The 64,779-nt window shown below is 40.5% G+C and overlaps 1 protein-coding gene across 2 annotated transcripts; it reads right to left on the reverse strand.

Annotated features, from left to right (window-relative positions):
* Positions 1–258: 258 nt before the first annotated feature.
* Positions 259–36,000, reverse strand: cpeb4b (cytoplasmic polyadenylation element binding protein 4b). Of its 2 annotated transcripts, XM_069146060.1 has the most exons (11): positions 35,396–36,000; positions 33,176–34,416; positions 21,464–21,554; positions 16,473–16,523; positions 12,626–12,649; positions 11,089–11,259; positions 10,759–10,848; positions 10,241–10,359; positions 9,973–10,087; positions 8,132–8,313; positions 259–5,123 (listed from the first exon to the last, which is right to left on the reverse strand). In XM_069146060.1, the coding sequence occupies exons 2-11, from the start codon at positions 34,367–34,369 to the stop codon at positions 4,896–4,898; spliced, it is 2,265 nt and encodes a 754-aa protein (XP_069002161.1). In that variant the 5' UTR covers positions 34,370–34,416; positions 35,396–36,000; the 3' UTR covers positions 259–4,895. The 2 variants fall into 2 exon arrangements, with proteins under 2 accessions (XP_069002161.1, XP_069002162.1); XM_069146061.1 differs by lacking the exon at positions 12,626–12,649.
* Positions 36,001–64,779: the final 28,779 nt, after the last annotated feature.

Consider the following 64,779-nt stretch of genomic DNA (forward strand, 5'->3'; position numbering starts at 1 on the left):
TTTTCTGCGTTTTCTCACGATTGAACTTTACTACCATCTACTGGATGTTAAGATGTACTGTGCTCAGTTGGCCAATCTCACAATGAAAAATAATTCCTCCAAAATTTAAGGGGTTCTTTTTTGGCCAACGCTACAACCTTCCACCAAGTTTCATGAAAATCGGTTCCGTAGTTTTTCCGTAATCATGCTGAAAAACAAACAAACTTCACCAGTAACAAAACCTCCTCGGCGGAAGTAATAAGCACACTGAACACATACTTTCATCACAGTTAAGATTTATTTCATTCAACATTTCACATTACAAATATTTAAAAATTATGCATACTGTTATAAATAGTTGGCTGCAAACAATTAAATAACATTAGATTTTTCTTTTTCGTTTCACTAGCACTTCTACAGACCAACTCCTAGAAATATGGACATATCCGTATTACATAACTTAATTAGAAAGGAAAATACAAAAATAGGAACTTATAAAGTGAAATGACAATAAAAATTAAGGTGATATCTTAAGTAAAAAATGCTATTAATAAATACAACAACCTTCCCATACACAGTTAAAAACTATTGAAATCTTGCCATTAAGTAACATCATTAACAGACAAATATTTAAATATTTATTTTCCTTCAGAAAATGTGAACCATATATTGTGGAGCACAATATAGCAATTAGTAAAAACTAGACACTTTAACATATTAAAAGCTTCACCTCAAAAATATAACAAAAATCTGATCAAAATTATAAAAATCAATTATACATTCCAATTAAAAATATACCAATAAACAGCTAAATACATTGTTGACCTAATAATTACAATGCAATCAATCACAGTAGCTTAAAATAAACAAAATAAGCAAATGAGCACAAAACCTTTAATGTTTTAAAAATAACTTCAATTATTTATATTAGTACAAATAGGTTGATTTCTTTTCTTTTTTACAAACACCAGCATGAAAAGGATTACAATAACAGTAGAAAATGACTGTGAAAAACATATTAACATCTTCTTTAATTAAATGTCTGCAATTAAAAATGGCATTAAAGAATTACATTGCAAAGAGTCTTTATCTGGAAAAAGGTTCAAAAGAAGTATTGCACATAACAACTTGAAGTTAACTTGCAACATTTACCACATTCAAGTCTTTAAGCTCCCCTTCCTCCAGATAGGTCTATATAAGATCACCTCGACAGACAGCGGGGATGAGTTCTCAAGTCTTTTAAACAGTGTTCTATAAGGATGCTCAAAGTCCTGCACTGCCAAATCAGTTTAGTTTATTTTTATCTCTCTGTCATGTGCATCCTGCAGAGGTCTGCGAATGGGGGAAGCAAGGAGATCAACACGTGGGGAAGGTGGCGGGGAAGGGGGAGGGGGAGGAGGGGAGTGAGAGTAGGTTTGGGGTGTCCTTAACAACTTAATAGTTGAGAAACATTTGGTGCACACCACAACAATTAATTTTAATAGCTAATTCATGTACTTGTCATTTTCTCTTCTTTTTTTTTTTTTTTCGTCATGCATGCTAAGGATTACAATAGGTGCTAGTTGGCAAGTTCAAGAATATATATATATATACTTTTTTTTCAAATATTAAAATATCTAAACACCAAACATCCATTCTTGTGATACGAGATTCAGCGTTAAGCGTGAACCAAATTTTGCATTCTCCTTATAATAAGTTATACTCCATCTATGGAGAGGAAACCAAGACAGAAGTTACCATTTCCAACTAGTATAGCCATGTTTAGAGACATTAACATCAATTTCAAATTACAACTTTTTTTTTTTTCTCGCCATGCTGTTATTGACCAGATTGACTGGAAACATTGAGTGTACGAAAAGCTAAGACCAAGAGAGCGATACACTTTGGTCTCTCCTCTGCAGATCTGAAGTCGCATCAACACAAATGCGCACTTAGTTGTAAAGATTCCTCAGCACTGAAATGTATAAAAAGCATAATTGAAAATAATATATATTGAAATCACCCAACTTTTTTTTTCTTAAAATGAACATTTCCATATATGCAGATCTCTCAGTAACAAAAGTACAAAAGCTACCTTTCACAATGTGAAAAATTGAGGTATTGCAAAAAGGAGTTTCCCCATTTGTGAAAAATGTGCCTAAAATGACTGTTGGAAAAAGAAAAAATATTTAGAAAAGTAGTGCATAATAAATGTTTATATGTGCATGACAAAATAATTTAGCTAGAAAACACTGTACCAAAAATCAGCAGGCCATGTATAAAATAATCTTCTTTTTTTTTTTCATCTCATTTAACAGCAAATTCTTCACAAAGTGTTTTAACTTCTAAAATGCTCACCCGCCACACCCACAAAACTAATGTCCAGGGTGCAAAACTGGTGCAACGACACCACGCCGATATGAGGATTTTCACTAGTGTGTGTAATCAAGTTTCTGTACTTACTCCCTGACATTTAAATGCTCGGCTAGTAGGTTACCACTGAGTGACTGAAAATGTCAAACAAATGTGAGGATTAGTTATACTTTCGCTGTGGGGACGTGCACTTCCTGTTAATTTTCCCAAAACACGCAGACCTATTGGAGATAAAAAATAACTAGAGCCAAACAACTCGCACCTCCATTTTGAGCTATGGAGAGTGTGAGGCCTTTTGTGTGTGTGTGTGTGTGTGTGTGTGTGTGTGTGTGTGTGTGTGTGTGTGTGTGTGTGTGTGTGTGTGTGTGTGTGTCTGTAAGCCCTGTTGTGTTTCCACTGGTGTTCTAATGGTTTTGACTGCTCTGTCATAGATATATATTTAGCATGTATATATATATGTAACATACATACTGTATAGATCATGTTCAAGGCCAATCTTTGGTTTGCTGGAGTCCAGCAGGGCTCGACAGTTAAGCGAAACTGGGTCGAAGTGACAATTTTAAGAAAATATATATGAAAACGAAATGAGAAAAGGAAACAAAACAAAAAAAAACAAAAAAAATCTCGACAAGAAATGAGCTACAGTATGACCCACTACTGCACAGCCATCTTTGGTTCCCAAAAGCCGCTGGCTACAACCGGCTGGACCTGCGATCTCGTTACCGAGAGCAAACTGCATGTGGGTCACGAGTGTGTAGTAGTAGAGCACACTGCAGAGACTATCTTCATTTATGCTTCAAAAACACTGGATGCTGAGTTGGATTAGATTGGCGGGAGTAAAGGATAGAGGGTTCGCTGAAAGGGCAGATCCCTCCGTGACTCAAAACGTGTGCTGACGATTCGGAAAGCAGGTAAAACTTTTTAATTGCTTCTTTCGTTAAATGTAGCTGACTCGCGGATGCAAAGTAGAACTTTTTCATTAAAGACTTGGGAGAATTGCACAAATGCATTTTCAAAACAAAAACAAAAACAAAAACAAAACAAACAAAAAAAAAACCCTAACAAAGACAGGCATTTCCTGTTTGGTGGTAGCCCCGTTTAAAAACTGCATTTAAAGACGACCCCTTGACTGGCCTTCTCTCGAGGAGTTACTTTAACCTCAGTCCTGAAAGATCCGGATCCGAGCCGCCGCTGTGCGCGGACGCAAGACGGCGGGTTTTGATCCGCAGACGAGGCCCTACCCTCTGTTCGCTGCTGTCTTAACAGCAGAGGCCGCAGGCAGACGTGAGGAGAGGGGGTGTGTGGGGGGGGGGGGGGGGGGGGGGGGCTGGATTTATCTCTTTTTACCGGTAAGCCTGTCTCTCCTTTAGCCTCCCTGTGCCATACATTCCCATAATACGCTGTATACTGTACGACGCTTTGCTCTGTCCCTACCACAACCCTGGGTTTGATTACAAAAATAAGGAGGTGATGAAGCAAGTGAGTACAAAACTGTGCCAGTCACATCACTCTCTGCCTGTTGCATCACTTCCCTCTGATTATAGTTCTAAGGAAAGGAGAACACCAGCGAGCGACAAGGTTTTCTTTCTTTCTTGCTTTTTTTTTTTTCTTTTCTTTTTTTTTTTTTTTTTTTTTTTACTGTATTCGGCACATTAGCAGCTGAGTTTGAGGTATTAGTTTTTGCATGTCAAAATGGAGATCGAAACCCAAATCTGTGTTGCTAAAATTTCGTTGTGATTTTCAAGTAACATCAAAATATTTGTGTGGTCTTGGAAATCATAAAAAGAGAGGTTGAAACATTTTGATCTGGGAGGGAAAAGAATCCATTCGTTCTGCAGCGGGCCCCTCTCTGTTCTTCAAAGTTAATTAAGATTCAGCTTTGGTTAACTACTAAGGGTCTCATATACTGTATCTTCACTCTTTAAAACCAGAAATAAGTGCACTCTTCTTTAGCAACACCTTTTTAATTCACATTTGCTCTGGAGCCTCGTCTCAATAAGCAAACTTAATTCCACCTCTCAGAAAAAAAAAAAAAAAAAAAAAAAGAGCCAAAGATATTCTGTTTCAGCAGCGTTTACGCTGGAGACTCGGTACAAAACAAAAAAGTAAAAGCTCTGCTACAAAAGAAGTCCGTTGAATGTAAAAAGAACAGTATTTGTTTTGGGGCCTCTTGTTTTAAATTTAAAATCAAAAACACTGTTTAGAAAAAAAAAAAACATGCCAATTGAATAGCAGAGTACCATATCAAAACCTTCCTATATATGTTTATTTAGAACTAATAAAACTATTTTTTTTTAAAAAATCAAAAGCATAAATAAAATTATGTCGCACATCTGTTTTCCTTCCTGGACATATTTGGATATGACTCCAGTTTTTCTTTTCTATCTTCAAAATATTAATATATATATAAACTTAAAAAAAAAGAAAGAAAAAAAAATGTTTGGTGAAATTAGAGCAAAAAGGAACCAGCAACAGAAAAGTGCATTTATTTGTACAATGATTTGCGACTCCTGCACTACCTGCCCTCCTGCTCCTCTGTTGCCTCTCCCTCTCTTGTCGCGCGCTCAGTTCCAGCGGAAGGAGATGTGACGAGGTCGGTCGCCTCCCTCCTTCACCAGGGGTTTGTGAAACTCCCGTCCCGCGCGCGAGTGGATGGCCGCCCAGCAGTACTCGCAGTAGTACTGCAGGCAGGTGACGTTGGCGCAGAAGAACGGCGCGAACTTCCCGCCGCAGCGAGTTCCCTGGCACTCGTCGCACAGCTGGTCATCCAGCACGTATGGCTTCACTTCCACCTGCAAACAAAGGCGGAAATGATTAGTGGGTTGTTTTTTTTTGTTGTTGTTTTTGCAACATACACTTGATGTTTCTTTATACTCCGGTTCCTTCATCATTCCAAACGGCTGCCCGGGAGGGTGGGAAATGTATCTGAAAGCTTGTGATTTGCTTGGAAACGTAGCGACGATAGTCTCTGTCGGTGGACTACGACAGCTACTGGTATTATTCTTCAGAGCAAACACTCGTTTGTTCATTCATTGTTTTTTTTTTGGCAGCACAGTTGGCAATAAGCAGTAATTGCAGCAGTGCTTCACTTCCCGGAGAGACAAAACGGTTAGTTTCTTCTTCTTCTTCTTCTTCTCCTCAGTGTTTCGCTTCACATCAAGTCGCAACCTGCCATGATATAACCCACTGGTTTGCCATTTCGAAGCCTCTCGTCTGGTATTTTAGCCATCGTCGTTTGTCATTGTTGTTTTTGTGTTTCATATCGGACGAGCTGATCAGGAGTGAATTTAGCTAAAGGCTTAAAAAAAAAAAAAAAAAAAAAAAAAAAAAAATTAAAAAAGTGACTTTTTGAATGGAAATCTATGGAGCAAGAGGTTTCTTTGGAGCTAGCCCCTTGCGGACATCAGTGGTAGTACACTTTAAGACACTTAGAAAAGTGGTGCATAATAAATGTTTATATGTGCATGACACAATAATTTAGCTAGAAAACACAGCAGGCCATGTATAAAATAATCTTTTTTTTTTTTTCCATCTCATTTAACAGCAAATTCTTCACAAAGTGTTTTAACTTCTAAAATGCTCACCCGCCACGCCCACAAAACGAAAGTCCGGGGTGCAAAACTGGTGCAACGACACCACGCCGATATGAGGATTTTCACTAGTGTGTGTAATCAAGTTTCTGTACTTACAGAAGACCCAAAAATGAAGTCCATGTTTTTACAGTCTATTTTTCAAACGCAAGCGCGAGCTGGGTGAACTCGTGCGCCTCTGGCGAGCTTTCCCGGGAATGTCACCACCGTCACCCAGCTTGTTGAGTTTGTAATACTGCGAACGCGAGCTTGTTGATAAGTGGGGCCACAGGCTTAATAATCATTGTATCAGTGTATTGTTCATTCAGTGCATTTACATTTAGTGATATCCTCTCTATGTCCTAGTTTTTGTTGTCAATGACAAAGTCTGCCATTCCCTCACGGAAGTATGTCCGTAGTGCAGGTCACTGTTCTTGTTTGTAATTTCATCTAATTGATAAGAGCCTCACTGTTTACAGTTTCCTTTCCTGCTGCTGTATCAGAGCTATATAAAGATATAAATATATAAAGATGTCACAGCAAAAGCAACGTGTTTGTCACAGACTTCAGTCCTTTCTGAATTATTTTTTTGATAGGGGATTTGATCAGTTTTAATTACTGCATGGAGTTATAAAACAGGAAATATTGAACTACATTTTCTGTTTTGACAAGTAATCACAGGTGTCACCAAATCAACCAGGAATTAAAACATCAACAGTTCAATTCCTTTGAGGTCCTCAAAGGCTTTTAGTGTCCAATAGGTAAAAAAAAAATAGTTACCATACATCTGAATGGCTTTTTAAGGTTGTTGAAGGGTCAAATAAGACGACTCGCTTCCACGATAGTTGCCCAAATGCTGAAATTTGTGGCTTTTCAACCAAAATGTATTTCTAAACCCCTTTTCCTTCCTTTTTTTTTCACTGCTCAGTGATGATCGATTGCACGATTAGAAGGTAAATGTCACTTTAAGGCACTCCTTCTACAAAATTTGAACACCAATTATGCAAATCTGAACGCTATATAGTGTTCATTCAGTACTTTATATCATAACGTTACCTACTAACACTACATATTTCTGCTGGGTTTCTGCTCAAGTTATCGTCACTCAGTTATTGTGCAAATGTGAATAGCATTTGTGTCATTTCCAGGCCATTGAAACAGCCCTGTAGATATTACTGTAATTCTTTGACTGCTGACAGCAGTGGGTAGGTCAGCGATAGCCTTAGCTCATGAGTATACACGTACCTTATCACACAACTGTGCACCGTATCTGTGAGGCTCAGAAGTCGCAGAGACCATAGCCTTTTTCACAGAAGAAATTGTTTTCATGTCAGAGTAGGAAAAGACGAGGTGTGACTAACAAATTTATTGATGGTTTAACTCCATTTAGTTGCTTCAGTTTAAATGTCCTGGTATTGCACATTCTGGCTCACTGCAACAGCAAAATGGAAAAAAAAAAAAAAAATCCTTGTGAGTTTTGCACCTGTACTTTTCCTACTATAACAAGTCAAAAGGTCTCCTGTTGTAGCTGACTTCCAAACAGCCGATAGAGTTATAAAGTGGGAAGGAGGCATTTCAGGCACCTTTTGTTCTAGAAGTAAAAATCCCATCCATTGTTCCCAAAATGTAATGCGACTCGAAGGTGGAGCACTTCTACAGTTTGGATCAGCATAAAACTCTCCCGGCTCAGTCGTTAGCATTTAAAATGGCTGGTTCTTTGATTAAAAACTTCTAAGGTACGGGCATGAGTAGATAACATTTTTTGGGCGAGAAGTTACCTACAGAGAAATATCCAATCACTGAGTTTAAAATTCTGTCAGTACTATTTTTAATATCCGTACTCTGTCTGTTGTAGTTATTTTACTTTTACATTTAACGCTGTAAAAAAGCACGTACGGCCATTCAACCTACCCTGTGTAAATGTATGTCAGGTGAAATAAATAAGAGATGTTACATTTTCAGCCCAGTGTTCATCTTGGACTACATCACAAATACTTCTCTGTTCTCTCTCTTTAGTAGAGGAACACATTTTGTGCTGTATTTTTTTCACTCCAACAATTTTTTTTTTTTTTTTAAACCTATCTCTTTGCACAACTCAAAAAAATGGGGCAAATGCAAGTTTGAGAGAAATAGAACAGGAAGTAAGGTGGGGGGGGGCAGATAAATGAAGAAAGAAGGGGGCCGAAGGGGAGAGACAGAGAAACACTGAGCTCCCTTTTCTCTCCACTCACCCGTTTATCGATTTCTCCATGCTGCAGCTGTACAAAGCGAGCACTGATAGCAGCAATGTAGCTCTGCTGATTAGAGAAGGCGACCCTCCCTGCTCCCTTGGGGTACTTCAGCTCAGGGTCTGTGTCGATGCCAGCGTAGCAAACTCCTCCGTAGAGGCGGTCCATGATCATGGCCAGCTCCACTGCAGGAAGGGAGGGGGGGGGGGGGCAGTGGATGACGCATAGAATTAGCTCAACAAAACATTCACAAAAACAAGTTTGACGCATCGAAGAAGCATAGACTTAAGAACCCTGTAGCCTCTGAACACAAACACACCGCACATCAGGTTGATATGGGCTGTTTGGTCTGAGAGTTTAAACCATCAACATTAAAGTTTGATGGGCCAAATATGAGAGTAGAGCCCTGTGGACAGCTGCAACAAATCCCAACAAGTTTATTTACAGTCCTTGACTGTTTTACTCAACAAATGTTAACAAATAATGATAATTAGGGTGAGATAAATCTGCAAAATTACAATTAGAGCTTTACTTATTAAAAAGTTGAATAGCAGTTTTTACTGTGACCCAATTTATTGCAGAGGATCATAAAATATTTAATGTGCTGCAGGGCGTTATGACCTTGGTCATTTCTAGAGTAACAGCACGGAGGTTTAAAACAAGGCTACCAGTGGTGCCGACAACATGTGCTCATCGCAAAAAAAAAAAAAAAAAAAATAGAAAAAGGAATTTAATATTCTACACAGCACAGTGTGCCACAGAGAGCACTTCCTGATATCACCAGTGTAGGTCAGTGCCTCTTTAGTTCTATCCTCTGGCAAGTCTAGGGCTTCTCTTGACTTCAATACCGGTTTCATGAATCATCCCAATTTAATGAAATCCATTTTAACAAAAAGAAAATTATATTACAGGTTGGAGAACAAATCTAATAAGATTTACTCCTGCATAAATGTATCAAAAGTTATTCATTTTTAAAATGAAAACATTTCAGTGTAGATGTAGCCTCGGTATTTGGTACTGCATGACAGGGCATTTTTCAATACTCTGTAGTATCGAAGCAGTTCGGTCCGTGCTATAAATTAATCCAAGTTTGTTATCCAGCCTTAAGGAAGTCTAATTTTAGAATGAATACAAGCTGATCATATTGCAGTGTCTTAGGGAAAGGAGCATTCTCATTCTGTAATCTCAAATATTAGTAAGAAATTGAGTACGAGAAGAAAAAGATGGCTAATTATTGTCCTTTATTTGGATTTTTATATAAACATATGCAAAATGATATATCAAAAAAATTAAGATATGCATTTAAAAGGCAATTGAACATAAGGAACGGACTAAAATCACTGCTTTATAGCAGTTTACATTTTTAAAACAGATTTTTTTTTTTTTTTTATAAAACATCAAGTTGTAATGATAAAGTAGACAAGTCTTTAAATATGGATGTTATTGCAAAGAAGCTACAAATCCTAAAATGCGGATGCTCCAAACACGTCTTCAACCTGACACGAACTTTGACCACCAAAATCTAATCAGTTCATCGCCAAGTTCATTGTCCAAATTTAATGCCAAATTTGAAGAATTTTCTTCAATGCGTTCCTCAGATATTGCGTTAATGAGAATAAACATAATACCTCCGGACACAGCTGTCCTTGGGGACCAAAACATTTTTTTGTAGGCCTTTGATAAATGACTGAAAATATGGGAAAGCCGCAATAACAAACACTTGAGATTCAACCTACATTAAACTTCAAATGTAAGTGTTTTCATTAAAAACACCCGTGATCTTAATTCACCGGGTGAAAAAAAAAAAAGAAGCCTAAAAAGACAAACAGAAAAGTGAGGCTTACCTGCGCGGAGCGGACGAGGAACTCCTCCCACAAAGATGGTTTTCCTCGGGTCAAGAGGCTGAGATCCGTCCATCACAAAATCGCTGTCGTTCAGGTTCCACGGGCGGATCTGGACCTGTCACACACAAAGCCCACAGGTTTCAGCTCGAGAAATAAATTCCACACGAGCTGCTAAAGTCAAGTAAAAGTCATAGCCACCGGGTTTCACTGAGTTCAATGGTAATAGCTAGAGGTTTCAGCGAATGGGTGCGTGTGCGTTCCCACTGACCGGCTTGTCTTTGATGGTGGGGCTGGACACGCAGAGGTACAGCTTGCCGTCCTCCTCGATGCAGGCATCGATCAAAGCCTGCACTGAGCTCTCATCCTGGAACAGCAGGAAAGCGTAGCCTACACGAAATACAGCGGGGTTATTCAAGCTGCCGGGGCCACACGAAGTAGTGACACAGAATCGTGTTGGAATTTATTGTGCTGATTACTGTGACTGTATGTCTGATCACAACACAGCAGGAAGACATGAGCTTTTACAAACAGACCAGACACGGTTAACAACTGCTTCGGATCTTAGCCTGAAGACAAAACCAGATTGCACAGATGCATGCAAATTGATAGTGGTAGACGGATACAAGGCTAACGCACACTGTCGTCCCCAAGAACAATAAAATCAGTTACCACATTTTTTTGGGGGGGATAAATGATCGAGATCATCCTTTTACACTAAAGTACTGTTTAGCATTTCATAGAAAATTGAGCACAGTGTGAACAAGCTGTGATGGGAAATTAGGATACCTTTGGGGGGGAAATAGGATTTGCTCTCAGCTTTGTGAGGCCAATCCACAAACAGGTGTCCAAAACGCCGGAAACTGGCTGTTATCTCATCTGAAATTAAGAAAACAGAATGTTGTCTCATTGGCAGTCTGCAGGGTTCTAAAAAGACAAGACTGATCAATATTTACAGCACGAGTCTTTCCTCAGAAAGTATACTTAAGTGTACAGTAACATTGCCTCGTGTGTTTCAGGTGTCATTTTCTTAAAGTGTACCTAAAAGGTAATTATAGAAAAGAACAAAGAAATAAGCCCGGGCATGAAGTCTTTGTGATCTAAATGTAACTGCTGTACCTTCGTCTATATCGGGGGGAAGTCCTCCAACAAAGACCTTGCGTGAGTAGCGTTCGACACGCTCTCCGTTCTGGTGTGGAAAGCAGTGTGGAGAACCCAGGCCCGCAAGACCCTGATCGCCACGCTCGTCGTCAGGGAAACCATCCTCCATCGGGAAGAGAGAGGAGTGCCCTGAAGGTGAAGAAGAGGGGAGGAGAGCAGAATATATTTATTTCCTGAGGAGAGAACAAGGTGTAAAGATAAGTAATGGCACAGTAATGACACTAGTTAGGGTAACTGTACATTAGCGCTTTTATTTCATAAGGCTTCATTCAATTTTTACTGCGCTGCAAGTCGTCTACTTGGTACATGGTGAAAAAGGAAGAAGCAGTTTTTTGTTTTTTGTTTTTTTTTCTCAAGCTAACACCATTTACAGCATCACTAGGGATGCGTGAGGAGTGCATTAAAACATATTTTTATATCCTTGAGCACTCTGCGGCTTTCATACCCCGTGGGGGGGTATGAAATGTTTAACGACGGCAAATGTGTTCAATATTAAATGTGTAGAAAGAAAAGGAAAAAAAACATAAGTAGAGGTGAATGGTAGCACACAAAAAACAGAGGTTAGCAGTGGCCCATCTTAGAGTAAAAATCCTCATAAAAGTCATGTTGCATGGAGATATTGCAGGTTGAAAGGCACATATAGTCATATCCAAAGGAATTGGACGTAACAAAACGTAATGTACAGAATGTCATGTTACGTGTTATTTTGACAATATTTATTCTTATGAACCACAAATGGGCAGCAACAGTCTATAGAGCATTGAACACGCATGCAGGTTATCACGAAAAACACAGTAGTCCTCTCGGTGAACAAGTCTAACTAGTGGTGTGCGTGTGTGCGTGTGTGTGTGTGTTAGTGTGTTAGAGGTTAAGCTCTCCCTGTTCTATTCCTGCTCCCATACAACCTGCCCTGAGCTGCTTTATAAAGATTTATGCAAGGAGTTAGCCTTAACTTAATGTGTGTGTGTGTGTGTGTGTGTGTGTGTGTGTGTGCGTGCGTGCGTGCGTGCGTGCATGTCATGGCCATGTGCCTGCATCTGTCGCAGTGTCTGTAAATCACACGCAACACTTTGTGTGTGTGTGTGTGTGTGTCACTGCCTCATTGCATTTTAGCCACAGTCATTGTGGCACTCATTTGCATTGTCGGCTAAGGAGGGATAATCTTGCAATATGTATGTGAAAGTGTGAAAAAGCAAGCAGAGTGAAGCGTAATGAGAGAAAAAAAAAAAAAAAACTTGAGGATGAAAGATGCACAAGATCACTTTGCAAGCTTATAACAAGGCTCGACACTTAAGACAGTCATGCAGACAAACATGTCACTTCACCGTACGCATACACAAAGCAGTCATTCAAAACTCATATGCAACCAGCAGCCCATAACCAATAAAATCATAACCACACGGCTCACTGTGCCAAAATCACTCAAAACATCGAGACCTATGCAACGGACAATATTCTGAAAATGTAACATAATATATTCATGACAGTATTTTACCTCGTCTCCTGCTATAATTCCTGGCTGCATGTGGAATAAGGACAAATCAAAGAGGAGGATGTTTATAAAAGTTGCATAATACACTGCAGCAACAGAAGTGCCAGGTGGTTCATGACAATGGAGGGATGTTCCATTGTCAGTCTTTGATTTTGTTAATCAGTCAGGAATCATAATCAGCTTGCGGTATTGACAGCATACTTATTTCTGAACGCTAGAATGTAGTTAAGAGTATGAATTGATTTTTTTTTTTTTTAAAGGGGAAATCTGTATTTTGAAAGGGATTTGCATTTTTAATATCACTTGTGCATCACTGCAGATGTCTGGCATGTTTCAGAGTGGACACTTGTTACCTCTCTACTCGTACAGCACTTTCAAAATAAAGTCGCAAAGTGCTTCATTGTCAAAAGAGCTAAAAGAGACGATCCGAAGACACAAAGAAGACAAAGGTCATCTCGGTTAAACAGTGTAACTTAAAATGAAATAATTCCTGTGGCACTAAAAAAAAAGTAATGTAATTATTAATATTAAACGGGGCGACTGAAAGACAACATGAATCAAACTATAAAGGAGTGTTATACTACATGTATGTTTGAAGGAGAGAACTATAAAACTTGTGCTTTTACTTGACCAACCCGAGTTCCCCAAGCAGACCATTCTCAACCCTGGAAACATTGACAGAAAACCTGAACCTATAAAATAAGCAACACTGAAAAAGCTTCATACATGTCAATCCAAATGAAGGCTTTGGTAGAATAAATGTACTGAATTTGAGAGCCCTGTCAGATACAATAAAGTGAGGCATGTGCAGATAGTTAGGTATCATTCAAAAATGTTAGTTGTTAGTTGTCCTTAGTTGTTGTACAATACTTTTTTTTGATACCAATTTTATAAAAAAAATAATTTTAAGAAAAGGGAAATGACACCTCATATGCAAGTTACCGCTGGACCGCACACTTTACCGATGTTGCTTTAATGCCTCAAATGTAAAGAGTAGACACCAGCTAGCCCGGCTTCTTACAGAGAAGCCAGCAGCTGCAGCATGCGCCACTCATGCAGGTGTGTGGACAAAAATTGGTTTGAAAAGAGTGAAATAAGGAGTTCTAATGTAAGATTTACTCGTACCGAGTGGTATTATCTACATTGGTTGGCTGTCCGAGTAGTATTAAATATGATAAACCCTGTATTGGCCCACTAATGCTGATTTATTTATATATTTACTTTGGTGTTAACATGGCAGAAGTTATGCATTGTAAAACGTAAACCTGTTAGTGTGGATGTTTGGATATACAAAATGTTGTACCAATTGACAAGGCATTTTTCCAGTGTATAATACAGAAGCAATTCAGCCGGGAGCCCTAAAAGCATTGAGGTTTGGTACCGAGCCCTTTGCATAGAAACATGCTCCAAGACAAGGACAGCAACTTTGTTTGAATTCGATTGCCAGATATGATTAGACACTCAACACTGGCTTAACAGCTGGGCAACTTATTCGGTTCACTCAGCGTGACTGAAAAGTACTGAAATAATGCATAAGCTTTCGTAATCATGCAAACAGTGGAGGGAGACGTCCTGCCTTCTAATTATGACCCAGAATAATGCAGAGGGAAAGGCGAATAACGGGAAGAAAGGATCCAAAGGCAAAAAAATTTAAGACACACCACACGTAACCAGGGAAAATTAATCTCAATACTTCCTTAAAAAGGCATCAAATGCGTCATTAAGGTCAAGCAGCTCTCGCCTGACAACAGTGGATGCAGGACAGTCTCACGAATAAAAATCAGAATAAAATGTATTTAATATGTCACTATAATCCAAATGTTCCTCAGGGCAGTGGTTTTGTAAGAGCGTGACGCTGATACCCGTGTAGAGTGTGGTGAACCATGGGGTGGGAAATAATGTTTCTTTGCAGGGAGCTGAAGAGAGAGAATTAAAATGTGGACACTGGGGAGATTTAAGCATCTAAAACTGTAAGCACATTGAGAGGATGAAGAAGTAGCCAGAGCACATAAGCAATAATCTTCGCCTCCCTCAGTGGACTGTCCAGCCCAGATGGACATTAACTCTGGGGGAAGGTCAAAGAGAGCTGGAAACTGAGAGAGAGAGAGAGAGAGAGAGAGAGAGAGAGAGAGAGAGAGAGAGAGAGAGAGGTGCAGGAAAGCAGATTGAAAGAGAGCACACAGTGCTATAAAAAGATGTGTGTGAGAGAGAGAAATAGATTGAAGGAGATGAAGAAAAGAGCTGATAAAAAGCTGTGTGGGGGTGAGAGCAAATGAGAGTGAGTGAGCGAGAGAGATCAAGAGAATGAGGAATGCAATCTGTGTATGCTTATGAAGAGAGAGAGGGAGGGCTGGTGTGTAACCTCTATCCTCTGCCTATCCACTGGCACCATCTGTCTCAGGGCTTGATGACAGCTCCTGACCATGTGATCACACCATGTGACCCGGCAACCTTTTGGAAAAAAAAAAAACTAGCTGGCCTCTCAGGTTTTACACCCTGGCCCTGGACCAGTAGGCAAAAGCTATGACACCGCAATTACACAATGACGAAGGAAATGGCCTGTGTGCAAGGGCAAGGCAGAGGTAGCTGAATATTAAACTGCTGTTGTTGCACCCTTCAGCATATCAAGGGGAATTGCCAAGTTTTTTTTTTTTTTTTTTTTTTTTTTTTAAAATCAACCAGGGAGATAAAACTTATGGCTTTTCTATTTGTGGTGCAACAGTACAAGGTAACACTATTTTCAAAAAATCAGAATGAGAAATTAAATGTTCTTTATACCTTAATAGTTTTCAGAAAACATGCATTCAGGAAGGTATTTAAAAGAAAAAACAAATTTAAAAAAAAAAGGACAAAATAGCCTCAAAATCAAAAACCTTGAAATGAAAGGCTCAAGGCACCCAGTGGTCTAAGACACACACCACATATCAACAATCGTCGCCTAGATATTTTTGACTGCTTTACAATTGTTTCTATAGAGGCATTTATTGTAAATATGAAACCATTTTATCAAACCAAAGGCCATTTTTCGGTCTCATTCTATCCCCCATCTACTTTTTACCCGGCATCATAAGCCACTTCTTCCTCTCTCGCTTTACACGCATCCTCTTTCATTCATCTATTAGTTTAAGGCACAAAAAGCCATCAGGAACAGTCAAAATGAAACCCCATAGAGGTTGCAAAATTAGGTGAAAGGTCACAACCGAAAATGCTTGTTAGTTAGAACTGCTTTGAAGCGGGAAAGTGTGGAAATGGCAATTTTATTTTTTTTATGTTGGCATTCACAAAGCGAAGGAGGAAAAACGGAGAGAAACACAACTTTGGAGCTTGGATTCCATCCCAGGCAGGTCAAAGGGAACAAGAGGCTCGAGACGCAAACACTCAGGGTTCACCGTCCAACTATATCCACCTGCCACACTCTGTGTCACCTACATAGAGATTTAACTGAGCTTTGAGTTAAAAAAAAAAAAAAAAAAAATAGTCTGTAAAATTGGGTGACTCAATAATAGAAAACAGACATGATTCTCATGAAGGACTGAGTTCTTAGTGCAGGAACTAGAAATGATCCCGTTTGTTTTTTGTTTTTTTTATTTAACCTGCAAGGTGAGTGCATATGTTCAGATTATAGCGTGATTTTAAATGACAAAAGCGATATCTTCTTACAACGATATTAAGACAGCTTGACATTTGATCAAATGATGTTTTAAAAGGACATCTCTTCAATTTAAAACTAATTCATCAAAATAGTTATCTTTTAATTCTGCACACAAATCTTTGTGCTGATTTCAATCCCTGGTTTGTAACGTTACAAATAAGACCTTCGAGTGTGCTGTGCGTCGGTTACTATACGTACCATTGAGGGGAAGAGGGTTGTCCGCTCCGGGGTGGGGGAACCCCAGACGACCTACAAAGGGAGACACAGAACAGAAGTATGTATTATATTCGAAGTTCTGACGTTACTCCTATGGCATCGGCCAATGTTTTGTGCCGATTTGTTATTCCAAACAGAACCCTTCTTTTAGTAAGAATAATGACTATGCCAATACACTGGGTGTTACAATTCTGATGGTTGTTGTAATGCCTCCAGAAATGAATGGCTTTATTATAAAATGGCAGCCACATTAGACAAACAATAGGAAGCACAATAGCACTACAACTACTATCAATTATCAATTCCTGATTTGGCGGAAGGCTCTGACACTCTTGATTATAGAAACATATGCAAAGACTGGCTGGCTGTTGGGCTCTTTTAAAACTCTTCTGCAAACAATGTGGGGACGAAATGAAAGGTTGGTGTTGCTGTGTTAGAGTTCATTGAAAAGGGTTTATACCGAATAGGCTTTGGCTGCGAGAGCTGTGAGCACAGGGAGTGTTGCGACGACTTCAATCTCATTAGAAAACTACATTTGTGGGACACCAACCATTTCTCTAACTCTCATCAACCTCCATTTCCCTATCTGAACCTCGTTCTTTCTCTGAGCCTCATATCATACATTTTACATTGAGCCATTTGCCAGGGCCATCTTGCTCTCTCACACACACACACACACACACACACACACACACACACACACACACACACACACACACACACACACACACACACACACACACACACACAAATACATGTTGTGATGCCAAACAAGCTTCAAAGTTATGCAAGACCCGCTTGCTGCAGAGGGATAATGAGATGAAAGGGCTCAAATAGTACAACCATTGTTGTATGGGTATGGACCGCCCTGTGATTGGTGCATTCCGATGCCTGGGTCACATGGAAATCTGCAGGCCCCTCCCCCATACCTCGCCTATTGAGCCCCACAGAACAGAGAAAACAGAAACCAGGACGGACCACCCGTGGCTCCAAGAGATACTATGCTATTATATTATACAATATTAAAGAGATTTTCATACATTTAGGGCCTATTCATCACAATCAAAAAATAAGGTCAGTGAAACGTTCAACTTAATCAAAATCCAATCAGGGGTGCCAGACAAAACCAGATTATACAGACGAGCTCAGATCCTCTGGACTATAACTGCAGAATTCACAGATTTATCTCCCTCTGTAATTTAGCTCGGGATACAGTGTGTGCTGATAGTTGCACCACCCAAAATCAAAGTCCATCTGAAAACAACATGTCATTAAATTGTAAAAGCCTATAATGGTCTCTGAGGAGCAAGCGCAGGCTTATGAGTCCACCACATCCCTGTGTGTCTGCAGCGTTGTGTGTGCCCCCTCTGTGAACCTTATTTGCATGCTGCTGGCTGCTCACACATACAGTACAGTGACAGCTAATGCACATGCATGCAAAAGCACACACAACGCAACGCAACGCAACACAACACAACACAACACAACACAACACAACACAGTGCTGTGTGTGTGTGTGTGTGTGTGTGTGTGTGTGTGTGTGTGTGTGTGTGTGTGTGTGTGTGACTGAACACAGAGATCCTTTCTGTCAGTCAGGACAATGCTGGAAGCGATTCAAAGCCACTTCTACTGTAGACATTTTGTCTCGCCTGTTCCCTTTGCTTCATTGCTCTCACTTTGTTCAATATGTTGAGCTGGAATGAGAAATCGGTGCTCTGCTTATGTGCATGTAAATGTGCTTGTGTATGGATGCTGTCTGTGTTTATTATATTTGTGCGTGAAGGTTCTTGTGTGTGTGTGTGTGTGTGTGTGTGTGTGTGACAGAGAGCGGTGGAGAACGAGAGTTGGCCTGGAGAGGAGACAGCGCTCAAAGAAAATGTGCTGTAATTATGTTTTTCTTTTTACGTTGCCGTCAGGGAAGAGGGAAGAAGTCACTGCTACACTTGGCTCAGCACTGCACAAGCCTGAACTATAATTATGACAACGAGGAATAAATAGTATGAGATTCTATCGCAGGCCAAGGGATACAAGACAAAAAAAAAAAAAAAGATAAGGAACATTGGATGGGTTGTGTTGTGGTGCATCAAGTGAAAGCAGTAAAGAATCTGAAAAGGCAGAAGAAGAACAGGTTGATTGAGAGGAAAGATAGATTCGTTGTGATGCAATATAGTGGATCGAACGCGGTTGTATTGTAAAGCATAACAGCTGCATCACAGATAAACCCTACCACACGAGTCAGAAAAGATAAGTGTTGAAGTGCAAGTGGACGGAGCATTCACACAGGAAGTTGGGGTCAGAATAACTTATAAGTAATTTCATCATATTTTCAAACCCTGCGTGGTTTGAGTCCTAATGAAGCAAAAGCTTCGGCTTTTTAAATTTCGAAGAAGATTTGCTTTGTGTTGTGGTGCCGAGTTCTTGGAGCCAACAGTCGTAGAAAGAGTCTGTGCCAGCATGGCTGGAGCTAAGATACCAGAACGTGGCTAATGAGGTAGCCTTCCTGTCTTCTTCTTTTAATATAGAGGGAAGATTTACGACGGTTTGACAGCAGAACATTAGAACACAGCTGGGTGTTGCTGAGCCTAGTGAGTCTGAAGCTGAAATAAATGTATGGTCATGGTGAGGTGTCATCAGCTCAGAGTTTTCACTTATTTTGTTAAACTGGTGTGTGTGTGTGTGTGTGTACGAGCGTGTGTGTGTGTGTGTGTGTGTGTGTGTGTGTGTGTGTGTGTGTGTGTGTGTGTGCGTGCGTGTGTGTGTGTGATTATGAGACGAGGATTGATGCACGTCTGATGTTGGATTTTCATTTTCTGTTCATTAGACACAAGCAGGCTCTAAAAGGAAAATATTTTGTGACTTCCCTTTTGAGACTTTTTTTTTTTTTTTTTTTTTTAATAAACTGAAGTTTGAGGTCATACGGAGACCCCAGTTAATTAATGTATACTGCTTAAACCATTAGATTGTTTCAACCTAACAATGCAGTTGTTTTCTCGGATTAAGCCTTGTGATCTATGGAACTACTAAGAAATATGGCTGACAGTTTTAACCAGTGTGCCCCACCCAAATCCTTTAAGCTCAACTAAAGCCTTGAGAAATCAAAGGTGTTTCCTTTTAAACAACGAACATTACCAGAACTACTCCTACCAGTTCCTCCCTCTTAGGCAAGAGCTAATAGTGGCCACAGTATTTTCTGTTAGCCAAGTCCTCTCTATCTAGAATTAGTGAGTTGCACGCTTTAAAACAATTAACAGTGGCTTGCTGCTGCATTCAATAATCCATTTCTGGGTTACCATTGATCAATACTGTTGAGCTTGTCTGTTAAATCTAAAATGGAGAATTCGCTTTCTTAGGCAATTACAAGTGTGAGCCCCTACTTTGTAACGTGTGGAACATATTGGAGCCGAGTTTATCCTCCGATATTAACCTATCGCAGATACCTCTGTATCTGTATAATATTGATATCAATATCAGAATTGTTTTACTCCCTTACTAACCGTCTCAGCATCAGCCCCGATATCCGTCGAGCTCTAGAACGTGCGTGTAAAATGCGTGACAGTTATCATTAAATCTATATTTTTTTTATGGAGCATTAAAAAGCAAGAACACAAGGACTGATCTCTTGACCTCTAATGTAATCTAAATCCTACATCAATTCATAGGCACCGTTGGCTATCTGAGACAGATGTTTCATTTCACGCTTATTATAGCAGTATGGTGGAAGATATATTCTTTTTGGTTGATAGGTACACAACCGTAATCAGTTTTGTATCTCACAAAATTGCCCAACTTTTAGGACATAAATAACGTTATCATCCTTGAGGGATGGGAGGCTCTGCAGCAGTGATCATTAGAAACTAATGATGGCAACAGCTTCAGTTCAAATCAGTAGGAGTCCTTCCATCTCTCCCAAATCCCCTCTTAACCACGAAGCCTAAGTCTCCATCGTTCTCTCTGCATCTCCTTCTCAAAATGCGTGAGAGAAAGAGGTCACACTCACTGCACCACGCTCAGGCACACTGCAATGAAAACATGTTTTGTTTTTTGTGTGTGTATTGTTTTTAATTTATTTTTATTGTTACTGCAAGTGTAAGGGTGAGACAAAGAAGATGAAGACAGTGGTGTGAGCTGACTGATACCCAGACTGACCTCTTATTATTGTTGATCATTACACCAAAAGTAGGCGCAGTGTCAAGATGTCTGATCTGTGGAGGAAGTGAAACTTCTCTGCTAACAACTGAGGTGTTATTTTGTGAATAAGTGTGTGTGTGTGTGTGTGTGTGTGTGTGTGTGTGTGTGTGTGTGTGTTTAATAGCTCCTCATCAAGTGACACAATCATAACTATAGAGAATTGTGTGCTCACACTAATGATTTTCTTTTTACAGCACTTTGCATGAAGTGAATTAATAAATGAAAACTTATTTTCAAAGCATCCACTACTTTTAGCACCTAATACTTTTTTTCACAGTACCATATATGTTATTTTTTTGTACTCTACTAAAAGTGTTTGAGATGATTTGTGAGAACTTATTATTATTTTGGTGCTTTCGATTTATATTTTGACACAAATTTTAAAAGAGGTGATACATACCTTGGAGGAATATTGCACACAAGTCACGTACCGGACAAAATACTGAGAAGCACGGTGATAATAATGTGACCATCTTGTAGCTAAATGTGTCATTTAACTGTACACTATGTGTATATTACTTCTGTCTGCGCATCACTGGTTTGCTAAAAATACACATTGGCTAAATGGGAAATAAACAGAAGCAGGTTAGACTTTCATCTCCTGTTTAGCTTCTATCCAAAACCATGTTACGTGTGGATCCTCAGTAAATGATTTTTTTTTTTTCATCATGATGTTAGAATCTATCGACTACATCTCTGTTGTCAGCATAATGTAAAATGATAGAGTGGTATTGCTACTGGTCTGCTTCGTGTTTCATGTTTTGATTGACAGCTGGCAACTTCACCTTTCAGGGTGTCCTGCTCAGCCCTCATGATGTCAATCAGGGAGCTCTCCAGAGTATTCATGTTGAAGCTGTCAAATGACCTGGTGCGTTCCTACAGAAACAAAGAGAAACAGAAAAGAAACGGCGTTTATTTTTTCTTCACCTGCTTCAAAGCCATGCAGTTCACACAACTTCTTTTAAATAATAGTGACAACCAGTAGTTTTAACAGTCAAACTGGAGTTGAAGCAATTACACTTATCTTGTAATGTAACACTGGCTCAATTAACCCGAGCTGGCCAAAGAGCACACATACACAAAAACACAAGAACACGAGGTAGCCTTCATCTTAATTTACACAGGAAAGTATACTGCTTCACAGTTCTGAGGACTTCACACAGCATGAACGCGCGTGAACAAGGTAATATAAGAATAATTTTTTTTTTTAAAAAGAGAGCAGCCAGATGCTTTCCGGTTACTTGTTTTCACTTCATTCTCACTTTATCTTCAGCTTATTTCAAAGCAAAATGCAAAAAGACATGACAGATTTCTTCAGTTTTGGGAATACATTTTTCTTTCTAACTTTGTTTCATAAATGCAATGAAACTACTGCCAGGATTCAAATGTACGACGGCTTTCTTTTGTTAAGATTTGGGCACATTTGGCATTGGCCTATATAGTGGGAATGATGAGTACAATAAAAACTTCGGAATGAGCTCTAGTTTCATATAAACATCATAAATAATCAATTAAACGTCAGTCAATTAGAAAAGTTTTAGTCAACCAAGTTTTCATTAGTCGTTCAGTCACAGGAAGATACAAAAAAAATGCCTTTAACTCAGGAGCTGTGCCTTGTCAGAGACTTTATAAATAGCTTCCAGAAACATTTGTTACCATCCAAGCCGTCCCTTTAGGAAAGTGGCCTTGTGGGTAAACTGGCTGTGATGAGGGCCCTTGTTGTGCGAGGTGAGCGACTCTTATTCTCTGTTGCGAGTCTATGAGAAGTAACGTTAGCAGCACATGAGGAGCATGCCAACGGGGATGATTAAGTTACTCTAATGAGCCAAAAAGGGTCTGGATACAGTAAACTCAAGTTGTTGCCCAAGTTTTAGTTCAAGTTCCAGTTCACTGGAATCACTAAATTATTCTGCTAAGTAAGAACTGAGGTAAAAAAAAACAACAAAAAAAAAACCAACAACATGTATCTGTCAACAAGAGAAAAAGTTCCCCTGTTGACAAATGTTTTTTTCTTTTGTTGAATAAATCTAGTTTTCGCCTTCAGCGTTCGACTTTTCTTGTCCTGTGAGACACCCTCATAACTGCCTGTATTAATAATCTAACCACACAATGTTTTTGTGTGGTTTAACTGCTGTGCTACCTGCAAAGTTAACTAAATAACGAAGCAATAAACACACTCATTCAGTGAGGCAGTTTAGTGAAAGTCAACAGTGAAAGGAACAGAAGCATCAGGCAGGAGCCAAGAGGATTCCTGGGCGACAGCTTTGTTACCTAAAACAAGGGCATCCTTGGCATACCAGCCACACTGGATATATTTGTATACACACTCAAGCACTTGGAAAAACACACGCCCATACAATGTGTTTACACAAAATATGCTCACACACTGAAAACATGTACCCAATCACACACACACACACACACACACACACACACACACACACACACACACACACACACACACACACACACACACACACACACACACACAGACACACACACCAAGTGCCATGCTGATAAGGGTTCTGTCTTGACTCCACCTCAGCCAGACAAAATATGCAGCTTATGACAACAACTTGTCCACAAACTGATAAACTAATTTGTTTTCCCTGTATCCAAAATAACCAATGCAGCTGAGGACCACAACATGAAATTCCTATCTTTATTGTTCTCATCTTTAATTGGTTCTAAATGTCTTAAATGCCGTCACAACCTCACGCGCTTGAGTGTCTCATTCCTTCCTCCCTCCTCTTCTCCATTTTTCCAGTCACCCTCCAATGAATGGCATCTTAAAAAGCAGAAATACCTTTAAAAAGGTTTCATTTCTCATCCGTGTGTCAGAGATCTCACACAACCAGCCAATAACGCTTCTGGCAGTTGTTGTTCAGTAAGCTGTGCCTTATGACTAAAATGTTTAGTCACGCCTATTATGTCGCTAAACTGTCTGGTCACGACCGAAATAAACTTCTTTTTTTTTCCTAAAATAGGCATCACATCAACAACTTGATTATTTTAAAGGGCCACTATGAAACAAATATTAGATTTAAAAAATATTGATAGATTGAACCTGACAAGACGCTTGACAGACCGGACTGACAATGCTGTTTAAAGAACAAAAGAACCACGCTTTCTCCGAACGTAGTGTGGTGTATAGTTGAGGAGAAATGTGGTCGGCCGTCATGTTATCCAAGTTCAAAGATTCGCAGCAAAGATCGGGGTCAGCAAAGTAAGCAGTGCATTTATCCAATCAGGTGTAACGAAGGTCTGATTTAAAAAGACAACGGTCATGTGTCTGTTGTTTTAGAATACTTAAAGTGACAAATAAAAAGGTGGAATAAATAGATGGCACTTCCAAGAAGACTAAACATTATTTACATTATTTTTTATTTATTTTTTTAAGTTATTTGTGAGAAGTCATAAGAAAATCTAAAATCAAAAAAACAAAGAAAAACAGTATCAAATGGTCAGCTTTATGTCAAATCCCCCCCACCCCCTCTCCTGAAAAGCCTAAAAAAAAAAACATTCTGATAAGAACACGAACACAATCTGATCAGCTCTGCCCTCAGACTGACTGATAATGGAGAGGGGCTTTGCACATCAACAATTACCCAACACGTCAGTCAACCTGTAAATAACCTGTCAGTCGCTTTTCATTCACTACGTTGTCTTTCCAACAAATGCATGTATGCCTTAACTCTCTCGTTTTTAATCCAGCAACCAACTGTGGGCAACGTCAGTAAAAGAACGCCCTGAAAGCTCCCTGGGAAGAAAAGCTCATACCACGTTACCATGAACTCAACAGGGGTCAAATGCTACAGGGTTCAGAAAAACAGGGCTACGTCGGTGAACCATATGACCAAGGCTGCGGCAGGCAGGCAACTCGCTTGGTTTTTTTTAATCTACCATCTGGTATCTACAGTGGCTCCCAAAATTCTAGAGCACTTTTACAATCTGATCAGCCAAAGAGCGTGGATGGGTATCTGGCACGCTGCAAAAACAGCCAAATATCCCAGCTGTAGCCAACATTTTTCCAGCATTTGCTCTGGTGTAGATTTCCCACACTGACTGAGAAGAACCTACTAAAAACAAAAATGACATGGTAGGGGAACACACCCAGTGCACACGCTCTTCCTCAAAACAAATATCAACACAGGGATATAGGCCAGACTGTATCTACTATTTTCTCATATCCGCCTCTGTATCATATGTGGACTTAGGGCTATTGCTTAAGGTCAAATAAAGCAAACATTCAAAAACAAGTGAAGCAGAAACAAGTGAGGGACTGGTAACTCCTAGGCATACACATCACTAGTGAGTATATCCTAGTAGAAGAATAAACCATATAACAGATCATGTATATCTGGACTTTATGGTACCTATTTGGATACCATCTCTGAGTGGAGCAGTAGCGCAGGGTAATTCGATTACATTGCTTCTTGATAATGAGAATTCATTTTGTGGCTGAGCTGGACTCCTAGTTGGTGCGCTGCAGTTGCTAAGCATTAGCCTGGAGAGGTGCAGACTGTGATTAATCATTAGATTTGTCCATCCTTCTCTCTCAACAACTGGCCAGCTGACCGGCAATGTGCTTATCCCGAACAGATTGTGAGGCGTGCACAGGCGCACGCACACAGGCGCGCACACACACACACAATAGCTACAAGCAAGACACACACAATTTATAGAGTAGTCCATGTCATGTGTATCTATGAAAGCTTTCCCACAATTACCCAAGGCCATAGGTATAAATATAAAAACACATGGCAGGATACACTGTGTTATTTGCAGGCAACAGTGAAAAGTAGCCCGGGGTTTCTGGGTACGGAGAAAGAGTATAACAGTGAAGCAGTGTATTTAGAGTTAACTGCATCTAAAATGTGAGACGCACCTTTTTTTTTTTTTTTTTTTTTCTTTAACCGTGACTGACTTTGAAATCATCACGTAAAAAAGGTTGTGTGTCCTCAGAGAGTGAATAATTCAGAATTGGGGCTGTAAAAAGCCCAGAACCGAGAGCTGGTCTTAGCAGATTCATTTACATGACATTACATTTCGCTGACGCTTTTATCCAAAGCGACTTACAACACACCGATGGTACACCATCGGGAGCAATTTAGGGTTCATTGTCTTGCTCAAGGACACTTAGGCATGTGGACAGGAAGAGCTGGGGGTGGAACCACCAACCTCCCGATTAGTGTGCAACCCACTCTACCGACTGAGCCACAGCCAGTTATCAGGATCAGGAGGGTATGGCATTCATGGTATGGTATAATATGGTCATTTTCATTTGCTAATGGTATCTGAACGCTGAACGACATCAAGCTGCAAAGATTAGTTCATCAATCGGTTGCTTGGTAAACAAAAACTGCTTGAAAAAATGTTAATTGATATCAACATAGTTATTTTTTACCAAATGCCAAAAATTTGACCATTCAATTTGCAGATTTTCTTTGCCTTTATTTCAATCTGAACATCTCTAGGTTAAACACCTAGAGCTATTCCAACGCATTGCCCTTAGGCTAAAGAGAATAAGGGTGCACATTTTCCATTATTTTCTGACGTTTCATAGACCAACAATTCATCTATTACTTGAGAGCATGATTGCTAGATTAATGGATGATGAAAATATCCATTAGTAGCAAGCCCTAAAGACTACTAACCGTTATTATGGATGGTATGGCTGACCTTGCTGGGCAATGCATAAAGTCTCACAAATGCAGTCACTCGACGCATGTGATTGTAAAAGTAGTCGAGGTACAGTAGCCAGGTCGTGCCAATGACTCACCAAGCAAAGTAGAGACTGTATTAAAATAGCTGCTTTTTCCTCCGATGTGTAGTTTTATGTGGAAAACAGTGCAAAGGTGAATTATTCACATATTCATCAGAGGCACCATTCACATCATATTTCTCTTTGACAATCGCTCGTTCTGCCAGGTGAGACCGTGTGGTGAATCAGCATGCTTCTGTTGCCTTGGTGCCATAAGAATTTAAGTCAAACTAATGCCCAATGTCTTTGAAAAGCTTGTGTAGCCCAGGCTAGACTTCGCCACCATAATGTCTGAGCTTGCTTATTTCACAAACCTTCAGTCATCGCCGCCACCACCACAACAGCAACAGATTAGGATATTGGGCACTTGTAAATTTCTACAAAAACATTCACAAAATTAGACCTTTTTAAAAGGTGCATTCTTTCTTTCTTTCTTTTTTTTTTTTTTCTTTCTTTTTTTTACTCTGAAGGGTAAAAATGTTTGTAATGACAAAAAAGATTAGGCGACTTGACCCATGGGTGAAACAGCCTCTCAACCGTTAACAGGATTTAATCTTAGGCAGCACAATACAGAGCAACCTCCAACAGAATTTTTGATGACATGTAGAGTAGCAAAGAATGATTAAATACAGCGAGCTGTGGGTGCCTAACTCCGACATTAATCATCCACGTCACCTGCCTGTTAATGAAAAATGCAGGCAGAGGAAGGCTAGAAGAGTGGAGAAAGTAATGGAGTGAAGGACATAAGGATACATGGGTGCAGTGGAATTTTTCAGGTTGTCAGTATTTAGAGGTTGTTTCTTGTGAGTCACCTCACATTCAATAGTGGGAAGGCTGAGCGTCGAATCACATCACATCTTTGAGACAAAAAAAAACAAAAAAAGAGAGAGAGAGGAAGCCCAAAGTAAAGACGGGAAGGTGGGAATGGAAATGAAAGAAAGGGGATGATGGGTAGAGGGAAAGCGAGTAGTGAGGTAAGGCATCGTGAGAAGGGAAGAAAGGAGGGCAGGAAAGGGAAGCAGGTTGAGCTTTTGATGCTGGCGATTATCTTTCTTCCTGGTGAAGTGTTTCAAAGGCCTGCCGTGGCATTAAATACCCCCAACTGTCAAAAACAACCCATTACTCAGTGTTGGCTGAATGGCTCAATACTGTGCCTGTGTGTGCATTAGGGGTTTAACAGAGGCAGGACTTCCAGCACTACTTGCACTGCTTGGGGATTAGACTGAACTGACTCCTTTATTGTAAGCAATGAGCTAGGCTAAATACAATATGACACTTGCACATAAACTCTGCTTTGTCTTCTTCCTTTGTTAAGACACACGAGCTGGAGACATAGGCCAGGGGCTAATTAGAGCTCGTGCACACGCTGGCATGTGCGCAGACACTCATAGACCCGAGTGCTCTTTATTCCAGTTTCAGAGCGTCTGTCAAGGGTACGAGAAGAGCACAATGAGGCCGAATGAGCAGCAGCAGAGCTATGTGCTTGCCCGTGCAGCTCAGGCCGCTCATTAGTCTTTAAAAAAAAAAACATTTAATTTAAAACCCTTGTCACAAGGGCCAAAGGTAATGGATGCAACCCTGGGCTTCAACAGTTTAAATCGCTGAGAGCGTGTGGCTGTAGAGGCACGAGAATTTGCATGCCCACGTCACACATAAGGGAAGGACGGCTTAAGTTTTCAAAGTGATCCGGTTCTCATAATACATGTCTCATGCCAAACAGAGGCATGAGTTTGCATTTAATCCTCATTCAGTCATAAAATTAGAATTTTTAGAAAAATGGATAGTTAAATCAGCTGCTGTATAAACTTAGCCTGGTATTACCAGTCACAAATTCACTGCTTGAACATCTATGTTCAACTCCACTGTGGATTGTTTACAGTTGTTGCATCCGGATGGGCGTCGACCTCGGGTTAACTCAAAACTACTAGGGAAGTCTTTAACCAATCGGTATTGATCACAATGTGACGAATGTTGTGCGCTGAAACTCACCCAGCTGTAAGCACCAGAGACCCTCCCCCATTGTGAGCAGAGTGCAACTCCACGCAATGTCATGGCCATTGCAGACTAAATTTTAGGTATTGTTCTTGCTCCGGCTTCATTTAATCCATATGTCATAGTCATTGTTTGAACTACAGATAGATTAAAAAAAAAAAAAACTTAACTTCAACGTCATCCCACTTGGTCGCTAACTGGTTCGCCTTCCAGTGGCTGAGCGAACCTTCATACTAACAAGGTTTACTTAAAATAATCCTGAAGCTGAACTGAAACTGAAGCTGAAGTAGAACCTGGTGAAAAAAAAAAAAAAAAAAGATCAAACATCAAATCTAGTTGTAGAGCACTTGGTGATGATATGGTTTTAGTGGTTGTTTCCTCTAAGCGACATGGACAAATTAAATGTCAAACATGTATAGAAATGCTCAGTAGTGCAACTACAACACTGCTGCTCTTGGTCCCTGCTGCTGACCCAACGCTGCACTATGCATCATGCCAAAGAACTACTGTGATGGATGTTTTTTTGGTCAAAGCAGTGAGCAAAGTCACATACTCCTTGAACATATACACGCAGAAGTGAAGAGGCATTTTAATCAAGTACCTTCAACAGTACTGTATAAAGCTGCAAATTTTCAAAGCTACATAAACAGTGAGGAGGGAAAATGTAACCAACAGTTACCCAGGTGGCTTCCTGAGGCAATATCCTGTCCTGGCTGACTCTCCTTTGGGCCCTGCAGGTCTTTGCCTGGTCACTAGCCAAATTTACCAGTCCAAATCAGCCCAGTACACCTGACACAACAGCAGGTCTCTGACCTTGAAATGTGTGGGTGAGGAATTAGGGAACAAAGAAAGAAAGAAAGAAAGAAAGAAAGAAAGAAAGAAAGAAAGAAAGAAAGAAAGAAAGAAAGAAAGAAAGAAAGAATACCAAGACAGAAGGTAAACAAGAAAGGCTTACCTGACATTTAAAAAGTACAAATGCCTGGTCAAAGGCTAGTTACCAGCTGACTGGTGTATTAGCAGCTAGCAGCAGTGTGCCTGGACAGGAGCCCATCCCGAATACTAAAGCTGCTCTAATACAGTAGTGGCCCTCCCTGCTGCAGCAACAGCAACAGTACTGGGATATCTTCTCCCTCTGTGTGCCATTGTGCTGTAAACCACTCTGGGTAAAATATTAGCCAAATAGCATCCGTACTATAAAATTGCATCTTCACATTTATTGATTTAAAATAAATCATAAATAAATTGCATCTCATGGCCCAAGAAAATCACAAGATATCAGTGAACTCCAAGAAAAAGTGCCAACTGAGGGGATCTTTGTCTCAGCAGCTGGCTGTTGCAACGGCATTTTAGTGCAAATATTACAGAAGTGTTACGTCACTGGGGTCAGCTATCTGCTTTGCGACTGTAAATTTCTTTATTACAATAACATCTAATCCAAAAAAAAAAAAAAAAGTACAATGAAGCAGACACTGTGATAAAAGTTATTTCATGAGTTGTGGCGGGGCAGAACAATAGGAATTCTACAGCAAAAGCCACTGATCCTTCATCTGTCGTGTCAGTGCTAAAATGGAAACTATGTGAGGCAGTTGGAGAAGGCCTACAGTGTGACACCAGTTCCTCATGGGGTCTGTTTAGTTCAGAGTTACAATCTTTCATTTACCAAACCTGGGAGTGCCTTATGTGATCAGTCATCTGAGCAGAGCGTGATCTTAGCAAACAGTGACAACAGCCTTTTTGAGTACAGTTTAAAAAAAAAAAAAAAAAAAAAAAAAAAGGAAAACAAAGCTGTTTGTCTGGTGATTTTGGCTCTTTCTTCACTCTGCAACCAAACGGGAGTGAATGAAGAGGAAATGGCCGATGCCGACTGCCCTGACAGATGTTGCTATTTTAATGTCACATGGATATGCATGCGCGGACGCTGAAAGTCAAACACAAAATTGACACAAATATATTCAAGAATGAACTATACACAGGAGGCATCCGACGAATAAACTTGATACTTGGTTGCCTGAGCAATAATTTAACAGTAGTTTCTACAGTGACAGCCTCAACACTGCAACGTGATCTATATGCTCTGTGCACATAATATATGTATGAGAATTTGATATACCTCCGATATTATTTCACAAACAGGAAGCACCAAATTTCCTAAGCATATGAACTGAATGCTTCCGAGCAATTGCATTATTCCGTGTGATGCGAGCGACATTAATCCAGACCTCAGTGGCAGAAGATGTCACTATCGGCAAAACGGTGCAGATCCGCATTTGGCAGCACCCATCGAGGCAAAAACAATTCCGCTCGAGTTGAAAATGCACAACTTGAGCAAGCATTTGAAATTATGCCCAAGTGTACAACTCCCTTACTGCGCAGATACAGCAGCAGAGACGAGAGGTTCTGGAGGAAAATAAGTAAAAAAAAGAGGATTTCTTTGTGGGCTGTGAAATCCGTCTGCCAGAGAAGCCACATAGAGACACTTTTAAATCACTTTGAACGTATTAATCATAAGTGGAATTATTTAAGCGTTCAGTGTCAATGTACATCTTCATATTTGTTTTCTAATCTAGACCTACAATGTCAGTTGCTTGTTATTTGTACATGGGTTATACTTACATAATCAGTGTCTCTCTCTCTCTCTCTCTCTTTCTCTCTCTCTCTCTCACACACACACACACACACACACACAGTAAGGCCATTCTACGCCCATCCTCCATCTGCCCTTGCACTATCAAGAGGGCGAGGGAACAATGCTACTTTAGTTGATCTGATTCAAACACAAGGAAGAGCAACATACTGCAGCTACAGTAACGCTAGCTTTTAGCTTAATTCCAACATGGGGATGTAACCGAGGGGATTCTTCAAATGGATGCAGGATCACAATTCTGATTAAATTACAATGACTAGTTTATTCGATTTTTTTTTTTTTTATCACCTTTTAATGTCACCGCTACGACAAGTTGCCGAGTAGGTAGTGATTTTTTTTTTTTTTTTTTTTTACAAACTGTCTGTTTGTCAAAGTTGATTTTAAAGCAATATACCTACAAAATATTAATAAGAAAGAGGTCCCAATGACTTGGAGCAGGTCAGGTACGAACGTCACCCCATGACTACTTAAATCAATTACCTGTAATCTATAGTAATTGTAAATAGCTGCTGACGGGTACTTGCTATTGCTTTGCTACTTTTCAGCAAAAAAAAAAAAAAAAAAAATACTCAAGACATGTCAATACATGTCAGTACAATGTCCTTACTGTTTAGCTTGTGGAGCTGTGAGTCATTATTTGCCAAAAGAGGGAAAAAAAAAATAACTGGAAAGGTCACAGTGAGCATCACGTTTTAAGTCATTTTGCTTGTTCAGAGGATTTTAGTTCATGGGTGAAAAGCATGCCAGGCAAAACTGACCTCCCAGGAAATGAAGGAGCCCCTCACTAGTGATCTTTCAGGCTAATTAGTAATGTTGTCGGGCTATTGACAGATGGCCTGAAACAACAAAAGGCAAGCAATCATTCAGGCAATTTAACATCACCTGCCTCCACCCATGATGACATTGGGAACCCCTGGCAACCAACCTACCTATGACTGATCCTAAATGAATCCGACGGGGTAAGAAGAAAATGGTAAGAAGGCGAAGGATCTGTACTGTTCTTAAAGACCTCTTTCATCAGGCTACCAGGCCTCGCTGGGCCTACAGCAACCTCCCTCTCTTCGACCCTTGCCTCCTTGTAACGACCAAACCAATCAATCACGAGCCAGATCAATAAAATGAATTTGTCTCAATGCTCCCTCCGCCCTTTTCCATCCGGGCTGGTTCCTACATGTGATAATACAATTATTTGAGCCATCTTTATTGTGTGTGCTGATCTGGCTATCAAAATTACACTACGCATAAGCTAATATTTTTTAGGACGGATTGTTAGGCTATGACAGCCATGACAGGTGATTAATAAAACTGTAATCCTGAGAAGTCATTAGGCTGTTTCACAAACTGAAATAGATTTATACCCTGTCAAATGGCAGGAGTAAAGAATAGAGCTTGGTCCTTCAATCTACAGTATTACGTCTGGATTTTGTTTGCTTGCTTGTTTTAGATGGGACTAAAAAAAAAAAAAAATCTAATCCTACGCTGCGTTTTGGTTCACCTATAGATTTGTCTTCACATCTTCGTCTGTCTCGGGTGTCCATTCCATTAGCGTTCGTTCTCCTTGCAACCTCTCTTGCTTTCCTCATTTCTAACCTCCCTCTCCTATTTCCATATCCTTCTCCCCATCTCCTACTCTCCATCCGTGATGCCTCCCACAATCTCCAACCCCCTACTCTCCTCCTCCCCCCCCCCAATCCCCCCCCCCACCACCACCATCCCCCCCAGCTCATATACGTGGCACACTCCACTGCAGTGACATAGCCACATTAGTCATCATAAAGGACACACAGCTGTGGAGTCCAATGGCAAATTTAACATAGTAGCAAATGCATCGTGTACATCCATACCCCCTCCCCCCCCCCCCATGTCTAAGAATAGCAGCTATACCACATACCGTAATAATATTAACAGCAAACATAAATGACACATTGCTGTTTAATAATTCAGGTGGCACGCATCTACTGACGAAAAAAAAGTCACACCCAGGCACACACGGTGGACACCCATGCGTAGGAAAAACAGCACAGCGTGTTACAGTTAATGAACACGTGCCAGAATTACTGCTAAATCATTCAATGAAACTATCACAGTCAAACTGACCTGAAAGGGGAAGATGTTATCACTGCGGCCGACTCCGTCATCCATCCAGGACTTGGGGTTGAAGCCGGCAGGACTGTTTCGAGGGTACTTCTGGGAAGCCACATGGTTGTTAGGGAAGGTCTTCTTCAGTGGCGAGATAGAGTTGATGGGGGTCATCCCGCCATTCAGCCCGCGGCGATAATCTCTGCCCTGAGATCCTCCCCAGCCGCCGCCGCCACTACCGTAGCCTCCTCCGGGACTCCAGGAGGTGGAGGAGCCGGGGGAGGGAGAGGGGCTCTGGTAGCTGGCTGGACCCCAGGGGGACGGGGGCTTGTTCAGGCTGTTGGACAAATGCGGCAACTGGCTGAAAGCCGGATTCCTGTGCGGGAAGGGCGGCGGAGGATGTGGAGAGGCCGGGGAACGACGATGCTGCTGGTGTTGGCTGTGGGGGTGTTGGAAATGGGGATGCGGCGGGGGAGCAGGGTGGTGCTGGGACAAGGCCGCTGCCGGTCCGATCTGAGGGGAGAAGTTCCCACCAAACCCCGGACTGACATGGTGCGAGAAGTTCTGGAACAGCAGAGGCCCGTTGTTGGCAGAGGCTGGGTTGAAAAAGCTGACGTCCTCATTGATGATTGTTGATGGCGCAGGAGGGATGGCAGCCGACCAGTTGTTGAAGCCAGTAAGTGATGACGAGGTTGTACTGGACTGGACAGGGCCAGTTCCCCCGAGACCAGATGTCTCCTGGTAATCGAAGCCTGCAAGGACAGGTGACTCAAGACGGAGCTGCTTCTCCTTTCCGTTACTGCCCTCAGACGTGCCGTTCTCCGTCTTGGCCTCTTCCGACCGGGCTTTCTCCAGTTCTGAAATTATCCCGCCACCACTTCCGCCGTCCTGGTGACTCCCGGGAGACAACTGCTGCTGCTGCTTTTCTTGCGTTTCTTGCATTTCCTGTTGCTGCTGCGCTTTGGGCTTCTCCGGCCCCCCCAGGATTTCGTCTTGCAAGCTGTTGTGGGTGGCAGAGGCAGGGAAGAGCCAGGGAGAGCCTCCCGTGGTGCCATTCCCCGCGGCTGTGGTGCTGTTTATGAAAGCAGCGGGGCTCTGCGACACATTTTGGTGGTGGTGCGGGGGCTGCAGATGCGGGTGGATTCGGACCGGGAATGCAGACTTGTTGCCAGTGTTGTTTTGAACTAGGACTCCAAACCCGTAATCCCCCATTTGTTTTCTCCCCCCACAAACAAATGCTATCCCGTGATCGTTTGGTCCTATTGAGAGAAGAGCACACAGGACGGCACGCACCCGAGTTAGCAGTCAGGCCCTCTCATTTCCCTGCAGATCAAAGGATTTAGAAACAACTAAGGTGATGGGCATCTAAATAGATTCCTACACTTTAAATAAAAAAAAAAATTAAATTTAAAAATCGTCATGAAAGAGCTCATTCTTACACTTGAACAATCCACCCTTCTTACTCTGCGCAGTATATAAAAAAATAAATAATAATAATAATAATAATAATAAGCCAACCAGTTAACGTTACATCTTCAGCTAATTATAACCCCGTGACGTTGGCCAGCTTGTGAGTCTACAGCTGAGCTGCTGGCAGCCGACAAGCAAGAGCCGAGAAACGCTGTCGAGATCACAGTCTTCATTTCTAGGAGACGTTTCAGCGACGCGGACCAACTGACGAGACATTTAAATACGCGCCGTGTCACCTCGACGGAGGACACGGTAACACAAAAAATAAATAAAAAAATATTAAAAAAAAAAAAAAAAAAAAACGAGGTACTGTTGAAATGAACTTACGTTTACACCGACGTAAAGCGTTCAGAAATTTAAAAAAAAAAAATAAAAAAAAAATAAAAAAAAAACCTCGACCTTGTTTGACAGCTGTCAAGCCCTCGACGGAGAGTCCCGACATTTAAATTAGATCAGATGTTTAAGTTTACTTTTTTTTTTTTATATATATATAGAAATGCGACTCGATAATAGTGTCACGAATTATTACACATCACACCCCCCCTCCCCCTTTTATTTTTTTTAGTATTTCTCCCCGTACTTGAGGCGATCACCGACAAGCAGGCAGTTTATATAAACAGGTTAGCCGGCCAGCTAACTTTTCCATCCGTTGCTAACAGCTAGCTAGCTTTTTAAACCGTTAGCACAAATGCTAGCGAGCCGGACGAGCCTCGGATTACAGGCGAATAATAATAATAATACAAAAAATTAAAAAAAAAACACGTTCACCTTCTGATCACCACCTTCGACCTCGGCGATGTCTTTTGTCGAGATCCTTTCCTCCGGCTGGGAGCGACGGGGGTTGTCCTTGAGACAATGAAAGCGGCAGGCAAAAGCTTCTTTTTTTTTTTTTTTTTTTTTTTTCTCTCAGAGGCGATTTTAATAGCTCGACTCGTAACAGAGCAGTCGGTCAGCTTTTTTTTTTTTTTTTTTTTTTTTTTCCTCCTCTCTTCTCCTGACGTGTCCTGCCTGCTCAATGACACAGCTCCTCTATCTGCTGCCTCTGATACGGACTCATCAAAGAAGCTTTGTTAACGTGGCAACGTGTGAAATATAGTCGGGTTGTTTTTTTGTTTTTTTTGTCGTTTTTGTCGGTTTTTTTTTTTTCTTCTTTTCTCCCCGACAAGCCTTTTTTTTTTTTTTTTTTTTTACTCGACCGGTTTCATTGTTCGCTGGATGTCAGGATCTTTTTCTCGCTAAACTGTCTTCTTTTTTTGTTGTTGTTGTTTTTTTTTGTTGTTTTTTTTTTTCCTGCAGAGCCAAGCCGATCCCCTGTGCGCTTTCTTGGCTGCCCCTCTCTCCGAGAACCGACCGTGGCCGAATGACAGCGAGAGATCAGCCGAGACACACTTCCGCTTCTAGCTCCGCCCCTCTTCCCCCCCCCGGAGCCACACCTCGGCGCCTGATTGGCTGGGCGAACCGGCAACTTCGCCCAATTTCTTCGTCATTTCACCGCCGCGCACCAATAATACGCCCCGGTACCAGCCATGAGTACACCCCACTGAGGGCAGAGAGATTAAAATAAAAAAAATAAAAAAAATAAAAATAAAAACCCTCCTCCCTCCCAGCACGGCCCTGTCCTTTCACGATGCAGCCGGTATCGGGTCGTGAGAAAAATGAGGACCCCCCCCCCCCCCCCCTCCTCCACCACCCCCCTCTTTCGGAAGAATGGCAAAGCCTCCGAAAAAGAGCATCCTTGGCCAAGCTTTTTGATCTCCTGCTCGTTTTGTTGTAAATGTGGAAATGGAAAAGGAAGGCATGGTATCATTTCAGTGGGTGTTTGTACTATTTTGTTGTTCAAGGTATCTCCTTTTTTCTCGGGTAACGCGATTTAAATCTCATCATTTTCACATTACATTCACCCATCACTGCACCATGCACTTTCTTCTTCTTTTTTTTTTTTTTTTTGTTATCCTTTTCTTTCAGGCTGTAAACAACTCTTTGCTGTGTCCCCTGATTTTGTGTTGTAAAAAAGAAAACGTGCCACAATTGTGGCTTAAATAAAGACTATATAGGTGTAATTTCTCCCTTTGTCTCCAAATTGTGTCTTATAACAATAGTAGGAATCTGCACTTCCACTGTCTTATCATAGGCATTATTTAAAGCAATTCGGTTAAGATAGGCTAAGTAAATGTGCTTAGGCTAATCAATCCAAGATGAAAACCGCTATCATACAATTATCTCAGTTTAGATTAAACACCGGAAACAGGTAGAACCAGCCTGGCTCTGTCCAAAGGTTGAAAGAAAAGCAGCCCACTAGCATCTCTAAAGGCCTTCGCATGCTGGAGGCGGGTTTTTTTTTTTTCTTATTTTTGCTTGTTTGTTTGTTTGTTAGTTGTTTTTTTTTTTGTGCAATTGATTTGCACATCAATATATTTTTTGAAGTGTTGTTTTTGCCAGTACTTTCACACATAACTGGAATTTTGCGTGGGGAAAAAGCGCCTTTTTATTTTTTTTGGAGCTTTCGTGCTGCGATAAAAAAAATTTTTTTTAAAAAGGCATCAAACAATCACATTATACATTTCAGGTATCGTGACATCCCGAGTTTCTGCCACCCCATAAAAATTTCACGGAGCAGATTGGCCAGCTCACCCGTATCATCTGGTCTCAAGTAAAAATGTTTCTAAAGAAAACTCCTTCTTTCTCAGATCAGCTACCCGCCTGTTGGTCCAGCTGCCTGCGTCCTGACTGATGATTGTGCACTTCAATAAATCACGTTAAAGCATCTCTGTGTCAGTTTAAAAGGAAAAGGGGTATATGTTTTCCTACAGCAGTAACTATAAGTTAGTAACTTAATATCAGCCGTGACAATTTTAGAAATACATTTTCGCCATTTGCCGCAAATTACTATCGCTGCCGGTATGAGTAGCGTTGATGCGAAATATTCGCCAGCGAGTATTTCACATGTTCTTGTCATTTATTCATCACGTCTCTAGTGTGTAAAGACCTTAAAAGTTCCCAAATTAACATATTGTACTACAATCGTTGAATCCATTAAAATCCAAACATTTTCAGGAATAATAAGTTGTGTGTTTAGACATGGTTATGTGCCAGGGCCATTTTTTGTCACAGTAACCTCCTAAGTCTTGTTGTCAATTTTTAGGTTGTTATAACGAGAATTCGATATAAGTTGATTTCGCAGAGTTTAGAGAGGCTGGTAGGTATTTTTGTTTGTATCTTTGCACAAAGCCAGGTCGTTTCCCATAATCCAAGTCTTTGCTCTGAGCTAAATTAGCATAATCCTGCCAGCTCCAGCCTCACGGGCGTACATGAGAGTGGTGTCATCTCATCTAAATCTTAGCAAGAAAGCAGATGTATTTGCAAAAATACCAATCTACTCCTTCAATAGCACCTCCTCTAAGCTATTTTTAAAACCAGCCATTGGTTTTAAAACCAAAATGGCAACACTTCTTTACATACACCATGTCCTGTCTGATATAACTGTTTAACTTTATTTATAACAATCTTAATATCTCCCACTTATCTCCCAACATATAGCCCGGAGATGTGTCTGCGTCTGCTTTACCCGACTCTGCCAGATGTCTGACCATCCAACCTTTTTGCCTTCATCACCCGCCTACACCACCCCCCCTCCCCCACAATCTCTTTATCTGCCTCCGTGTCCTCCTCTGTGTCCTTCTCTCCTGTATGGTCATTATCACAGAGAGGTCATCAAACAGCTTTGACTCTGTCTGTCTTACCGACCCTCAACTGGCAGTGTTACATGCAGCCGCAAATGGCTATCTAATAAATCTGTCACTTCAAGTCCAGCTGGGAGAGAGTGATAAATTAGAGAATTTGTAATGGTCTGCATTATTAGATATGTACGCACAGGATGGGCAGGCGATAGGGCCAGGTATTGGCAGGGCTAGAGAGTGACCGGATTAAAGTAATCCGATTTAAAAAAAAAAAAAAAAAAAAAAAAATAGATTACAGATGTCTGATAATAGCACTATTTGCGTTCACCTTGCAAATTGGTGTTAGCTGTGCAAATACCTGCACATCTGGAGGTAAATGGTCTCAAAAGTACATGTGAGACCTTTACAATTGAGGAAACATTGTGTAATTTTGTGACTTCTGTTTTTATCTTCATAAATCCTCTGCATCACAAATATGACTGAATTTAGGGTGCAAAAATAAGTCTTTTTTAATATAATATAATAAGTAATTTATCCAGAAATAATGAAAAAAATTCTCATTTTACATCCAGTGTTTTTAATCAGTGTTACTGGTTTACGTATAGCAGCTCCAGCATTATCACTTGTGTCACGCATTTCTATTATATATAATTTTTACTCATGACCTCCATTTCCTTCCCCTCGTTTTCTAATCTCCATTCTGTTTCACAAACAAAACTGTTCAACTGAAATCTTATTCATACACTGGAGGGCAAGAATCAACAGGAGGAAGGGGTAATGTTTGATATAGTCCTGACTGTGCTCCAGCTTTACAGTACTTCTTGTGTGGGGAGCAGTATTTCTCTCACGGTGGGGTGGATGATTAGGCAGAGTGCTTGGCACAGTAAATGGATTTCTAGGACGGAATAACCAGTCTTACTGGCCTCACTCAGGAGACTACACCCTCTACTCCTACTGTCCTTTTCTCTGTCTTTCACTCTCTGTCACACAAACACACGCACACACACACACCCACACACACATTGTTTTTTGTTTAATCAAATTCTCCATGCCCAGTGGAACCCAAAAACCAAGCACAAAGCAAAAGGGGACATGACATACATATTTATGACATTATTTATGGGCTCTATATTTCTGTATCTACATTTTCAGCTTGAATTTCATCTGTGTTCAAAGCTACTGAGATGTGTAACATGTCTACTGTATGAATTTTGCTAATAGCCAGTTTTGCCATGCGCTCTCTTCCTGGCAGTGGTTTCCAGTGTGCTGTGCCATAGCCAAGGCTGAATAGGTACTATGAATAAAACATTGAAACCATTAAAAAATTAATCGCCTCTACCTTAGGCATAATTATGGTGCAATTCCTCCCAGAGTGCATGTGTGTGTTTGTGAGTGCAAGTGTGCATTTGTAAGTATGAGTACCGGTCCATAGGAGCAAATGTGCATGTGCAAAGCTGATAACTTCTTTATATTGACCATTTATAACCTAAAATATCATTTGAAAAATGTTACTCTGATAGTAGAAAGAGTTCTGCAGCCATCTGTACAAACTTAGAAATGCCTAATGGTCCATCTGAAAACAACTTTCCAAGTTGGTATTTGGAAAATTCAAAGTTTTGCCTTAACAGCAACTATATCTGTGTAAATTATGCAGCTGTTTTTACATGTATATTGTTGCAGTTTGAACAAAGCCTTGTGATTTGCTTTTGTAGAGTTGTGTTTGTGTCCTATAAAATATTCAGAGCTTGTACATGTTGCGAACAAAACGGCATGGACGTACTCCTGGGTAGCTTTGGGATGCAAAGCACCCCTGGGTATCAAATGGGGTGGGGGGGAGGGGTTGTATTGATCTATGTTAAGATGATATTCATAATGACTGAAAACAAATTTGAAATATAAAGATATAAAGAAAAAGCATCCACCTCCTCTGCTTTTTACCCTACAAAACAGCTCGTGTCCTCTGTGTTTTTTTCTTTTCTTTTTCTGACAGCCTTAGATCTTTCTCATCCTTCATCCATCCAGTGTATTTTTCCCTGTTGTGGTCTCCCTGGGGAACCCATACTAATTAAGCCTAAGAGGTCTTTCTGGGTAGTGGGCTGGGATGACTGTTTGAAAAAGACACATGGATTGTGTGTGTGTGTGCATGCATGAGTGCGTGTCACAAAGGCCAGGCTGATTTCATGACTCCACTGGGTGCAGAAGGGATCATAAATTACAACAGAGCAGCAGCTGGGGGTCTGTGATGTGCATGTCAGTGTGCGTGGGCTTGCGTGCGCACACTAGGTTGAGCAAATATGTGGTTAAGTGTGTTAACACACATTTCAAAATTCAACGTTGTGTCTGCTGTTTGACTCATTTTTGGTCCTCAGTTTCATCTGATGATGATGCAACTTCCCCCATTAATAAAGAAAAATAGGACTATTGATGAAAAATATTAAGTCCTAATGTGCTTAATAATCTATGAACTGCAAAAAATGAATTTTATTTGGAGAGGCACCAACTTCAGAGAGCAAACTGGCGAAATTAGCATAATTACTGTAACTGGCATAGAAAATTAATACCAATTTTTGTCTCAGTGGGAACTGGGATAATGAAATGAGAACAGCACACACTGATGCAAAAAAAAGTTTCATGAAGAAGAGTGTGAATATCCTTTAATGAAAGAAGATTTTACCCTAAATTCAATCAGGGACTGAATCCAATGTCTTGATTTAGTCAAAATGCTATTGATCCGTCCCTGTGGGGAAACTGGGTCAAGGATGTACAAGGATGAACAGAAAAAAAAAAGTATTTTATCTAGTGCCTATCTTCCACTACATCCCCGTATGTTGAGTCGTCCTTCTACTATATGTGGCAGTCGGCAATGTGTGAATTTGTTGTTGCCATGGCGATGTCAAATTTGGGCTCGTTCATTCACTGTTGGGGACATATAAAAGGGATTGTAATTCTGCTTATTTGCATCTATTTGAATCTTTATTTTTTCTTATGAATCAACAGAAGAAAAACATTTGGAAACAAGTATCGATATGCCAAAGGTCCTGTGTGTGTTTGTGTGTTTGTGTGTTTGTGTGTGTGCATGCGTGTGTGAATGTGTAATTAAAGAATGTGCACAGACGGGTGTGTGAAATCAATTGAGGAACTGTGCCTCTAAAGCCGGAGTGGTTTCATTTACCTTCTGGGCACTTCTCCATGGCTGATGAGTTTGGCTGGGCGACAGGCAGAAAGGAGCCAGGACAACAGTCACTGGATGGATGCGGTGGGCAGCTTCAAGTAAAAAAATTTTTTTTAAAAAACGCACCAAAAAAATCCACCATTTTGAAAAAAAAAAAAATTCTAATCCTGTGATATTCATGTCGTCAATCATATCAAATCTCTACGAGTCATTTCAATATGGAAAACAGAAGCATCCAGAATACAAAATATTTTAGTGTAATCGTGTTTCCTCAGTGCAAACCAGATCTGTTCCAGTTAGTAAATTTTCATCATGCTGGCGGCAGTGCCTTATGGAGGGCAACGTCAGTCACTCTGCTGCTTTAACCCAGAGTGAAATATCTCAACAGTTACTGGACACATTGCCATGAAATTCAGTGCATTCATGTCTCCCTCAGGAAGGATGTCATATGAATTATTATAACTTAGTTGATCTCCTTCCTTTTATTCCGGTGCCATTGTCAGGTCCAACTTTCACTTTGTCCAATAGGCTGCTGGTTAATAACTCCATACCTACAAACTTGAGACATTTCCGTCACTCTCAGCTGTACTTGGTGCTAATTAGTAGATGTTAGCGAGCTGGTGAACGTATTACAGGGTTATACCTGCTTAACATAACCTGACATTGGCGTTTAGCTCAAAGAAGAGCCAAGAGCAGTCATGGATGGTGACAGTTGGTCCAGATAAATACAAATTTATTTACATCTGACGGCCAGCAGTGGTTGTCTACAGCCATTTTGCAACGTTTTTTTTAGACACTTTTAAGTTTTTGTTTCCCACCAAAGAGATATCTTTGCTCTAATTAATATCACAAATCTCCAACTTGAAATATTGACCACTAGACTGACACCTCTCGTCAGCTGCTTGCCGACATGCTGGTCAAATAAACATCTACAGAAGCTGAAGTTAGTGTATCTCTGCCTCTGCTAAAAGTTCAGTCCTGTAGTGTTGAGGGCTAAAACAGAACGTGATGTTTGCCACCGATAACATTTCATTTCCCTCCAGGCCTCTGGAAATTGATGTTGACCGATTGAACGGGAACACAAAGTCTGTTTGTCGTCAACTGACCTGCTAGTTACCCCCAACCTGGGCTGTGACTCTTGTAAGATCTGGCTGCATGGGGTTCATTGTCTGTGTTTGTCTTTCTCGTTTTGTGTGTGTGTGAACAGATTCACGCACACACATACACACATACCGACTGTGCTGACAGAGGCTAAAAGAAAGAGCAATGGACAGAGGAATGCTGAGTCAAGCAGACCTGAGCCTCCCCCTGCCCCAATGAAGGTACAGAGCATGTGGCCTCATCAATAATGTAATGTTCTCCTTAAAGCTCTGAAAGTCACTGATATGTGTGTGTGTGTGTGTGTGTGTGTGTGTGTGTGTGTGTGTGTGTGTGTGTGTGTGTGTGTGTGTGTGTGTGTGTGTGTGTTAAGTTGGTTTGTTTATTAAGACATCAGCCTTTTCTTGTCAGGGTTGAGTGTGTGTGTGTGTGTGTGTCTTTCTCTTTCTCTGCGTACTTTTATCGTTCATGTTGAGAGGACATAAATCTGTTAAAATGCAAGCTCCTGCTACATAAATTTTTGCGATGAAGTTCTGTTGTGAGGTTGGTTTAGGCAGCGTGGTTAGGGTTAGGGTTGGATTAGTCTCCTGGAAACACAAGTCAAAAATAATGTCTGAAGTCATGGAATCCCAGCTGAGAGTGTGTGGTTGGGAGGGGACGCACAAAAAGAGACAGTTTGGCTAATAGTGTTCACAGTTCACTTTAACATCGAGGTGGAACTCCATCTCTTATCACTCGACACAGCTGTACCGCCGAGGACACTGTGATGAATTGTGATGTGTGTGTCAGCCTGAAAACGTAATAATGCACACACTGTGACTACCGGTCACAGGGGTCCAGACATGACTACACAACACTCCCTGCAGCTACTCTGTAATCCCCCAAAATCTAAGTTTCTTCAACTGTAAACTGAGAATTAAGGAATTTCTGGCAAATGTTTCTAAAGGCTGCACCTCACACCATATGCATGCAAAATGCCAACTATTTCACTTTGCATTGCTTTGATGAAGTCAACATTAATTGGGTGTATTTTGAAGTATTTGGGCCACCTCTGATTTTATTTACCACTGTGTATTTGATGTAAACATGTACGTTTTGTCATAGTTAGGGTGTTTTATTTTGCCCAAAGCTCTCATACAATATGGAAATTGAAATCTTGATACATGTCGAGTGCATGTTCCCTCTGTGCATGATTAAATTCTTCATATGGTATGTCAACCGAAGCTTTGTTCTATTTCAAGCTACAATGCTGAAAAATCCCAAATGCATGTTGCAGTTAGTACAAGCTGGCTGAGGAAATTCAATGTGATGGGTTTTATCAGGTTCATTTAGCAAGGTTTTCTGTATTAGGAGTTGGGAGCCTTGGAAGGAGCAAGTGTTTCTTCCCTGTCAAAGATTTATACTGTGAGACTCAGATTGTTTTATCTTAATTGCTCCTCCAGATGTATCTGTCCTCACTGTGGTCCCTTCAGACCTTAAAGCTCAGCCAGCCAAAAGCTAACTGAAGTTAACTCAGTCAGTCATAATGTACTGAGGCCTCCCTCTCTTTCACCTCTGCTTCCTCTCGAACTTTGTTCAGAAGTAGCACATTTCAAGCTCGACTTTTCCTCACTGTGCCACAAGAAGCCTTATAAGAGAGGCTGTGAAACCTTATTTGAGCTGTCTGACTTGTGGGCGCCCCAGCTTGCTTCATACGAGCCACACTTGCTCATATTTTGTTGGTTTGCGCATGTCATCCAAAGTTACATAACATGATACACCACGTGATTTCTTAATCTGCTATCGATATTGCTGATCTCAGACAATATCTCAAGATTGAGCTGTTTTCCAAATGATCCGAGGGATCTGAGCGACCAGAAGGAGGGTCACAGATCCACATGAGGTCCCGGCAGTTTACAGGATTTCATTAATCCTATTTGATGTCTAGGCTGGTGATGATGGCTGTGTGAGCTGCGTTAGCATTATTATCAAGTAAAAATACTTTTTGACCTTTCCAGTGAGTGACTGTATAAAGCAGGGCCCCTTAGTGAAGAGACTGATCCCCACCCACCCACCCACCTACCAACCCACTCACCCAGAACCCCTCAGGGGCCCACAGGATCTGCTGTGTTTATTGACCTCCGTTTGCAGAGTTCACAATCTGGCCCATTGGTAGTTAGAGCCATTGATTGGAGTATAACACAAACATGATCAATCTGTTAAAATCGCACTAGCTGGGAGCTCTGCCGGTCACCAGCCTCTGGGGTCATGGAGTCACACAGCAACGTGACTGCTGGGTGGGGTGTAACAGGGTGTCTCTGCATGCATGCATGCACGCACAGAAAGGAGCATTTTGTGTGCGTTCATGCATATCTATCATGCATTGATCAAACACAACCATTAGCATGGAGCATGTGCGCCGTGTAAACATACATTAATCACAGCATGCTTTCACACACAAATATCACAGCAGCCAACAGTCAATACTTCTCAAAATCCATAACATTTTCCTTGATGGTTTGTAATTCTGCCCTCAGAGGATCTTTTCCAGGAGATCAAGGAAAATAAATGAGAACAAATGTCACAGTTTCTTTCATCCTCTTAATAGAAACAACAAAGTCTCTGTTTGTATTTCACAACAGAGTACAAAGTGCTTTAGACACATCAAACATTAAAAACAAAGATAGAGGAATAAAATCAAAATGCAGAAACCACCTTTCACTTTTTATTTGTCTGTTGTTTGCAGCATAATATGGACACGCAACAAAATGAGCGGAACCTGAACATAATCACTCTTCATGTCTTGTGTGCAGTTCTGAATCAGCAGAGGTTTTTAATAGAGCAAAGCAAATGTGAAAAAATATCCAGAATTAAATCAGGGAAGTTGCAGTAATAAGTACAGGTATACAGCTTAACCTGGGCTGAGTACCAAATTTTTATACTTTTCTGGCACTGACCAAAATGCTTCAATAGTATCTGGTATCAAAAAATGTGTTTCATTGGGTACCAAAGTTAGATGTCTATATTCACACTAGTAAAGTTTTGTTTTAAAATGTATAACTTTTGATACGTTTATGCAGGAGTAACTCTCATCAGTCTCAGTCTTGGGTTTATATTGTTCATAGTCTATACTAGGGTGGCCTTCCCCAGTAGATTAAATTAACCGATTTAGACTTGGGTAAATCTTACATTAGAATGCCTTATTTCCCTCTTATTAAACTCATTTTGGCCATATACCTGTCTGAGTTATGTGCACTGCTGTAACTAAGGACTGGAGTACGTGCAGCTGCCCAACTATTGTCTACCAGTGGCCTGCATGTGAGGCGTTATTGAACATGCAGAAATTGAATAAAATAAACCAAAGACTTAAGAAAGACTTGATGTAATTTTATTTAAAAAAAATAGATTTCATAAAATTGGTGTTGAAAAAATATCATTTTGGAACCTGTATCGAAGTCAAGGTAGTCTTGACCACGAGGTCTCCAGGATGTCCATGTTTTAAGATGATTACATTATTTTTCTGGTTTACCTATTGTTAAATTGTATCTTTATATATTGCTATAATTATTTATAATCTCCCATTTCTCAAGTGACCCATTAATTTAAATTAATGTTAATCTCTTCATATAGAGGCCAATTTGATCGTACAGTAAGATGTTTTTGCCTTTAAACCGAACAATAACTAGTGAGTGACATTATAATGATGTTCCATGGTGGCATATGTATATTTTGTGTATTTACTCTTCTATTGTCATGTAAACTATGTTTACCTTGAACAGTGGAACTTTAGTAGCACTTAAAATGACACTTACTGATAACACTTTGTAGTTTGGCTTTCTTGAAGAAATTGTATTTTCTTGATTCCTGTTGTTCTGGGTTTTGTACCCTCATGGTTGAAATGCACTTATTGTAAGTCGCTTTGGATAAAAGCGTCAGCTAAATGAAATGTAATGTAATGTAATGTATTCATGTTTAACAAAAGGCTTTGCACACATGGGGCCTATGTATGTCTACTACATTATACACTGTATCATACAAATATTACAGGCCTAAATCTTAAACCTTAAAGCTTACTTCCTGTGAAATTTGTATCACATCACAACCGTCACATGGTTAATTTTCTGTAATCCTGCTTTCATGATAACATGCTAACGTTATTTGATGTTTTAATTATTGTCTGTGTTTGTGCTGCTTTTTTACTCCAGTCTCTGTGTAGCTCTCTTTCTCTCAGCCAGCAGTAGTGGACAGATGGTAAGATCAAACCCCATCAAACATTTACAACCTCACTGACACAGCCTCATCACGCTCACTCCCTGACATCACAGAGATCCACCCATACCTTCCCCCACATGTGCACACACACACACACACACACACACACACACACACACACACACACACACACACACACACACACACACACACACACACACCTGCACCGGCTGCAAGCTCAGAATTTTTCCTAATTGTGAGTTTAATGCCGTTTTGACAGAAGTGTGAGTGGTACTTCATCTTTGCTCTCATTGACACAGACCATCTGTATTTTAAAGCAAAAAGGCTCCGCTGGACTTCAAGTTTATGATGTGTTTCCTTTATATTGTTGAGATTTTGGTCAAGGACTTTCATCAGGACATATTGAATCCATCAGACATGTTTTACTGCAGCCTTGAGTCCCCAGGGTCCTGTATCTCAAACAAACGGAGAAGGACATTAGAGAGGGAGGGAGGACGAGGATGATGAGTCAAGGGAGAGAGAGAAAGACAGTGAGAGGAGGAGGAGGAGGAGGAGGAGGAAGAGGATGACAGTGTTGAGGAGGATGGGAAGAGAGAAACACTGATGATTAGCAGGCAAGGGATAAAGAAGAAGAGGAGGAGGAAGAGTAGGAGAAGTGGAGGTGGTGGAGGAGGAGGCACAGGAACTAAAATGGACAGCCGCTCTGCTGTCATGTTGTAATGTCCTTCAATGAAACAACAAGCGGAGTTTTGCTGAATGATGACAAAAATATGCAGTAAAACTTGTGCACAGGAAAGACTCGGTCTGACAGCAGTTGAAAAAAAACACAGGCGTCATGTCTTATATGCTGAGCTGCTCTGATTTATGTTATCCAGTTTTTACTGCAGTTTTTGACATTTCTATGCAGCATATCTGCAGCTCCGGGAGATATAGCCACAATCCTCGCGGAAACACACACATAGAGACACATTTAAACACACAAATGTAATCTATACTGACATGCATACAGATAAATAGATGCACGAGTTAAAAAAGATCTTAATAATAATCACTGTGTTTCTATCCCAACAACCCCACAGAGATTTGGTTGCCAAGTCAACCACGGTCACCTCGATGACAACCAGGCGGTAGTCAGCTTGCCTTCATCTATATTCAACTGATTCATGCTTGCTGCTTTTCTCATCATCATTTTGTATGAGCATCGTACCTTTGTTAATCGCTCCAGGTTGGCGTTGTTTATGTCACTGGTTTTGACTGTAGATGTGGTCAATATTGTACCTTTTGCAACACAAAGTCACAGCCGTGTCTCTTTCCAGGCTTTCTATTGGCTTGATTACCTTTCAAAAAAATCTGGTAAGAACTCAGAATTTAAAACAAGTTTATTTGTGTGGCGCATTTTTTTCTACTCAAAGGCAATTCAAAGTGTTTTACGTAATACATCAAGCATAAAAACAGCAGTAACTAAATGTTACTTCTCCGTGTTTAGTTTGCACTCGGGGAAACAGTTAGCAGCCCTTTACCTGATGACCTCAAAGGTAGAAAGGGGTCACATGGTGAAAGAAAATGTATTTTAGTCCTAAGCCACTGAGAAACAAGAAGCAGTACTTTAAACTCTATTTTCTGACACACGGAAAGCCAGTGAAGAGACCTAAAGACTGACTGGTCTCAGGTGTTCATTTTCCTCAGTCGTTGTTGAGACCTCAGCTTGTCAAATGCGATGCTGTAACCAGAATCCTCTCCAAATTGCACTTTCTATTCACTGTAAAATGTTGACGTCTTTTTGAACTTTAAAGAAGGTCCATTATTACTAGGGTGAATTTCCAAACCATGAAGTTTTAATATTTGTGAAAGTTTATTGAGCCTAGAAAGACCTTGATCACATCTAAATTAAACTCTGCAGGTAATTGTATGACACTAATGTGCATGTGCAGGAATGCGGAAACTAAGATAAGATCAGTTAGGCATTTCTAAAATACTGCAGGAGTTTGAAAAGGCAGACCTTTAATATCCAGGAAGTCTTCAATGTGGCTTTTAGTATGCTTATGTAGAATGAACAGCCTGTTGATGTTTCACCTCTAACTTGTGCTATGCTTGGGTGGATAAGTGTATGTAGCCAACAGTTTTCATTTTGGCAAACGAGGCCAATCTATTTAGACAAGCCTCATTGACAAAAAGATTGCATGTGTACTCTAAAATGTTTCACCGTGTAGCTTTAAAGTTTTAATAATAGAAAATTGATTGCATTGAAGCCTCCAAAGGTTTACTATTAAAGTCATAAAAGGTTCTCCGCAGGGAGTAACTGATAAAGACTGGCTGCTGCATGATTTGCAACCCAAACAGAGATATAATATGACCTAACAGTTCACAGTTTTGAATGCATGAAGGGTTAAATGTATATTATTCTGAGTGCACAAGCAGTAAGCATAGGAAGAGCTTTAGCAGAGCACTGTGAGACAGTCATGGCATGAACATACGCAAGTCATGCATAATAAACGACACAGAAAACTGCCTGCACACACGAACATGGACTCGCGACTCATAGACAGACGCATTTGCTGTCCATGCTGTCACACCTCAGGTCATAATAATCCATGTGAGTCATCGTGCCATCGCTTTCAGACAGGTAATTTACCCATAATGACATCGGGCATGCAGGTCACCAGAACAACACAGGCACAGACGAGACAAAGGTCGCAGTAACACGTATCTTTGCCTTGATGTCAGTCAGTGCATCTGCTGTTTGCAAAACACAGACGGTTCCAGTGTCCTCTGACCCGATAAGACACACTGAAAATTAAAAGTCCACTTTTTTTTTTTTTTATATGAGGTGATTCAGAAAGATATGCCAAACAATATTTCTCACCATCTATCTCCTTCCCTTCCACTCACACACACACATCAGCCTTCAGGAACTCAAACCCAGAGCCAGTGATGAGACTGAATGCTCTCCCAGTGTTGACAGTGCTTGACTCATTCTGCAGTGTGCCTGCAGTCATTGAGATGCATAGCGAGGTCTAAACAGAGCTCTGCCAAGTTGTGGGCAGCCATTTAACCATCACAACACACACACACACACACACACACACACACACACACACACAGACACGCATGCATGTATGCAGACACAGATGCAGAGGGAGGGAGAAGAGCAGGATCATGTTAAAAGGCAATTAACAAGGAGCACTTGCTTCTGTGGTGTAAATTTAGAAAACACATATTTGTTGGGTTAATATTTTTCGTAAGAAAATTAATTGAGTATCCTGTCTAATGTGGTATGTATGACAGTTGCAGAGGCGGTACATAACGTTGTTTTTTTTTTTTGCATTATATCCTCCATCAACTCTGAATGACAGAACAGGACCTATGTGAGTCTACAGTCATGCTAACCCTCATCTGAAACACAGCAATGTTTCCAGTGAGGCTAAATGCTGACGTGCTCTCAGTGACAACGGTTTAGCTAGTCTTGCACGGCCAGACCTCCACAGATCTCTACTGAACTATGCTGGGCGCTGCTGGTCCGGCTGCCTCCTTATATCGCCCTGGTGTAGGGGCTCTGGATTGTTTGTGTGTGTGTGTGTGTGTGTGTGTGTGTGTGTGTGTGTGTGTGTGTGTGTGTGTGTGTGTGCGTGTGTGTGTGCGTGTGTGTGTGTTGTGTGTGTGTGTGTGTGTTTGCATTTGCAGGTGGGGAGGCGAGCCCGAGCATTAAATTGGCTAAAATTTAACCAAGCAGACATGACTGATTGCATGATCCAAATCTTCCTCAAAACTTGGTGTATAAGTTGCTAGCACAGTGGGTTGTTGTTATTTCCCTTTGCAGGAATTTTGAAAATGATGGCAAATGGATAACACAACATTCTCTATCCAGTGAGTCAGACTAAGATTTAGCAAGTGTAGGCTCATTATTTTAGCGAAGAAATTTAGCATGTTAACACAAAAAAACAGCCGAGGCTGATGGACGCAATAGTTTGCAGGTCCTATGTTTGGTTATAGACCTATTGGACAACATGTGAAGTCACCAAAGTGTCAATAATTCATAGCGGGGGGGGGGGGGGGGGGGGGGGGGACTTGAATGTCTGTTTCAAATTTCATGGCTCTCCAATTAGTAGATTTGTGGAGATATTTTTTTTTTAAATAAAAAATAGCAACCTAGTGGAAAAGCCATGGAGAAAACCACATTTTTCCAGCTCATCCTCTGGATACCGAGTAAAATTACAATTCAATATTTTCCGGTAACTATTCCAGGAGTTTGCACTCCACCTCATATTTTTATGAGATGATAGTCACATAAATTATTGATTTAATGAAAATTCAAAAAACCCATGACCCATCCTGAGATACTAAAAATGTCTGCACCAGATTTTATGGCAATACATCCTGTTGAGATCATTTATTTTACTGATTGAACCGACCACCATTGTTATATATATATATATATATATATATATATATATATATATAGAGAGAGAGAGAGAGAGAGAGAGAGAGAGAGAGAGAGAGCCGTGCATTGGTAGAATATTGACAAACTTTTGCATCAAACATGTCTTTACTTGATGTAAAAGTTTCCTGAACAGCATCATCTTTTCTTGGAACAAAGACTACTACCAGACATTTCCTGATGGCTTGTGTTTGTTTCCTCTGACACCTCTCTGCCACAGTAAATAGATAAATAACTGTTAGCACTACAAAGCAATATCTGGAGCAGTTTTCCTCGCCTACTCCTTTGAAAAGATGAATGACACTGCTCCTGCAAGAATATCAGTCCACATTCTTGTTGGGGATGACGAAACCATTAAAAAAAAAATGCCTTTTGCAAAGTGCAGGTTGTATGAGGGTATGACTTCAAGTATTGTGAATATGTTTTATGAACATCAATGTGAGTCTGGCATCCAGGTTGCAAACAGCTTCATCATCAGTTGGTTTGTGAAATGAGCATGATGCTTTTGTGTTCATCTCTCTCTCGTTTCAAATGGTATTGACTAGCCCAACTAACCCCAGCTTTACACTTTTATTGTGATTCCAGAAAACATTTTTGGTTCACAAAAAGATATCTCAACATTTATCAAATGGACTGCCTGAGACTGAGATTTGATACAGACTTTCATGGTCTCCACAGAATGGATCCCGGAGCCTTTGATGAGCCTCTCAACAGTCATCTTCTGCCATCGTCAAATTAAAAATGGAATTTGCCGTGACTTTGTGATTCGTATTAGCCAGCTAACAGGCCAACGGGATGAACTCAGACGGCTCACCTAAATATTACCAACGAGACACCAGCATGTTAGCATTGCCTCCGTGTGCATAGCATGCCAAATGTTATCCTCCAATTTACCCCAGAATACAACCTCAGAGAGCGTCTGGCCCGACAGTACACCGTGGTCTTCTTTTAATGTGAATCTTCCTGTGTGTTACTCGTGTAGCATCAGTGACTGTTCATTGAACTCTGAGTGCTTCCAAAACATGAGCTACCTGTGCGTGGACGCTTCCTGTGTGGACTCGGACGGAGCACCGGAGCTGCGGCTCCTCTGCAGGAAATGGGAGTGACTGACTGTTTTCCAAATGACATACTTCCCTCAGTACATTAACAGATAGAGCTCCCACATATCAGGACGGTGACTTGTGTCGTACTTGAATTTTGACAGGGTGGTTTTGTCTTAAATCGCACACTCATTCTGCACTTATTGAAACTAACTCCAGCATGCGAGTGGATCATCTGCCAACGTATCTGCAGGTTTAATTATTTTACACAAAAATGTATGTGTTTTCGTGCCCTCTGTTTAACACACATGAAACACACTGATGGCTTCTGTCCAACAACAGTATAGCGGTACTTAGTGAAAAATGAACACTTTCGTTTTGGTGTTCTGCAACAGATACAGCTTCCTCAGACGCCTTAATTTGTATAATCAGTATGATGGCAGCTTCTCCGTCTCTGCTACGTAGCCAAGACGGCGTCCATTGAGTTTTGAAAGAGTCCATCGTTTTAGTCTCCATTTTTGGACTGTTTTGAGTGCATCATCCGGGTACTTGTAGTGCACGTTTCCATGTAGTGCATGTTTCCATACTTGTCATTGTAAAAGCACTCCTGCACTGTGTGTTAGTGCGCGAGTACGCCATTTGGAACACAGCAACTGAGTCACGTTATTCAGATCTTACACCTGCATGGTCATTTATTTCCTATGGGACAGTAAAATCCAGTTCAAATAACCTTAAAGTTGAACACATTTACCTAAAATTCATCAATAATCTATTCATTGTTTCTAACAATATCCCAATCTTATTATCACACCTTAGATGCTGCTTCCCAAGCTGCTGCTTAACTTAGTGACAGCTTGGTGCAACACCACAAATATATGCAGTGCAGCTAGAAACAACCAGAAAGCTTGGACTCAACACATATTTAACTTGCAAGTAGGTGCATATAAAACAAACGCACAATCCAACAATGATCTATAATCTGTAAGGATCATTTAGTGGAACAAAGGTCATAAGGCAGTAGTTTATCTGCATTCATGTAGGGGGAAGGGTTGGCACCATGAGGGGATGATTATGTGTTTGTTTAATAGAGCCGGCCAGCTGAGCATGATTCAAACTGATAATCTGGCAGAGACGCTTTCATTGGAGCTTTCTCTCTCAGTTTGATGACACACTTTTCGAGATATAACTGCATGTCAGAGGAAGTGTAAAAGAGAAGCAATAGTTCAGTATGTGTTACAAAACAATAATTGATTATCTTTGTTCCGCACCAAAAATGATCGAGTGACTATTTAGTGACCTAAAAACATTATTGGCCAGATTTCCACGGAATTTGTTGCAGATATTCATGGTCCCAAAATGATGAAGCCTTTTTGATTTCGGTGACCCTTCTGACCTCTTTTTTCCTGGTGCCTCCGTCAGCCAATATTTTTCTCTTGCATATAGAATATCAAAATCTAATGTGAAGGTTTCTATGCTCTAGTAGGAAAAGCCCTTTTGATTTTTATGACCCTATGGCCTTTCTTCTATCATCATCCTCAGCATGGTTATTGATTTTGCCCAATAATTAGAGTGCATATTTTGAAGTGTAATGGTTATTGCAGTCGTGCGCTGACTTTTCATTCAGAAATACGGACACATTGATAATTTACATTGTATTTATAATGAAAATCAGTTTAATTCTAAAAGGGATTATTTAGTTGTTGTTGTTGTTTTTTTGAAATAGATATGGACATCAGACAATTTCTTTGGTTGTTGTTATCACATTTAAACCCCATATTTACAGTTTGATATCAGACATTAGTTGAGATTTCTGCCAATAAAAGATACCAGTGTCCTGCACAAGGTCAGTGACATCTTTTATTGGCACCAGAGTGAAAGAATGAGTCTTTTTCACTGCGTCTACTACCATTCGTTCAGTTATTATTCCTCTCCACTGCAATCCTAACAGCGGAATAGATGTCTAAATCTTTTTTATTTTAACAGAAAAATGTTAATCACCTTATCCTGCTGTTATAATTGGGGTCAAGGAGAACTCATCATTTATGAAGAAATATCCCCCCTCTTATCCATTTCTCTCCCTCTGCCTCTTTCTCTGTATTTTATCATTTTGTGGGGAGGGTGTCATGGCACCCTGAAAAAACTGTGACCTTGCTGTTCCACTCCAATTCATATCCATTTGTGTATGCGTGTGTGTGTGCGTGTGTGTGTGTGTGTGTGTGTGTGTGTGTGTGTGTGTGTGTGTGTGTGAATGTGATCGTGTGCATACGTGTGCGTGTGGTCATCTAAAACGGCCCTATAGGAGTTTTTTGTCCCACAAAGGCACCTGACAGAAATGTCTCAGAAGCCCCGAACAACTCTAGACTCGACACACAGCCGGGCAAAATTAATCTACACACACCTGAAGGCAGAAACAAAGGAAGAAGAGCATGAGGATAGAGCTGCGCTCTCAGTATGTCCAATATTCAGTCTTATTTTCGAGGAAACTCTTCACAAATTCCTCTGTGGAAGAGAAACTGCATCGTCATTCCTAACATAGATGCCATTTTGTTTCAGAGACAGCACAGCATTAGAGCATCAAGGTTAGGACTGAGTTACCCGTGCAGGCACAAGTGACGGTTTTACAACATCTGGCACCGTTTGTCTTTTACCTTGCATCTACAAAATTTCACTCAGACAGTTTCTGTACAGCGGAGACCTGAGGACACAGTTTCCCTGCAGTGCAGCAGTTTGGTGACTCTACATTATGTATACACTTTATATCTTTGACGTAAACACAATTCTCTCTGCCACGACCGCTCTTTATCTTTCCCTGACGGGCTCACTCTTTTTTCTTTTTTTTTTGTCTTTGGTGACCTAACGCTGCCTATTGCCATGTGTGGCAGAAAAATAAGATGATGAAATTACCATGACAACATGAAGGCGTGACGTGGGGTTATTTCTGAGATGAACCCTGATGACACTGATGAATCATGGAAAGAAACAGGACCCATGTGTGTGTGACAGTCATCCTCAATTTCCTTCTCCTGTTGTTTAACATGCTAATACAGTATTTCTACATATATGCTGTAGATATACCGTAGTACAACACTCCGATTTTTCAATTCAAATAATCCAAGGATGGTTTGTAGGCATTCTTGTTTTTCAGCATCACCCTCATTAACACTGCTGCTGACACACTTTCACAATCAGCGAGGTTGCTTTGCTGATGGGCACCTTGTCAGTTGGGACAGCACTACTGATTCAGCTTCCTCACACAGATTTTCAGAAGAGGTAGACTGGAATGTCATCTTTAACCTTCACAATCACAGATTTCTATAACACCCCTTCCTCATTTTTGACTTGTTTTCTTTCCCCTTTCTTCCTCTTCCTGTTGTTTTCTTCACCCCCTGCTGCCTCAGACTCGCCATGTCCCATTTTGCTTTTGTATTCAATCTCCTGCACATCATCGTCCCCCATTTTTCAACAGCTTTCGTCTTTCTTTGGTTTTGTCGTGGTCTTGCAAAAATAATCCTCCATTTTCGCACCCACAGACTCGTCATAGCAACAGAAGTGACTGTGTGACAGGCTGCATATCAAGGAGAGGAGAGGAGAGGCAAAACAGGGGGATGAAAAAGGCTGGCAAGAAGGAGAAGGGATGGAGGGAAGAGTAGCAGAAACAGTTATCTGCAGGAGGAAAGATAGAGAGGGGAAACGCAGAGCTTCGGTATCCGAAAAGATAAGTAGGTCAGTCCTAATCTGGGGTTGAGTTTAGCATATAAATAAATAATGAAGTCAGCTTCACAGTAAAAATACCATTTAGGTGGAAAACCTCCTAAATATGAAAGCCTGTCATACTGCACCGTGACCTGTTCTGTCCGCAGCTGCTGTCCTCTAATCTTGATGTCTGTGATCATTATATCAGTTTTGGTTTCTAAAGTGCAATGACACTGGTGCACTATCACTGTAAAGCATCGCCGTGATTAACAGACATGTAGTGAGAGGCAGATGTTGTGCATCGCCCAAAGAAACTGATTGTAAGAGAGCCAAGATACAGCAGATAGTGAGGAGGTAATCAGTGGTAAATTTTGTCACCGCATGCATGTGTGTCATGAAAGAGAGGGAGAGTAAGCCTGGACTTTGTTGGGGAGATGGCACTGTTGGAGATATGAGGTGCATTAGACAGATGGGGCATGTGATAAGTCACATCTGGTGAGGAGAGGAGAGGAGAGGAGAGGAGAGGAGAGGAGAGGAGAGGAGAGGAGAGGAGAGGAGAGGAGAGGAGAGGAGAGGAGAGGAGAGGAGAGGAGAGGAGGAACAAAAAAGCACAACATCGGAGTAAAAAAGGGGGTAACGTAAATGTACATGTAAAAATTATTGCATTTTATCAACATAGACAGAAATAATACATAATGCATTCATATCTCAACAATATACAGTATGTTTGTCAGCATACTAATTTACTTTCTTTCCAAGAATGAAATGTGTTAAAGAGGCTCTAATTGATATTTGCATATCAATGTATGGAAATAACATGTACAATGCAAGTGGCAACCAAAGGTGTTGTCACCCGTTGGTTTTTAAATTGCCGTTTCCAAGCCTCAATTCTGGCATTTTAGTCGTAGCCATCTTGTTTGTTTTTTCATCAGAGATGACCATATTTGGTTGAGCTGGAGAGGTGTGGGGGTTGAATCTGTATGAGAATCCAAGGACACTACACTCACCCACCTATAGCAGGAACCTGACTGCACCCCAGGCATGTCAATCAAACCAGACATACCCCCAAACATAGCGGTCCTTGAGGCCTAATATCTTATTAATGATGGGATGATTTTCAGAAGGAACACCAGAGCACTGATCAGGAGGGAATTTAGCAAATAACAACATGATGATTTGTGGGAAAAAAGTTTGACTTTGTATTTTGAGAGAAGTTGATGCTTTTTGAATGGGAGTCTATTGAAGTCAGGGTTGTTTTTGAAGCTAGGCCCTAGTGGCTGTCAGAAGTATTGCACGTTAAGGCACATTCCCATCAGCTTCAATTTTCAGACTCACAGACGACACCTGTTTTTATACTCAGTCTGTGGTGCAAGGACGTAACCCGAAATGATCAACAGAAAATTCTTGTCTTTATGAAGCTTCATTCGTGAATTTCATCTCATTGTTTAGCTTTCTGACCTGCAGCTTTACTGTTTTGGTTCACTCACTCTTTTTTGCCACATCAGAAAGATCTCTTAACAAAAAAATATAGAATATCAAACTCACCAGATCAACACAAGCAGTCTCTTCACAACTTGTTTCCACCAAAAAAAAAAATCAGTTATTGGGTTGATTATGAATTTGGAGTCATGGCTTATTTAGTCTGATTTAGCATAAAACCTAGAGGCAAAGGGGAAACAACTAGCCTCGGTCTGTCCAAAGTTTTAAAATACACTCACCAGCGGATCAAGAGCTGATTAATTTGAGCAAAGTATCTTTCTTTTTTAACCTGTGCATAATCAGAAATGTCATAATTATAGTTTCCATTTTAAGAAATGTACAGTCTCCAACATGTTTTTAGAAACCAAACTAACCAAAAAGAGAATAGTGCCATTCCTACCTTCAAATAAATCCCGCAGTCTCCACAAACCACTTACAGCGGTTCAAAGAGGCACTTTTATAGTCACTGATTACGAAACAAGACATGGTCAGGGTGAAATGAAAAAAAGGTCATTCTTGATTATTTATATAAACTTATACCATTAACACAGGTGATGTCACACCCCCTTTATGAACTTTCAAGGCAATATTTTCCCAGGCCTTTGTTCTGACCCTGCTACCAACACACAGCTTCCTTTAATAACCTGGTTCCATGACATTTGTCTTGTTCTGAGGAACAACACCTGTACTTAACCCGGCGCCGATATCTGGGACACCGCTGTGCAGCCTGACACACTTTTTGTCACCATCAGCCTCCACTGATTGTACTTATTTTTTCTTTGCCCTAATAGGCTGTTATAAAGCCACCTTTCATTTCACTGTAAGCTGAAACAACACCTTTCTTGCTGGCATTGTGCTTCAGTTCCATAATCTCACTTTGCAGTGGCTCAGTCATTTTGTTAACCCCATCCTCACCAGAACTGAAGTCTCAAGGGACCTATGGATCACCATATTTATGTAGGTAGTGTAACTGAATCTATACAGTGTCTCCTAGAACACAGGGGTATCTCTGCTCAGCTCTTTTATAGCATTGTAATGATGCCTTGCATCGGAAAATAATAGTCCTCGTAACTTCAATATCAGTGGCTTTTGCATGCTGTTAAAAATTGTTTGTCTTATAATTGTCTTCTACACCAAAGGTGGGAATTAGTTTTATTGAGTTAGTTGATATTTGGTCCTTTTGATCACTTTTTAGCCATACCTTAGCAAATATCTGACCAGTGTTATGATCTAATATACAGTATGAAGGTACCATATGTCCGCTGGGAGGAAATAAGAAACATTTTTCTAATTCGATTCGTTCTCCTGCACGGCACCAGGAACAGCTTGTCATGTAATAAGAGTCATGTTTGACTGTGTTGGTATTTGTGTTTTATCATGTGTTAATAACAACATGATATCACAACGGGAATTATCTGAGTATGGCTGTTTATATCATGTGTAAAAACAATATTTATTTATCTAAAATATGTGCACAGTGGAGACTCATTTGGTCGTAAGTCATTATAATATAAAACCATTGAGAAACATGTGAACCGGTTTTGGTTGCCCGGCCTGATGTATAAATGTACCACAGAGGGCTGGCTGTAATTGGTGATCTGATTCCCGAGGGCAGCGAATGACCTCACCGTGTGATTGAACACCAGTGCCGGTATCTCTGGTTACCGTCGTCGTAGCAACAACTGCTAATGCTATGTGTCCAGATCTGCATTGATGATGATAGCCTGGTTTGGACAGTTAATCTCATCCTAATAGTAGAATTTTCTTTTGCTTCCATTACCTCTCCCGTCCCCTCGTCCTCTTTACATCTATGTTTTCAATAGGACTCCTCGATGATTGTCTCATAACCAGGCTAAAATATTATTGATGATTAAACAAAACAAGACTAGACACATTTTCCTGCCTGTGCCAGCATTTTCCTTGCCAGTACCTGCAGCATCCCTCTGGCCGTGTAAAGAAATTTTCCAGTTTTATATGTCAAATAATTAAATAAGGTTAGACGTGCCACTGTGCATAAAGGGAGACATCAGACAGAAGATCCTGTATTAACAGCTACCAATACATTTTAACAAAGCAATGATTCAGTCTCATTTCCTGAGATATTTTTCGGGCCTTTTCAAGTCACATCACTGAGCAGAATAAACAATATCCTCATGTATCTGTTATCAGACTAAAATCCCTCCGTTACTGCAGAAATTTGGAGCACGGCTTATTTTCCGTCTTAACGGCAGCTGAACGAGAAGGTTGATCGGTTTTCATCTCTGTCTGTTCGGTGGACGAGTTGTTGATGCAGAGGAGCCTGATGAAGGGAAAGTGCCTCCTCAACTCTGAAGTTGTCTTTCGTACATGTTGTGTGTTCTTTGCTGGCTTGCTGAGAATGCGATCATCTGACGAAGTGTTGATTGCAGTCACTGGGGTTAATGTTAAATCACTTACGGGTTCCTTCTGCTACATGTGTCAAAGACAATACATCCGACACGAGTGTTTAGTGCTTGGCTGAATAAACAACGGTAACGAGTAACTATTACCGTCTTTGTCCAGTAATTAATAAAGCAATGTGATATACAGTGAGTAGTTGATTCCATATAACCGTTTTTACTCTGCAATCATTTGATGTAAAGAGCAAAAGAGCGCGTTTATAATATTGTACGTAGGCCTTCTGTATGTATGAAAACATAAATCTGTTATATCGCAACAAAACTAAGAGTCCACACAAGCACTCATGGCTCTGTCTGGTTATACTAAATGTTAACTTCAGCATAGCAGCTTCCGCACTGATATTGGTACCACTCTGATAATGATGCTACCGCCCTGAGATGTAACATCTTTTAGCTCATTATTTTTGGTTTTATAGCAGGCTACTTTATTGCTTCATTTTGATTTCACTGTTCTCACCGTTGTTTCCAGACGCGGCAGGCAGCTGTTTTTAGTAAGATACTCCTGCCAGGCATCAGTTAAGCCAGAGTTACCAACTAGCTGGTGAGCATAACCGTGTATTTAGCATATAAAGACACAAATATTTCTCTCAGTAGTTGGTGGAGACCAAACTGTCGTTCAAACGGAAGCAAATATTGAACTTACATTTGCCAGTTGGACACAAAAATGCCAAATCAACGCAACTGTCTGCTGGATGTGTAAATAAATAGAGGCATGAAGGCACCAAATTTCACAGAAATTTCTCCGACAGCTGAATTCACTCTGGGACTAAAAAAAAAAAAAGTCTACCTCATCGTGGCACAGTCGGAAGAGTAAGAAGATCCATCCCCTGGGGATCATGAATATCTGAACCAAAGTTTACAGCTAATGATCCAGTACATGTAGAAAATATTTGAGTCTGGACTTTGCCACCAACCAAAAGACATAGCGCCGCTGTCGAAAATTCAATGAAACACCTGTAAAACACATGTATAAAACAGACTCCCATGGCTTTGATCACTTTCAGTCTCTTTCCCTGCTGCAACTCTGTCACCTAAGAGAGGGTTTCATAAGATCAGTTCCCTGGTAGAGTGCAGTGTGCGGTCTGACCGGGCACAGCTGCTGTTTATGATCTCCTGTTGTTATTCCTGCCCCATTAGGACACCACAGAGCAGCTGAGTGAAACAACAAAGGCACCTACACACACAGAAACACACACACACACACACACACACACACACACACACACACACACACACATGCTAAAATATTCATCCACATAGAGAGCTGATTGATTCTAAACCTGGCAGCTACACAGCACCTGTTGAAATAGGAGAAAAGCCTAACGTGTTATTTCTTTAAAATGGTAATAGTAATAATCATAATCATAATATAACCTCAGCAATTGAGTAATTGCAAACTTTTGATCAGTATTTCTTAATTTTATCCAGGATTATATCTCCTTGATGTGGGCAAAAATGCAGCTTAATGGCTGAACACAGCTGGCAGTTCAACAGTCAATATGGACCCAGCAGGTAAAGAGGGGTCATGTTGACAACAGTGGACTTTTTCTAAAAAGCTGGGACTTTGTTTTGAAGTCATCTGTTTGAAAATGACACTTATAAATTCAACGTTAAATATGTACTACAAACAATTATGAAAACAGACATTCTTTAAGGGTTAATAGTCTCAGATTCAAATAAAAAAAATTCTGTACAGTCTTGGAATATGTCTCTGGGGAACTTTGTAATAAACTGATATAATAAAACATAATTTGATTATTGAATAATCTACAAGATACACTATATATAGAGATGTAAAACATTACAGCCAAATTGCCTAAAAGCTGTTTTAATTAAAATATTTATATTATGTTGTAACAATAGATCAAAGGACTTATTTTATGTGCAAGGGGTCACTAGTAGTGACCATATACTGTATGTAAAAGTCAACATAGTTTCCAGGTCTGAAAAATAAGGCAGATGTGGAAGTGACTTCAGCTCAAGTCAGATCCACCGCTAACTCCCCCGCAGCTTGTCCAAATATGGTCATGTCTGGGTCCAAACCGCTTTGAACTGGCAAGATGGCAACAGCCACTATTCAAACTCGAGGCTTCATAACAGTCATTCACAAACCAATGTGTGATGTCACTGTCGGTTGCTGCTCGGTAGTGACGAACACATAGATGGCATACTTAACAATCACTTCGCTCTTCTGAGGTTTTGGTGTCTTTAAGCACACTGTTTTGGTTTTACAGGCTATTGTATTGTATTGTTTTGCTTCTCTTTCAATGCTCTTCGTGCTGTTTGTTTTTAATAAATTACTCCTACCCAGCACCAGTTAGCAGCTAGCTGGTGAACATCGTTTTGCATTTAGCATCCAAAGAGTGAAATATTTGCCTCAGGAATTGGTGGAGTCCAAACCAGAGTTGAAAGGAAAGCCAATGTTGCACAAACATTCGCGATGTGGCCACAAAATGACAATTGAGTGTAAATGTTGCTTCATATCCGCTGGATGTGTAAATAATACACTGTTTGCTGGAAAGTTTGTCATATCTGATAATGTCAGTGTTGTTGTGACGGTTTGTTCTGCTTCAATAAAGTCTAGCACTCTATTAACCACTCAAAATTACATAACAACATGTCAATATTTACTGAATTACACTTATTCAAATATAATTGGTTATTTTCTTTCTTCTAGATAAGGAAATATTCCTAAATAATCAATACACCAAAAAGGCATGGTCTAATGGTTTAAGATACACCTTTACAAATGCAAGCCACCGTGTGTTATTCTATCGACTGACCTCTTTCTGTCTCCCTCCCAGCTCCTACTATTGACTTTACGTATACTGTGACTCAGAGATGTTGTTGTTCTCACCGTCCTTTCGAGACACTTGTGACCTTCCCTCCTCTCCTTTCACTTGCCACCTCGTCTTCTTCTTCTCCCTTCCTCTTGGCCTCTGACTGTTCTGCCCTCTCTGCAGTCATTCGTCCTCCCGCTCTCATCTCTGGACATGGTAGATGTCAGACAAGAGCAAAGAGATACAGTGACAGGCAGGGAAACAAGAAGACCAATCTGCTCCTTAGACATATAAGGAGGTGTGAAGAGCTCAAGAAACATCAATTTTGTCGAAGGAAAGACGTTATCTGAGGTTTTTTTTTTTAAACCCCTTTGAACTTTAGCAGACACACAGTGTCAAAGGGGATACCTTCCTTTCCAGCTTTTTTTTTTAGATTTTTAAAATATGCTTTTCCTCAGTTCACTTGATATATACAGTCATGTGAAAAAAATCAGTACATCCCATGTAAAAATTTGCCCTTTCTAACATATTTGGAAGAGCAAACATTTAATCCTCTATGATGATAGATTTGCTAGTATGCTCATTACCCTGTTGAAAGGTCCACTTTGATTCCTCTTCATCTTTCGAACACACGGCATCACATTATCTTGAACCAATCTTTGATATGATGCAGAATTCATAGTTGAATCAAAGACTGTAAGCTGTCTAGTCCTAGGTTCAGCGAAACAAAACATAACGTTTCCACCACCATGCTTCACAGTTGGTATGAGATTCTTTTCCCAAAAAGCTGACTTTGGTCTAAACTTCATGACTACCTTTACTGTGGACAAATAACTCTATCTTAGTTTTTTTGGGGTTTTTTTGTCCAGAGATATTTCTCAAAAATGCCTGGTCATTGCCTGTATGCTGACTGGAAGACTGTAGTTTTACTCTGTTGTTCTTTCAATGCCATTTTCTGGCACGCCTCCAATGCATGTCAAATTTGTGCAATCTCCTTCCGATTGTAGACACCTGCCCTCTGACATCTACAGCTGAGTTACCTGCAAATTCTGTGATGAACTTTGGGGAGGTTCTTCTTCTTTATCCCGGTACAGTAAATATCTTCAGTTAGATATCATCATTACATTTGGACATCATTTTCAGTGTAAGTAGCTGAGTAGTTTATGTTGAGATTATTCACCATTTAACAAGTAAAAGTGGGTTTGGACTTGTGCCAGTGCTTTGGATCATGAGCTTCCATCAGTAGCCCGAATATGTCTTTCACCCTCAGTCCTGACTGTCAGGCTAAAGGCAAAGAGACCAGTCACCAAAACACACTAAAGCACATTTACTGTACTATTTTTAACAACACACACACACACACACACACACACACACACACACACACACACACACACACTAACACAGTGAGAGGATTGTTGTTAGAAGCCAGTTCGCCAGGTCTCCACCAGCAGCACATGCTGAGCCCATGTGACCTTCTCTATCTCTCCCTCTCTGTCTCTCTGGTGACATCTGCATCGCTAAAGGCGTGAGGATAGAGAAAATCTGATACACACATTTGAGATAAACACATGCACAGTTCTCTGAATAGGCATATGCAACACACACATCACTCAGATTAACCTTTGACCTGGACAGTAAACACACATCTACTCTACTTGTTGGGCGGAGATACTCATGTGACACTGACCACCAGACCAGACTTTTGCTTTATCTTGAAGCTCTATAGACTTTTTTATTTATCTAATAATGAACGATAAATAAATAAATATATTATTTGTGAATGAACGTACACCCTCTGCTCACACTGCGTTAAAATGCAACTCTAACCGAGTTAACTCAGTAATCACAGCTGATAGTAAGTACAGTGTTGTCTTGGAAACAATCCAAATGACCACCTGCAAACACGACCTGACAAGCTAATTAGTATCCTTCTAAACAAGCCAAATGTCTTTATGTTTTATGTACACCCTAACAGCCAGGTGGCATGAGGAATCCACAGCCAAGTTAAAAACATTGGGACTGAAACACTGTGGTGTATCGCAGAAAACAATTTCAATCATGTATATCTCCCTCAAGGTTTAAATACAAACATACAATCACACAAGTATCCCCTGCAGGTTGACAT

Source organism: Embiotoca jacksoni, unplaced genomic scaffold, assembly GCF_022577435.1.
Source record: "Embiotoca jacksoni isolate LCO1_2020_lvr unplaced genomic scaffold, fEmbJac1.0.p SCAF_13, whole genome shotgun sequence".
NCBI lineage: Eukaryota > Metazoa > Chordata > Actinopteri > Embiotocidae > Embiotoca > Embiotoca jacksoni.

What these genes read in the sequence shown, in the direction of transcription:
- cpeb4b (XM_069146060.1), bottom strand. Translation starts at nt 34,369, where the DNA reads ATGGGGGATTACGGGTTTGGAGTCCTAGTTCAAAACAACACTGGCAAC. An exon ending in ATAACATCTTCCCCTTTCAG is followed by an intron (nt 21,555 to 33,175) that starts GTCAGTTTGACT and finishes TTGTTTCTGTAG; the next exon opens with GAACGCACCAGGTCATTTGA. An exon ending in TCCTCGTCCGCTCCGCGCAG is followed by an intron (nt 8,314 to 9,972) that starts GTAAGCCTCACT and finishes CCCTTCCTGCAG; the next exon opens with TGGAGCTGGCCATGATCATG.